Genomic DNA, 60948 nt, shown 5'->3' on the forward strand with positions numbered 1-60948 from the left:
GGTCTGTTTTTGGGTTAATTTTGTTGTAATGGTCTGTTAATTCTTTATTGGTCTTGGTCTATTTGGGTTTTATGGTCTGGGCCCGGGCAAAATTTGGGTCTTACAATGGATTCTTGGTTCAAATTGGTATTTAAATTTGACTTTTTGGTCCAAATTAGTACTTATAGTAAATGACCTATTTGAATAATTTGAACTTGGCTTTGTATCAAATTGAATATTGAGATCAAGTTTATGTACCTAATTGGACAAAAAAAATGTTGACTAAAGCATTTATTTTTTAACGATTTTAGCACGATAGCTTGCATGACAATCTACATGTACTTAATATTGACATAACGGTATTTATCTTATATGCTATGTCAACAAATAATTTATAATTATAATTAGTATTTTAGATATTTAAGCATAACTGTTACAATTCAAATATAACATAATTCATTCAAAATAAAGTTCAAAAGAAAAATAATTGTATATTTAATATAAATATTACAAAAAAATACATATTGAATTAAAAATGAGAGTTAAAAACGTAATTTTGACTCCAAAAATATTTTTTAAGCTAAAGAAATTATAAATTACAGCTTTTTTGTTTGTGTTTGTGTTTGTGTTTGTGTTTGAAATGTACTTTTTATTTTCAAAAATTATCTGATTAGCATTATTTATAACTCTAAAGAAAAAACATTGAAATAAAAAAAATGTTTTTCAAAAGCAACTATAAAAATACTATTAATGACATGAAAAATGCTTGAGTTCAAAAATTATCCCAAAGAGCTTGAGAAGGAAAGGGTGTATTAGAAGAAAAGGTCAAGCATTTTTTATATTAATTTTTTGGCATAAAGATAAATTTAGTCCCTGACGTTTATTTATTTATTATCACTTTGATCCCTAATTTTTAAATTTTAGGTAAATTGCTTTCTTTTTGTTAGAGAATGCCTCTTATTTTAACTAAAATTTGTTTTGACTTTTCTTCTCCTTGTTAAATTTTGTTTTTAGTTTCCTACTTAAACTCTAATTAATCTAGAGTTGTTATAGTCATATATGCTACGAATTTCAGCATATAAATAAGCCTTAGTTACTCTAGGTTTTACACAACAAAAATATTTAGATTGAGAGATTTTATTGTTTGTTTCGATAGGTTTTTCTTGTGGGACTTCGGGTTTTTCTTTTAATTCTCTCCATATTTTGTACTCTCCTTTATTACAGTGAAATTTTCTTTTGCCCGTGGTTTTTTATCCTCTTTTGAGGAGTTTTAAAGAAAAATGAAAATTTTAAAGAAAGTAAAATGTTGTCGCATAGCTTTTAAATTAAAAACTAAAAATAAAGTAAAACCGAAAAAAAGAAGAAGAGAGTGAACGTTAACTTCTGTACAAGTTTTGAAAACCTCAAACCAAAGATTTTTACAACACCCTTTTTTACAATATTCATTTTTTTTAAATTTTCATTTTAAATTATATCACATAAAATTTGACATCTCATTTAACAATTAACTTAACAATTTTAGTAATGGAAGGAACTTACTGATATAACACCAATAGTTTAAAGATAAAATTGGAATATTTTAAAGTTTGAGGACCAAATTAAAATAAAGGTAATGATTTAGGGAACTTTTGTGCAATTAACTCTAATAACAACTAAAAAATCATATAAATTTATAATAAATTTTACAAAGAGAATGATATGAAGATATTTTTCTTCTAATTTATAGACATCCATACATTGCATAAATTTTTTTGTTCAATTACATTGCGAAAGGTTGCTCGTTGCGATTAGTTGACATGTTTATGGTAATTTGTTGCACCAGTCCCTGACTAATTCTTCTCATTTTCTGTGTTAGCATTATCTTTTGCATTGCTTTTATAATATCTAACGGCTTTAGCGACCTCTTCCTTTAAATTTGGGTATGATGCCGCACCACCTAGGTTTACTAATCCCTCCTTTGCCATTTTCAACAAGCCACTAGCAACTTCAGTAGCAATTTCGTCTTCAGATTCTGGGGAAGCTGCAACCTCATCAGTATCTACATCAGCTAAGGCAGAAGTTGGCCCTTCCACATTCTCGGAATCATCTCCAACAGAGCTTTTAAACTTTTCAACGAGTTTATCCACCCTCGACACAAAGTTAGGGTCTGTTATTATTTTGTTCAAATCTTGCCCTTGTATTCCAGCATCTTGCAATTTCGAAATAATGCTGGTCATAGCTAGAGCCCCAAATATCCCTACGGCTTCTGGGGATGCTGCCTCATTCTCATTTTGTCCTACTACGTATTGGATTGAGAGCACCAAAGCCAATGAGAATGCAACGAAAGAAACCTTCGCCATCTTTTTTATTTTTTAAAAAGGTTAAAACAAAAAAGTAGGATATAATTTTATTGATGCATAGGGATGGAAATGAGACGAAATTTAAAGAGTTTAAAATGAGATATTTTTGCCGAATTTAGGTGCCCGTTGATTGGTCCGTGCTTAATAGCCATACACGAATAAAATACATATAATTTCTCTCCACATTTTTAGAAGTCGTGTTTTTCACTATTATTCTTGTTTTTCTTTGTTACTCGAACCTTTTCGGTATCCTGCCCTATGCCGAATAAAGGAAGCGACAAAAATAATCCACTTCAGCAATATCCCTAGAAGAGAGCATTGCTATCATAAAATTGGTACATATAGATCTTTATATCTGTGTGTCAATCTACATGTACTTCATGCTGACATAGCAATATTTGTCTTATACGCCACGTCAACAAATAAATAAATAAATTTTATTTAAAAAAAACAAAAAGTTTGTAAAAGTTCAAAAAGAATTAGCATGAAATACACGTTGATTGCCATGTAGGCTACCATGTTTAAAAATTTAATGTTTCTATCTTTACCCTTTCTCTTTGCATTAACAATACGTATAAATTTGTAGATGATTGTTTTGCATTGCATGAGATAAGTTTTTTATAAACTTTGTGTAGGAGACAATGGTGTATGCTTCCATATGTTCATTCTTTACCCATGAATATTCTATTTGTGGTTCTTTGAATCGTGTGAGAAACACTAATATACACTTATGATGTAGGAACTATCATGTGCTTCATTACAATTATGCTTGCAATGTTCGAGAAATCAATTATCATGCTAAACTGCCCTGCCAAAGGTCACATAAATTTAATTTAATGCAATTAAATTGTTAGATTCTTAATTTTAAAAAAGGGTATATCTCAAAATTACACATAAATTTTGAATGTGTGCAATTTCATATATGACATTTTTATTTGACTCAATTTTTATCAACTAATATCATTATTTAAATAACACTATTTTTACATTTTAGGATAAGCAATTTCAGAATATTAGAAAAATAAAGGTGGTCCTTGTTAACAGTTTTACCTTCCTCTTTATAGCTAAGTCTCACCTTCATTCCTTTTGTGAGTCGTTTTTCGACGTAGGAGTGCATGGTCTTCTCTTGATTGTTTGAGATGTCCTTATTTGTCAAATCAAGTTTTTAGGACCATGCATTCATGGGCAAAGTCATAATTTTTTTTGAAGAGTCGAATTTGAATTATAAATTTTTGAATGAGTTAAAAATATAATTTCGTCATTGTATTAATGTAAAATTTTACAATTTTAAGGAATTAAACTATAAACATTTTGTGTTTGGAAATGGCATAATTTAATTTTAAATTTTAGGAAGAGCCCATATATAAATCTATCATTAAATTAATTTAAAAATTTGTAAATACTCAAGAGATTAGAAGGGAATTTTTTTTATTTTTTTCGAGTCGAGGCCACCTATATGCCCCTTTAGATTCAACCCTGCATGCATTTCTTAGCTAGAGCGCCTTTATATGACCAGACTATGCCCAAAAACTTTGCAGTCATTGATTTAGATGTTAATTTCTAATGCTTATTTTGTAGGTCGAGATAACAAATTTTATATATACAGGATGGGTTGTAGTTAAAGGTTTCCAAGTAGAATAAAGCTTACTCAAAAAGGTGTTAAATTCAATTCTCCTTCAAAGCAATTTGATTATAACCGTTTTGCTCATACTTTTATGCAACAATAACTGAATTTGCTAAGAGAATTTAATTAAAGGGATTCGATTAACGACTTCAGTCAAAAATCAGTCTCTAAGAGTTTGATATCTTACTCATTTTTGCATCAATCACATTCCCCATTGCATTCAATAGAGTCTCTTTAAACGATCATTTTCCGGTTCATCCTCTCTTAATCGAACCTTTCCGGTATCCCGCCCTACGCTGAATAAAGGAAGCGACAAGGACAATTCACTTCAGCGATATCTCTAGAAGAGAGCATTGTTATCATAAGATTGGTACATACAGATCTTTATACGTTAATAAATTAAGAATTTTTTTAACGTTGTAAATAATATATATCGATTAAATTGCATACTTATTTTTATTCAATTACATTGCGTAAGGTTGCTCGTTGCGATTAGTTTACATGTTTATGGTAATTTGCTGCATCATTCCTCACTAATTCTTCTCATTTTCTGTGTTAGCATTATCTTTTGCATTGCTTTTATAATATCTAACGGCTTTAGCGACCTCTTCCTTTAAATTTGGGTATGATGCCGCACCACCTAGGTCTACTAATCCCTCCTTTGCCATTTTCAACAAGCCACTAGCAACTTCAGTAGCAATTTCATCTTCAGATTCTGGGGAAGCTGCAACCTCATCAGTATCTACATCAGCTAAGGCAGAAGTTGGCCCTTCCACATTCTCGGAATCATCTCCAACAGAGCTTTTAAACTTTTCAACGAGTGTATCCACCCTCGACACAAAGTTAGGGTCTGTTATTATTTTGTTCAAATCTTGCCCTTGTATTCCAGCATCTTGCAATTTCGAAATAATGCTGGTCATAGCTAGAGCCCCAAATATCCCTACGGCTTCTGGGGATGCTGCCTCATTCTCATTTTGTCCTACTACGTATTGGATTGAGAGCACCAAAGCCAATGAGAATGCAACGAACAAAACCTTCGCCATCGATGCATATGGATGGAAATGAGACGAAATTTAAAGAGTTTAAAATGAGATATTTTTGCCGTATTTAGGGGCCCGTTGATTGGTCCAATGCTTAATAGCCGTACACAATTAAAATACATCTAATTTCTCTCCACATTTTTAAAAATCCGTGTTTTCCACTATTATTCTTGGTTTTAATTTACTTCTCTTTGTTTTACTCGATAAAAAAAGAAGTTATAAATTGTATACTTATTTTAAGCATTTGTAGGATACAATTTTTTAACAATTTTTCCTTTAATATTTTAAATAGTAAATATTTCATATATCTCAAGAGTGATAGTTATCGATTTTCAAAGTGATTCTAATATTTCCATACTTGTATTATTAGAATATACAAGGCAACATAGAAATTTAATTTAGCAAAAAAAAAAAGACATTTGAGAGATTATTAATACATATTGTGAAATAAAAAAATCAGCACCAATATTAAAAAAAATAACTTTCTTGTTTTGGATTCAATCTCGAAAGGAAAATTTATACGTGAACTTTGTTTAAATGTATAATTTGATACATGAATTTGAATTTGGTACAATTATACACATGAAACTTGAATTGTGAGACTAATTTGCCTATTTTTTTTATTAGAGGAGCAAATGAAATTTGGCTCCTAGTATAGGGGCCTCTATAGTACTTTTATAGATTTATACTATTCATTTCATTCTCAAACTAGCCGAACTGGCCGTGTTAAATTTTTTTATATAATTCTTAAAAAATATATATATAATACATCAATAACACTAAAAATATTAAAATAAATATTTCCCAACAAATTGAAAATAAATTAAAAAAATAATATATATAGTTATATACTTAAATAACACTAAGATAGGTGCAACTTAACAAGCAAATACCTATAAAATAGTAACAAAATTAACAATAAAATAGGAGTTATACAATAACAACAAAATAGTAGCAACATAATAGTGAAATGGTAGCAAAATAGTAAAACAAAAGAAGAAAATAGCAACAAAATAGAAAAAAAAAAGCAAGAAAAAGTAATAAAAAATAACAGTTTTTTTTCATATTCAGGAAGGGCTCGGGCCAAAAAATCTTACCTGATACCCAGCCCGTTTTCTAAACAGATCTTTTTTTTTTTGCCCAACCCCACTTTTCAGGCAGCCTAACCCGACACATAGACAGGTCTACTTTGACCTTCAACCTTGAAATTTAGTTAAATTACTCTTTTATCTCAATAAATTGTTAAAATCTTAATGCCATTGAAATGACCGCTTACATAGCAATCTGCATACTTTATTGTCAATATGGATAATTTCTCTAAATTTTTTCATTAATTTTTTTTAAAAATCTGTTCAACTTTTATTTTATTTTATTTTATTTTATTTTATTTTGAATATTGATGAAGTATACATGAATAATCAATTGCTCACATTGCTCAAGCATTTGTTTAATTAAGATTAATTTTATAGATAATCGATTGCACCTAATAGAAAAACGAGATCAGTGACGATGAAAACTCCACTTATTCTTTCGGAATTATTCTACCAATCCTAAAATAATCATTACATGCTTTCATGATTTCTTTTTGACATAAAGATATATAAATTACCAATAAATAACTTTTAATAATTACAAGTTAAATACGATACCGATAAATATTGGTTGCAATAATAACACATATTATATTTTTAACGAGAGAACGTGAATTTAAATCTTTAAAATTATATTATTAAAAAGGACAATAATGAACTCCGAATATAAACCACTTTCTAAGGACAATAATGAACTCCGGAGCTTCCTGATATTGGCTCGCATGAGCTTCCCAAATATGGCTCTTATAAGCTTCCCGACTAATGGCTCTCTTGATCTTCCCGTTATATAGTTCTTGTGAGCTTCTCGATTAATGCTCTCTTGAGCTTCTCGTTTATGTGCTCTTATGAGTATTCCCGAATATGAATTGACGAATTACAATTTTGTACACTTAGTGTGTAGTACCCGTATATCCATCGATATTTTAAATGATTCAATAGACAAAGTTATGATATGTGACAATTTGAGTTCAAGACGATTTTCTACGAAAATATATGCTTGAAATACATGGACATAATTGTACTTATTACAAGGACACATGATGAGAAAAGTGTATGAATTTGGAAATTTGATTATTTGTGAGGTCATACATGTTTCTTGATATTTATATGAAATACATTACTAACATGACTAACATGATTGTTGAGGATATGTGTTTAGGCTTTTGCCCAAGTTGTTTGGAATAAGTTTTGTATGCTTACCATATATGTGAAATAATGGTAAGTTAAATTCCATGTTATACGAACTTACTAAGCATTAAATGCTTACTCTGTTTTATTTCTTCTGTTTTATAGTAATTCGGTAGCTCATTGGATTGGAAGGTTGGCGGAGATATCTCACACTATCCATCAACCCATTTTAGTACATATACAAAATTACTTTTGGTTATAATGGCATGTATAGGGTAATTTGGCCAATATTGACTTATAAGTATTTTGTTGTAAATAGCTTTTGAAATGGCTTGAGTTAGACATATTTTGATATGTATATATGTGTGGCTTTATTATGTTTGTTTTGTTTGATTGAGTTGAGTTTGTATGTATAATATAAGTAAGCATACATGTAATTTTGGTCAAATATGTAAGTTTTGAATTATGAAATGATATTACATGCACAAAAGCTTGAATTTGGTTTGGTTGAATGTCTTATTATAGTCTATTGATGTCCAAAAATGTTTGGTTAGGTTGATGCCAAGTTTGGGTGAGAAATGTGACCTTGGAAATGACCTATTTTTGTCCACACGGGCAGACACTGGTGTGTGTCTCAGCCGTGTGTGACATACGGCCTAGCACATGGGCGTGTGGCTTGGCTATGTGTCCTTTGCAACTTTATAATTTCAAAATAGAATGCTCAAAATTTCTCACATGGCCTGGCACACAGGCATGTGGCTTGGCCGTGTGACCCCTACACCTTATTTATACAAGTCAGTATGCTCGCACAGCACACCGGCGTGTGGCTTGGCTGCGTGACCCAAGTCAGTAAGCTCCCAAAATTTGAATACGAGCTGGGACACGGGTCGTGTGTCCCTATTTTGAATGTCCACACGGCCTGAGATACAGGACTGTCTCTTGACCGTGTATGAGACATATAGCCCTGGGACCGCAGGAAAGTACCTGCTTGACTTAATTGCTTGCATGGGGGAGAGATCCTTACATGTCAAGAAAAAGATCAAGTGCCGACCACACGGGCGTGTGTCCCCTACACTTTGGAAAAATTTGTAAATTTTGCGAAAATTTCTTTGAGTACCCGGTTTAGTCCCGACTTGTTTCTATTGCATATTTTGGGTCTCGAGGGCTCATATAAGGGACAATATGATTGAATATGATAGATTTCTGATATAAATGTTAAATGGTATGAAATATATGTATTTGATCTATAAATTTCGATAATGCTTTGTAACCCTGTTTCGGCAACGGATATGGGTTAGAGGTGTTACATTCATAGATGAGTTTTACATATTTAAACATTGATAATTAATGTATTGAAAAGCGATGAATGAAAAAATATCGATACAATACGAAATTTATGTATTGACGTTGAAAAAAAATTAATAATGCATTAAAATTAAAGCTACAATTGAATTATCTAATTTTATATTAAACAAAGGATGTAAAATTTAAATTATAAGGGCTTGACGTGATTGCAAATATGATTTCTTTTTGTTTATATCTTGTGGTATTATAACATTTATTTTTAATTATCCTAAATTCAAGGTGAAAGGTATGATTTAATGCTTTTCCTAATTAGTGTATCAAATTCAGCAATGATTTTTCTAAAAATATTGGCCAAAAAACTTTATAGGGTAAAAATTTATGAAAATTAAATCTTACAATTTTTAGAAAGAAAATTTTAGCTTTGTAATCGTGATTAATGTTACTATTTTTTCCAATTGTTCCCCTTGTACTCCGCCTTCTTGCAATTCAACAATAAAGCCGGACATAGCTGAAGCCGAAAATTCCTTCATGGATTCTGGGGATGCTGCAACCTTATCAGCTAAGGCAGAAGTTGTCCCGTCCACACTCCCGGAATCATCTCCAACAGAGCTTTTAAACTTTTCATTGAGTTTAGCCATCCTCGACTTAAAGGTAGGGTTTGCTATTATTTTGTTGAATTGATCCCCAAATTGTTCTGGGGATGTGTGCGAAGTCCCAAGTTCAAGCTTTACTTGGGCAAATTTTGGTATTTTTATAAATAAAGCCTTAACCTTGTGCAAAGGGCTTAAGTTTAATTGTTGGTAAGTTTATATCAGAATGGACTTACTAGTCTAGTGGTTAAGTGGAATGTTAGAGTGTTAGAGGGGTTATCAGAAAATAATCTGATTCTTTTTTTGTTGCAAAAAAATAATAATAACATTAGAGTTTCAGTTTTCTCTCCAATTACCCAAACTTTTTCTGACGTTTTCTTTTTTTCTTTTTTTTCTCTCCTCTGTTGATTCTTTCCCCTAGTTGCTACCAAAATTTCCATTAATTTTCCCTTCCGTTTCTTTCTTTTTTTTCCAATTGATTCGGTTGTTCATCGTTGGTTGCGCGTGTACGGTAAGTAACGGTTTTGTCTATTGTTAATTGTTCTTGGTTAATCTTTAAAAGGGGATTCCTTTTTAGTGTTTAGGAGTTAATCAAGGGGCTAGTGGTTTTGAATCGACGTTGTGATTGTGCGAAGTCGTGGTTACTTAAGCAAGGTAAGGGTTTTGTTAGGTTTTTAGTCGAGTTCTTTCCGAAATTGGTTCATTAAAAACAATTTAAGTGATTAATCTGGAGATATGTTGGTTGATTTTTAGGTTCTGGAGGCTTAGGAGTGCTTACATAGCAATCTACATACTTAATCCTTAATATGGATAATTTCTCTAATTATTTTCATTAACCCTTTTTTTAATTTGTGAAAAAATTATTTTATTTTATTTTGAATATTGATGAAGAGTACATGGATAATCAATTGCTCAAGCATTTGTTTAATTAAAATTAATTTTATACATCATCGATTGCACCTAATAGAGAAAAGAGATCAGTGATGATGAAAACTCCACTTATTTTTTCGGAATTATTCTACCAATCCTAAAATAGTCATTACATGCTTTCATGATGTCTTTTTGACATAAAGATCTATATATTACACTGATAAATATTAGATGCAATAATAACACGTATTATATTTTTAATGAGAAAACGTGAATTTAAAACTTTAAAATTATATTATTAAAAAGGACAACAATAAATTCCAAATATGAACGACTTTCTAAGGACTTCGTTGAAAACCAGGGCCTCGCTTTGAATCACTGGGCGGCACAAATGCTGAAGTTGTTGAACTTGGCGGCGCATCTAGATTAACTGAAACAGGTAAATGATGTAAAAATGATATTGATTAAATTTGTAAACGTTTTTTTTTTTAATTTTTAAGTTGAAAAGATGGCATCAGATTTAAATAGTATAATGATAAATTTAATTTTTAATGTCGACTATTTTTACTAAATTTGGTTTCAAAAAAAGAGTCAAATATATTTTTAATGTAAATACTGATCAAAGTATTTATTTTTTAATGATGTTGGCGTGACAGCCTACGTGTCAAGTTAAGGCTACATGTATTTCATGTTAACATGATAATATTTGTCTTATATGACATATTAACAAATAATTACAAATGTTACATTTTTAAAAAAAAGTTTATAAAAGTTAAAAATGAATTAACATGAAATACACGTCAATTGCATGCAGGACACCATGTTTAAAATTTAATGTTTCTAATGGTATTTTCATTTAAAAAATAATAAGTCGACTCTTTTTGAAATGTTGATGATTAAATACGACTCTTTTTAAAATCTTGAGAGCCAATTTTTGCTAAAGAAAATGAGGGCTAAATTGACAAAAGATGTAAACTTTAATGACTAAATTTATTTTTATTTCAAATAAAGAGAAAAACTAAAATTGATTACATTACCTATGCTGCTTTCGAAGACTCCTCCATGAGAGAAGAAAAGTAACAAAGCTGAGAGGAAGCAAGAAATGAGGAGAGGGAATGAAGGCTTGATAATTCCCATAATTTGGTTTTGATATGAAGAATGACAAACATGGTATGTATAAATAGTATGCCAATTACTCCTTTCTCTCATCAACCCATTCTTTGGTTTATTGAATGAAATTAATTTCAATTGGAAAAAAAATAGCAGAAGTAGGTATGCAGATTGACTTTTATATTCGTAATATGGGTCCAAGTTGTATTCTAAAAGGGTTTACATTTTTGGTATAATGATAAATTTAATTCATAAAATTTATATTTCTTTTCAATTTGACCCTCATTATTTTTAATTAATTTTAATTTTAACTCTTTTCAAAAAATTAAAATATTATTTTTTTTAATAAAAATACTGACTAAACAGCCACATGAAAATGTGGGTATATTTTATGCTAATTATGATGGGAGGGAATGAAGGTGTCATCATTCCAATATTTTGCTTTTTCTCCCGATTCTCAAACCAACAACAAAATTTATCATTTTTGGCATTTTTACTACGGTTTTTGTTATATGAATGAGAGTCATGCTACTATGCGAATTTGTCAATTTTCTACCAACCCATTGTTTGGGTTACTATGCGAATTTGTCAATTTTCTACCAACCCATTTTTTGGGTTACTATGCGAATTTGTCATTTTCCATTTTCAACAAGCCACTGGGAACTTCAGTAGCAATTTCTTCTTCCGATTTTGGGGAAGCTGCAACCTCATCAGCTAAGGCCGAGATCATCCCATCCACACTCTCGGAATCATCTCCAAGAGCTTTTAAACTTTTCATTGAGTGTTTCCACCCTCGACACAAAGTTAGGGTCTGTTATTGTTTTTTTCAAACGCTCCCCTTGTATTCCGTCATCCTGCAATTTCGAAATAATGCCACCCAAATACCCCTGCGGCTTCTGGGGATGCTGCCTCATCCATAGCCTTCTCGTTTTGTCCTATACTACGAAAAATACACATAATCCAACCTATTTGGCCAATTAAAATTACACATAATCCAATTTGTTGTTGTTTATTGAATTTCTTGTTTAACAAATTGTTTTGTTTTGGCGTACGTTGAGAAAAATTGGTAGCCTTTATAAATATAGACATCCATACATTGCATAATGTTTTTTTTTTTTGTTCAATTACATGGCGTAAGGTTGCTGGTTGCGATTAGTTTACATGTATAAGGTAATTTGTTGCATCATTCCCTCACTAATTCTTCTTTTCTGTGTTACCATTGCTTTTATCATATTGAACTGCTTTAGCCATCTCTTTCAGGTCTACTAATCCATCCTTTCCCATTTTCCTCGACAAGCCACTGGCAATTTCAGTAGCAATTTCTACTTTCGATTCTGGGGAAGCTGCAACCTCATCAGCTAAGGCAGAAGTTGTTCCATCCACACTCCCTGAATCATCTCCCACAGAGCTTTTAAACCTTTCAACCAGTTTAGCCACCCCCGACTGAAACTTAGGGTCTGTTACTATATTTTTCAATTGTTCCCCTTGTACTCCGCCTTCATGCAATGCAACAATAAAGCCGGACATAACGAGTTCTGGGGATGCCGCCTCATCCTCCTTTTGTCCTACTACAAATTGGATTGAGAGCAACAATGCCAATGAGAATACAACCAAAGAAACCTTCGCCATGTTTTTTTTATTTTTTAAAAAGGTTAAGCAAAAAAGTAAGATATATTTTTATAGATGGAAATAAGATCAATTTTAAAGAGTTTAAAATGAGATCTTTTTGCCGAATTTAGGGGTCGTTCACTGGTCTGGTGCTTAATAGCCATACACCATTAACAGCCGAAGTATGTAATTTTTCTTGATTTTGACTCTTTTCTCTTTCTTCCCCCTTTTATTGTTTCCCAAAATAGGGTTTATTTTAATCAATTTTCAATGTTCTTCAGATGGGAAGAAATGGGCCTTCAATTATTTTTAATAACTAAATTAATGGTAATTAAACATTTAATTATAGAAATATAATAAAAATATCCTAATATTATGGGTGATAGTTGTGCAATCTTTTTTTAAAATTACAATAATAAGGTAAAACCCGAACAACAAATATAATTAGCGCGACTCAAACCCAAACTACATATGAGGTACTGAGCACCCTTAACCATCATACCATGACATAGAATTCATTAATGTGCAATCTTTCATATATATGTATGCACACATGATGTTCATCTAGCTCTGTCACCTAAATGAAATATTGTTTTAGTATATATATATATTAGATGAGATTTATTAATCAGTTGAAACTCTTCTTTAAATGCTATGATTGAGAGTTTCAACTCGATTAACATAGATATTATTGTTAATGCAGCAGGATGTAGGTTCGAGTCCGTTGAAGTACATTATCATCCTATTTATGGGTTGGAAAGAGGCTATGAATAGTTCTAGGCATTGTGTAAAAAAACAAAAATAGAAATGAGGCAATATTTTAAAAGCGATAATAATTGAGTTATCGTTGGGGTGTCGTTAGGATACTTATTAATTATTTGTCAGGTAGAATGCCCTTTTCCGATAATAATATTTGTTTGTTTTAAAAGTTTGGGATAAATCTCAAAATTATACATGAATTTTGATTTAATGTTTAACTGTATATATGAACTTTAATTTCATTCAATTATACACTTAAAACTGTAATTGTAGTTCAAATGTATACTTAAAATTTTAAATTTTATTTAATCATACACATTTAAAGAAATAAATACATTAATTTATTTTTATATTGGATAAATATAATTATTAATGTATGAAATATATAAACATAAAATGATATTATATCAATAATTGTGTTAATAATTTAAAAGAATTTGATCAAATCAAAATCTCATGTATAAAATTGCACAAAATCAAAGTTCATTGATACAATTGCATATTGAACCACAGTTCATGTATAGTTTTTGGATTTATCCCTGAAAGTTTTTAATCACAAATTATTTCTATCTGGGTGCCTAGACATATTCATGGACAAGGCTATCAGCTCAAACCCGAAGGCCCACCCGAAACTTGGGAGGGTTTGAGCAAATATATTAAGCCTGAAAAGTAGGCTTAGGTAAGAAAATTTAGGCACATTTAAAATATGAGTCAAGCTCAACTTGAACATTCAAGGCCCGAGCCTTACTTGAGCCGTTTTTAAGTTAGTGATGTTTTTCATGTTATGTTATTTTTATATATTATGTAATTTATAACACATAAAAATTAAATTTATAGTAGTTAATATCATGCATAGGCCAACCCGAACTTGGCCCATGAATACCTCTAGGGGTACCGTTGAAATTATTTTTGAAAATAAATTTATTTGACAATAATTTGATTTTTTTTCTTTTCTATGACAAGAATTATTTTTTAGATATCCAATTTAAATTCATTATTTCAAAACTAAGGTTAACACATGATTAATAGTATTGTTTTAAACGGGCGTATGATGGTGCTAATATCTTCCTCACAGGTAATCGTACTTCCGAACTCAATTTCTATTTCACATACCAAAAATTATATTTTAAATAAATTTTCATTTAATTTTAAAATTTTATTAAAGGGATATGCTTTTAAATAACCAATCACACCTAACAAAAAAAAATTGGTGATCAACTCCATATTTTTTAAAAAAATTTGTCTAACGCACTTAAAAACTGTTATGATAGTAATATTTTAGATTTAAAGCATAACCATTACATTCTGAGGAGAACTTAGAGGTGAGAAATCTAGTCTTTAAATACAATAGTGAGGTTGGTATAATGGGATGTGATAGAACTAATGAAACCTTAAATAAAAGACAGAGATAGGTGAAGGGTGTTACTACAACTGCCGTTGGGTGAATTACCATAACCACCGCCGCTGCTAGGGTGAATTACCATAACCACTGCCACCGCTGGGTGAATTACCATAACCACTACCACCGCTAGGTGAATAACCATAACTATTGCTGCCGCTGGGTGAATAACCATAACTGTTGCTGCCGTGGGGTGAATAACCATAACCACCGCCGCTGCTAGGTGAATAACCATAACTAAACCCATGTGCTTGGTATGAGTTACTTCTAGGAACATACTCTTGCCCTTCTGTACTTGAAACAAGTATCAATACGGTAAGATCAAATAGTTGTGGTCAAATCAATGAAGTCGTCGATTTTTTATTCAATCAATTTCATTGTTACAAAATTAGAAAAAAAAAATTTAAACCAACAAGTATTGGGTGAATCGGATCCAAGCAATTGCTTTTAAAAAATAAATATAAATATCTAGCACTAATAAAAAAATAACAATTATTCAATACAAATTATAAAATATATCAAAAGTTTTACAAGTTTTAAAAATTTTTATTAATTTTAAATAATGCCTTTAAAAATTTTAAATGAAAAATTAAAAAATACAATTTTAAACAGATTATGTAAATTAAAAAATGAAATTATATAATTAATAAAATATAAACTAAACTATTATTAGTTTACTTTCACACACATAATTATAAACATGCACCTACTACTTAATTTTTATAAATTATAACGACAAAATTAAATCAACAATTGTTTGGTGCAATTCAGTTTTTTTTAACTCCGCAAGTGGGTTAAGACACATTTAAGCGTCTTTAATTGATATTTAATAATAATATATAAATGAAACATTGTTATATGGTTATAATAAAAACAACCCGGCTCAAGATCCGACCCAATATAATAAAAGGCTACAGACACGCCAAAATGGGGAGGGACCGACTCTGCTTTTTGGAACAGGACACTGTTCTCCTCTCCAAATTGGCTTCCGTTGATACATAGTATCAACAAACATAATACGATCTTTGTTTGTGGAGTTAAAAAGAAATTGCATATATAATTCTTAAAAGGAAAGAAAAAGTAAAAGTAAAATTGAGCACATTACCTAGAATCCGTATGTTTCTAGCAGAGACGAGTCCTCCATGAGGGATGAAATTGAAAAGTAAGAATAAGGTCCACAGGAAGTAGCAAAGGATGAGAGAAAATGAAGGTTTCATAATTCCCATAATAATATTTTTTTTCTCAAGGAAACTATTCTATTATACCATCATATAAATTTTTCCATATGGATGAGGGTATAAATACTATGCCAATTTTGGCTTCTTCTTTTTTCGTAACAATGACAGTCAAGCTTGAAATTTGGTTAAGTTGGGTGGTGTTGGTTGAAATTGGTGTGGTGATCCAAACATACCACAACTTAGAATTATTATTCCCCCATCCCATTGGTATTAAAATCGTAAGTATTTTTTTTTGCCGATTTCAAACTCTGATTAGCCTGGTACTTATATGACATGACATACAATTGATTGAAAACACTTACAATGATAATATTTGGACTAAAATTTTTAAATTAAAAAAAATTAAAAGGATTAAATTTTTACCTTTTAAAGAATAGAGACCAAATGTCAAGTTTTACCAAAATACAGGGACTAACAAAAAAATTATCTTCTTTTTCATAATAATGACAGTCAAGCTTGAAATTTGGTTAGCTTGGGCGATGTGGAGTGAAATTAACATTTTGACAGGGATCGAAAATAGCACAAGTTGATATATTGGAATTATTCCATACGTTGGGGTTTTCTTAAAAAGTACTAATTAAATAATGGGTTAGGGGCAAAAATATATATATAAAGAAGAAGAAAGCACCAATTAAGTTTTTGAGCGAAAAATGCATTCGGTTAAGCCCCTGAATTCTTAAATTGCATCAATTTAACCCTTTTAATAGGTATTTCTTATCTTTGACCAATACGATATTGATGTGACCAATTGATGAGTTGATTGGCCCATTACTGACATAGTAATCAATGTCAGCTGTCACGTTAGCAAAAATATAAAAGATTCAAAAAAACTCATTCAATCACTTTTTTTTATTTTCAGGTTACAATATTGTTATTTGCTTTAAATTTCTTATCAAATATCGGAATAAAAAGAAAAATTGGGACGAAAAGTGTGTTCATTTTCGAGTTTGGCTCCCATCCATTACTTTTGTATATATTTTTATCCAATACAGTTTTAATCACCGTTTAAAATTATGACTTTGACAATTCATAGATTAGTTCTACACATTTAAAAAGTATCTAACAAGATCCCAAAACGAAGTCAAAGTTAAGTTGTTAAAGGGAAAAAAGTATCTGATTTTCTTGTGGTCTAATGGAATGATACAAGTCCCTTTCAATAATAGTAATAATAAAAATGTTTAATGTATACTTTATTTTTGGTATAATGTTAAATTTAATTCTTAATGTTAATTTTTTTTTTAATTTGGTTTTTTTTAGTTATATTTAGTTATCAACATTTTAGAGCAAGGGTCAATTTAGAATTTTTTTAAGGGATCAAAATTGAATTATAATTTCTTTAAATGTCAAATAGATTTAATTATATATTAATTTATTATTTTTATCATTTATAAAAGGACTAAATAGAATTTTTTTTATTTTTTTATTTTTTCTTAACAATGACAGATAAGCTTGAAATTTGGTTAGGTTGGGTGTTTGTGAGTGAAATTGGGTTAGCATTGTGTGGTGATCCAAACATGCCACAACTTAGAATTATTATTCCCTACCCCATTCGTATTAAAATTGTAAGAACTTTTTTTAGTTAAAATTTATTGATTTACAATTTTAATTAAGCTATATTTAAAGTTTAATAAATTTTGATAGAAAATATTTATGATGATAATAATTAAATTAAAATTTTTTAATTTAAAAAAGTCGGAGGATTAAATTTTAAAATTTTAAAATATCAAAATTAAATATCAGAATTTGCCAATATATAAGGAGTAACAAGCAGATTTTAATATTTCATTTTCTATAACGATGACAGTCAAACTTAGAAATTTGATTAAAATAAATGAAAGTCATTGTTGATATTGAAAAACGAATTCTAGACTTAAAGTGTAGTTACATAGACATATTATAATTGAAATCGGATTGGACCGACTGATTAAATAAATTGAATAAAAAATTAATAGTTTAAATAACTCGGAAACAGTCAGTTTCTTGAATGGACAATAAAAAAGTTTGAATAGGTTTCGATTAATTTGAGAATCAAAAGTCTTAGACCGATTTCCCTAGTTTTAAAAAGAGAATAAATATAATTTTTGGTTTTGAATTTAGTAATTAGATTTACTTAAGTACATGTATTTTAATTTTGGTCCATTTTAACACTTAAACATGACAACTAGAGTCGGTCCTTAAATTTGAAATATATAAAAGTGTGATGATGTGATAATATTAGATTGTGTTACATTAACACTTGAAAATTAAAAATATTATATAAATTTACAAATCATGATATAGTCATATTCACTATTTTAATAATTAGACTAATGATTGAACAAGTCAGACCATCAGTTCCTAATTCAACCAATTTGATCGGTTTGACCATCATACCAATAATAATTAATTAATTAATTAAAACTCATGAAATTTTAAAAATATAAAAAATTTATTGAATCGATTCAACTTATTCAACTATCGACCAATTTTAAGCATTTTCCAAGTCAATCAATTTAACCCCTCTATTTGGGCCATCATATTGACCAATTTTTGATCCGTCTAATTCGATCCTATTTTAATAACACTTGTCATGAATCACCAAAATAAATCTATTTGTCATGTTTAAGTCAAAAATTCTATTATCTCCGCTTAAAAACCATCTTGATGATTGAATTAGTCACCATTAATTCTCGATTAGACTGTTTCTTCGATTTCAATTCAATAAATTATAAAAAAAATTCATAAAAATAAAAATTTTAAAAAATATTTAACATATTAAACTGCATTTTTGTCAACCTCTTCGTTTGAGCAAGTATACTAGTCAATTCCCAATCCAAACGTTCCAACTCCAACAACCATACGGATCTTTCTGATCCAGTACTTTTTCCGTTAAAGGTTTCAGCTAATGGGACAGCATGCCACAGGAGTTGCTTCACGTGCAGCCATGAAGGATGCACCATTAGTCCATCAAACTACGCTGCACATGAAGGTAAGCTTTATTGCAAACATCACCATGTCCAGCTCTTCAAGGAGCAGCCAACTCGAAACTGAACGGCAAAGAAATTCTATGAATTCAAAAATCGCTGCCGAATTAAGGACACCATTCGATACATCTTTTTTTTTTTATTTTTCCACCGATCGGAATTCCGGTTATACATGTCATTGCATGTCATCGCAGTATCAGATTGGCGATCAATCGATTTTAGGAAAAAAAAAAGTTTCGAACCTATCATCTTCCATTGTAAGAAGAGATTTTTGGAAATAAATGGGTACTTCTTTTTCCGTTATTTGCTAGATCTTTAAACTCGATGGAACTCGAGCCTATAACTGCTTATAAACTAAACTCGACTCGGTTACACTTCGAGTCTTATTAAAATTAAGAAATGTCGATTTAATGTCAGTCGACTATAGAGGCAGTAAAAATATAAGCTTATCGTGTCCAACATTCTGGAAAAGTTTATACAATAGATGTTTCAATGTCATCTTATTTTTTTCAATGCGATATACAGTACGGTCTCAGAAGACTTACTCTAATAACCGCTTGTACTTACACCATGCGATAGCTATTACATAAAGGAATATCGAGCCGGCAGCACCACCTCCAATTGTCCACAGAAACTCTGGCATCCCTGCTTTATCTTCATCGAATAGCTCGATATGGATGTTCATGCCAAAGATACCTGCAACTACGATAAAAGCACTGATGACAAGGGTTGCCGTTGTTAGCATGACTCCCATTTGAAGGAGATGGTTCTGTTTGTCATCGAGCATTATATTAATGTAGTCCTCTGTGTCATCAACATATTCCCTCAGCTTTAGGAAAATACGAAAAAAAATTAAGAACAATGTCAGTAACCCAAGGTTGAAAGAATAATCACAGGTAAAGAAGCTAATTTTCGTACTGCAAATGATGGCTTGTACAATGTTTATGTCAGGGGCTGAGACTCGAGCGCATGGACCATGATATGCTTACTATAGGATCTATAGATACGAATGAAATGCACAAAAAGAGATTGTACAGCAGATCTGGAAATATCAAACACGACACACAACAAATAACACGAATGTATGAATCAAAATCTTATATAATATGAATTATTAATGTATCAAATTTTATATAAATATAAAGTGGGCAAAAGTACCATAGAAGTCATTGTACTAGAGTTAGATTGCATTTTGCCCCCTCTACTAAAAAAATAGTCAAATTAGTCCTTGTACATTAGTTCAAAGAGCAAATTGATCCTTTTTGTTAAAAATTTCATCCACTTGTATTGTTAAAAACTGGTATAACTGACGAAATAAGCAGACAATGATACATGATGCGCCACGTGTTCATGATGTACAAGGACCAGTTTTTAATAGTAAAAATGTATGAAACTTTAGAAGGACCAATTTGCTCTTTGATCTAATGTATAGGAACTAATTTGTCCAATTTTTTAGTAAAGGGAGTAAAATGGAATCCGACCACTAGCACAGAAGCCGCTATGGTACTTCTACCATATAAAGTAACTTAAACATGATTATTACACAACAAAAACCACAAACACTATATAGATACACTGCATGAAACCGTAGAATCAATCAACTTCCGTGAGCATGAAATCGAAACATGTCCAAGTTATTAGATGATAACGAAGGGGACAGTAGTGAAGTCGTAAATGCAAATGAAATACCGTGGATAGCTTGTTCAGTGTACCGTCAATTTGAACAAAGTATGCTTCCAAGAGCATTTCTAACTCTTCTACATCAAGGTGCTTGCTGATAGCACTGCGAGTGGTACTTGTATGAGTTCCATGGCTGTCTCGGCCAATGGCATTGGTAGCACCAAACATATTATCCTGGGGGTTATCGGAGTCTTGGATATCACCTTCATAATTGGCTGCCAAGGAGATTTCAGCAGGTGTCCTGACATAAGGCAGGGACAAATCTGAGCTGCCGAAGATTGCAAATAGAATGAACCTAAAAAGGGAGCCTTTAACGAAACTGAGCAACGAAATTGTTCAGCACCTCTCATTGATGTCTGGTCGAAGAACATGATCATCCATATCATCCCTCTCATTCATAGACGAGGTTGAAGAATTTTCAAGTAGTTGTTTCTCAGTTAAATACATCTCGGCCATATCTTCATCATCATCGAGCAAGTGTTCCAACTCATCCCTTACCTGAGAAATAAGTATATCTATATACTTAATTTAGAATTCAAAATGGAAGAAAAATATAAATCTGCATAGTTATGTTTAAATACACAACCTTTTGGACACGTCCTGTTATTGCAACTAATCGGCTTTTAATTTGGCGAACACGCTCCAAATTGAGAGTACTAATCTTGGAAGTCAATTTATCTAAGGCCGGATGTGCCTCTTGCTCCAATGTCTTTGCCTGCATTGGCAATAGAAAACAATGACCAAATATAACAAATAAAACAATAAGATGGCGAAAAAAAGTTCATAGACAAATTAACAAAGACGAATTACTCACTTCATTTTCTAAGCAGCTGCAAGCAGCTTCAAGGCATGCTTCCAATGCAACAAATTCAAATGGGAGAATCTTCGAGCCATTTGGGTTTTCAAGACTCTGTTTCTCTTCTGATTTACCTTCATCATCCTGAGTTTGAGTCTGTGAAAACCTTGACGACAAATTTTGAGAACTTGATCGAATTATGTAGCTGGAATCATCAACTCCACCTTCCTAAAGAAGAAACAAAAACACTTGGCCAATGAATATGCAATGGAATTGGCTGGAGAGCCTAGTGACAAGATGGAAATCAGGAGTTCAGGACAATGAAACAGCACAAGCTGATATTATCTAGGTTACTCCAACTCTTCAGTTTTTGTACCCGAGCCCGACACTGATGCAGGATGCATATCCAAAATAGGTAACAAAGATACTAACCTCGAAGAACCCTCCAAATACAAGGGGAAATTTTTGAGCATTCCAACATCAGGCACATACCAGTACCCGAACACAACCGAGTACGAGTAACATGGCCACGGGCGGTGTCAGGGGGTTGGCAGGGGCCTGTCCCCCCTCAAATGGTAAAATCATGTTTTGGCTCTTTAAAATTTATAAAGTTCCTAAGTTCGTACATGGTAAAATTGCATTTTGGCCCCAAAAATGATAATTTTTTTATTGAATCGTTAAAAAATTACAGGAGTGAGCTTAATGCTGACAAGCCGAGCGCTGCCAAGCTCACTATTAGCTATGAAAATGGAGTGTAACCACCAGCTGAGCTATCTAGTATCTAGAAGTCAATAAATTGTATTGCTTTAAGTTTGCTGATACTAAATTCTAAAAAGCAATTCGATGAATTCAGCTATGTTACTTGAGTGAGCGTCGAATATAAGTGCAGTTATGAATGAAAAATATAAATTTCTCCTTTACCTCTCCAAAATCATAAATTCACAGTGAAATTCTAATAGAACACATAATTTCACCTAATCAAAACAAGAAAGTTCATCCATGCAAAACCCTAAACCGAAGCCCCATAATAGAAAATCACCTAAACAAATATATAAAGAAATTAAAAAGAAAAGAAAAAGGTACCTGGTCTTTAGTAGCTTGATAATGGCACAAAATTCGGCTCTGTATCTCATCAACAAAGGGAGTAACTGCAGGATCCTTAGAATTCAAAAGCAAAACCTCTTGCGCCGTGATGATTGCCTTGATATGCTCCAAATTAATCACGATCGCCCTTTCTCGACCAAGAATCGTCGATGGGTACGACAACAGCGGGTCCAAGATCCGAAGATCTCGAGCAGGCAAACCCGTACGTCTCATGATAGCATGTTTTCCGGCTTCCACCATCTGGGTTTGGCATGTCGAGTCCAGTATAAGCCATGCTCGAACACCGGTCCCTTTTTTCCGATGACCGGCGGCTGTGGTGGCGGTGGTGGGAGGGAGAGTTTGGTTAGGGAACGAAGCGGGTCGGGCCGATGGATCCGGGTCATCTTCGGGTTTAGGCGGTGACGACGGAGGTTGACTCCTCATTTTTGGGGTTTTTCTTTTGGAGGATCATTCGATACTGAAATTTAGCGGTAAGAAAATGGTGCCGTTTAGTCTTTATAGCCTTCAGAGTCTAACTTGCAAGCTAGTGTTAAAAGACTATTTAGTAGTACCCTTTTACCATCGTAGCTTTTGACTTCTTTTTTAAAAACGGTTGCAACCGCTTAAATTATTGGTTTGCTATCAAAAGTTAATTAAATAAAATATTTTATAAATCAGTTGAATTGATTCAATTTTTGGTTTTTTATTTTGAATTTTTTAATTTTACTAATTTAGAGTGGTTTACTTAAATATTGGTTGTCTGAATTGGTATATTGGCCGATTTTTGATCTAACTAACTCGATTCTAATATATTATCTATCTGTTAGGGTGAATTGCACACATAGTTATTAAACTATTAAAAAATTTACATTTTAATCAATTAATTTTAAAAAGTTATAATCATTAAACAATTCAAAAATTTTTATTGTTATTGTTCAAATTGCTACTGTATGGCTTTCTCCCTTCACACCGCATGCAACAATCAAAAGTTCTTATTCCCTTCTCTTCTACAATTTGATATTTTTCTTAAAACAATTTTTAACATCACGAATTTATGAACGAAAATCTAAATAGTTTTTTTATCTAATCTCCAATACTAACTCTTAGATTAACTTGAATCTAAAGTATGTTTTACCCTTCAATAGATATCAATTCACGTACCAATTAAAGTGTCGCTTGATGCTCACTAATCAGCTTTTAAAAAAAATAACAATTTAATTACTCGAATAAAACTTTTTTAAATAACTTAAATGAATTTTTTTTAATAGTTTGGAACTACTCTAACTAAAATAGTCCTCGAAACTTGATATGGAAATGCCAAGTGTCTAACTAGATTGAAACAGGAATCTCGACTGCCAATTGGATTCCATTTGGATCAATCACCACAAAATCCAACCATTTTTCGTCTCTTTCTACATGAACCATTCCACCTGTAACACTTCTCCACCTTTCTAGACATCTCTCAATATAATATATATATGTATATGTATGTATGCATATTTAGCTCACAGTCCAGCTTTGAACTTAAAATTCAACAAAAATGACAGCTCTGTGCTTCACTTCACACTCTTCTCTATCTTCATGCAACCTCCACACCCACCACTACAAAAAGAAACACGGCTTCAACTTCAAGAATCTTGGGTCGAATTTATCCACCATTATCAACAAAACCCAAAGCTCCAATCCTCGAATTTCCATTCATTTCTCCGTTTATCGTCGTCACTTTCCTCTCAAATCTTCCGTCAAAGACGAGCAAGCAACCGAAACCGAACCCACCGCCCATTCCGCCGTCGCGGTGGAATCTAAAGAACCGAGAGATGAAACACAGGGTCCGAACAGTGAAGAAACGGAGGGGAAAGAAGATCAGCAAGAAATGGATTGGAAAACGGATGAGGAGTTCAAGAGATTTATGGGGAATCCTTCCATTGAAGCTGCGATAAAGCTGGAGAAGAAAAGGGCGGATAGGAAGCTTAAGGAATTGGATAGGGAAAGTAATGGGAATCCCATTGTGGGGCTTTTCAATAAGGTGGTGCGTGATAATTTGGCTAGAGAAAAAGAAAGGTTGGAGCAAGCTGAAGAGACTTTTAAAGCTCTTGATCTTAATAAGGTGAGAATAAAAAAGAAAGTTTAGATTCTTTCAAGTGTTGGATTTTGATTATAAATTCTGTGTTGATTTTATTTTGTTTATTTACTTGATTTTTTGTGGTATTTTATCCAGATTTTTAATTCGAATATGCTTTGATTACATGATATGATGGTCTAAATATATGAAAATTTTAGATGACACTCCCTGAAGTCGGAGTAATAAAGTTTCTGGATACATATTGATAGCTCACCAAGGGTTTCTACTGGGACTATGTTACCCCAGTTTTTCATTTTCTTTTCCGAGTCTAATAGCTATATCTGGTCAGCCGATATTCGGACATTCACAAAAATAAGCATATTTGTATCCGACACTCGCTCGATTCATGGTAATACGGTATTTGGGCACATACTAATATTTCCTTGTGTTTGATGTTTCGATATAATAGTTAAAGAGCTGTTTCGGATTCGATACATTTTTTGCAACGGATGTTCGAAGATTCGGAGATGGTGGGATTTTCATTGGGAATTTGAGAAGACCGATCGAAGAAGTCATTCCTATACTTGAGAAAAAGCTGACCAATGCCGCAGGCAGGGAAGTTGTCTTGTGGTTCATGGAGGAAAAAACGAACGACATAACGAAACAGGTAACTTGAGACAGGGCCAATGTTTTGCATTTATGCTTTTGGAATAAGATGAAGCCTAATTTAGTTGTTGTTGTTGTACTTTCAGGCATGTGTGGTGCAACCTAAAGCCGAAATCGATCTCCAATTCGAGTCTACCAAGCTGAGCACTCCTTGGGGATATGTTAGTGCAATAGCTTTATGTGTTACAACTTTCGGGACCATTGCTTTAATGAGCGGATTCTTCTTGAAACCCGGTGCTACATTTGACGACTATCTCGCCGATGTCTTGCCTCTCTTCGGTGGCTTCATCTCCATTTTGGGAGTTTCCGAGGTATGCCATTATTTTCCGAATGGAGCCACATAAGTAATATGTATATCTTATCCCTTGGTGGAGCCAAGAGGGGCAGGCAAGGGCCTAGCCCTTAAAATGGAAAAATTTTCATTTAGGTCATTTATAATTTATAAAATTTGAAATTAATAATGGTAAAATTGCATTTTCCCCCAAATAATAAAAATTTAATTTAATCCTTTAAAAATTATAAAAATATAGTCTATTAAAATGGTGAAGTTGTATTTTTAGTATCGTATAAATATACAATTTAATTTTGGCCTCCAAAAAAAATTTTATGGCTCTGCAACTGATCTTATCCGAGGCATATCTTTCCATATGTGAGTTTCTAAGGTATGTCAGAACTTTCCGTGGGGGAGTTTCTGAGGCATTTTAACCCCAAGTTGCATTTGTTCCCTTTTAGCTTAGAATAATGTGGTATCTGTTCTTAGTGGTTGTTCAAGTCTGTGCATTACTCCTCTTAATCTGAACGGAGGGATTGTAACCTGACGTTGCTAGAATAAGATAGCATCTGTTCTCGTGATTGTTCAAAGGTTGTGCATTACTCCTCTTAATCTGAACGGAGGGATTGCAGGGAGGCATTGTATACTGATTGTTCAAAGGCTGTGCATTACTCCTAATCCGAACAGAGGGATTGCGAGGAGGCATTGTAACCTGAAGTTGCATTTTTTGCGGTTGTTGGTAGAATAAAATAGTATTTGTTCTCGTGATTGTTCAAAGGCTGTGCATTAATCCTCCTAATCCGAACATAGAGATTGTGGTGGAGACATTTAACCCGAAGTTGCATTTTTGTTGTACATTTAATAGTTTCCTCGCTCTTGCTACGTATTTACGTACAAAGTTATTCAAGAGCGTATCTCTCATCTTTGGCAGATAGCCACGAGGGTGACAGCGGCTCGTTACGGTGTTAAACTCAGCCCCTCATTTCTTGTTCCATCCAATTGGACCGGTTGTTTAGGTGTGATGAACAATTACGAGTCATTGCTTCCAAATAAGAAGGCTCTTTTCGATATCCCGGTGGCACGTACAGCTAGCGCTTACTTGACATCACTGGTGCTTGCAATCGCTGCCTTCATATCTGATGGCAGCTTTAATGGTGGCGATAACGCATTGTAAGATCTGTTATAGTATTATGCTATATACTCGGATTATGGTGCGAGTTTCAAAGTCAAGTATATAAAATCCCCATTTGTTATCCGATGTGAATCAGGTTCATAAGGCCTCAGTTCTTCTACAACAATCCGCTGCTTTCTTTCGTCCAATTTGTTATCGGACCATATGCGGATGAACTCGGAAACGTATTACCAAATGCCGTGGAAGGGGTCGGAGTTCCTGTTGATCCCCTAGCTTTTGCTGGACTTTTGGGTAAGTTTCTTTGCCTTATTGATCATTGTTGTAATTTTTCCATTCTTGCTCTCGTAAAGGCAAACTTTGGAAAAGAAAATCCTTAGGGTTATAAAATAAATGAATCAAGCGTGAACAGACATAAACGAGCTTGTTTGTGCAGTCCCTTAAGAAATATTTAAATCATAAATTAATATATGGTTAAATTATACTTTGACCCCCCAAAAATAATTTTTTTTTGTTAAATCCCTTAAAAGATAATGTAATCATAAATTAATACATCATAAAATTATATTTTGATTTCTTAAAATTTATAATTCAATTCCGGCCCTCCTAAAAGAATTTTTAGATTTGCCCCTGAACAAGCTTTATTCATGGTTGGTTTGTTTAATAAACAAACATTAAAATATTATTTATATTTGTTTATTTAGATTGATAAGCGAACATGAACGTACAAAAATTAAACTGTTCATGAATTGGTCTTTCATTGTTGATTTTCGCAGGAATGGTGGTGACTTCTTTGAACTTGTTGCCTTGCGGAAGACTTGAAGGTGGCCGAATAGCTCAAGCGATGCTCGGACGTAGTACAGCTACGTTGTTGTCCTTTGCCACGTCCCTTCTCCTTGGCATCGGTGGTCTAAGCGGAAGCGTACTTTGCTTGGCGTGGGGATTATTCGCAACCTTCTTCCGTGGCGGGGAAGAAATGCCGGCAAAAGACGAAATAACGCCGTTGGGAGATAACAGGTTTGCTTGGGGTATAGTTTTAGGTCTCATTTGCTTCCTCACTCTTTTCCCTAATGGTGGTGGTACTTTCTCTAACCCTTTCTTAAGTGATCCCTTTTTTAGGGGCGATCTGTAAAAACAAACAGTGTATATATATACTACATTATATCATATACTCACGTGTAAATTTTTTGATTAATTTTGAATACAAGTGAAGGTAAAAGAAAATTCAAGAAAAAAAAATAGAAACAAAAAATGTGGTTCAATCTGTAATTTCATATATAAATTTTAATTTAATGTAATTATATATATGAATTTTAAAGAGATAAATTTTAAAATTACACATGAATTTTAATTTAATGTATAATTTGATATATTAACTTTAATTTGTTATAATTATATGCATAAAGTTTTTAATGTGATTTAAATTTATACATGAATTTTTTATTATAGTTTAATCATACACATTTAAATAAATAAATAAATAAATTTATTTTATTATTCGATTAATATAATTATATGTGTATATGCATAAAATTAAGGACCTTGATCTCTTGAAAAAAAATTTTACTTAAATCTTTTAAATTTTTTAAAATTTTAAATTAATAAAAATAAAATTACACTTTAATTCCTCTTAAAAATTATAAAAATTTAATTTAATTATTTAAAAATTATAAAAATATAAATTATTTAAATTTACTATCATAAAAAATTAAAATTTAATATCAACACCGACATAAGATGATTAATTGAGTATATCAATTCTACAATTAATTTGACTGTCTAAATGGAAACCGACTTATGCTGTCTACGTCTCAACAATTCTAGGTTTCTTTGCAGGAAAAATAAAAGGGACAAATTTAGCCTCTGAATTTGATAACATTTCTTAATTTAATCACTATAATTTTATTGTCCATATTAGTTTTGAAACTTAGCAATATTTTCTAGTTTTGATTCATGTAATGGCATGGTACGATCTCATAGCGTCACATAGTCAATTGACAAATATTGAGAGAAATTATAAGTTCAGAAATTAATATGAACAAAAAAAGAAAATAGAGACTAAATTAAAAAATTTATCAAATTCAAAGACTAAATGTTAACTTATCCCAATATAAAATCATTAATTGTGAAAGAGAAACGAAATCAAAGCAATTTTAGCCAATAAATTAATCATTAATTAGTACTTATATTTTATAATATTTATTTATAAATAGAATGTTAATCAATAATTAATACATTGTAATCAAAATGATAGGCTAAATCAATAGCTAATTAATTACTTTCCATTAAATACCAAAGTTTCCTCACTAATCATCGATTGAGTCTTATCAAAGTTTCCTCACTAATCATCGATTGAGTCTTAACTCGATTGATATAGACATTGTTACTAATGTAAGAAGACATGAATTCAAGTATGCAAAATTACATGTATATAAAATTGAAATTATAAAAATTTTGTAACTTATGGATTCGAATATCCGAATTCGCACCTATTAATGAATAACCAATGCAAATTTGAATAATGAATATTAAGGGTTGTCTATCTATATTCACTCTAAATTCACAAGAAATAGTAATTTTAAAAATTAAATCTGAATATTATCAAAATCCACAATTCCAATCGTCATCCGTTAGAGGCAGCATTAAGGGTTAGGCAATGGTCTTAGTCCAAAAAAAAATGCTATATTACCCCTGTTATTCGGAAAATGACAATTTTTTGAGTAGAGAAGGATTGGAGGCAAATTTATCTACGCCAAGCAAGCAAGTTTTTGGACATTATTCGTATTAATAGAAGGTAATTAATTAACTATTGATTTGAAAAATAGTTTTAATACAACATATTAAGTATTGATTAACATTCTAATTATAATTTAAGTAGTAATTTTGCATTTAAATCAAAAAGATTTACTTGATTTCATTTCACATTTACTATGTTCTTGCAAAAATGTAGAAAATTTCCATATTTTATCTATAAATATTGTTCTTGTTTTTGGGTTATTTTCTCTTTCAAAAATTTCACCCTAAAAATAATAATCGAAAATACGGTACTGAAGTGATGGTACAATCCCAGGCTGCAGTTCAGTTTCTTTTCTTTTCTTTTTTTTTTTTAAATTAGTCTCATTTAGTGTTTTAGTTTTCATATATTTGTTTTTGTTTATCTAATTTTATTTTATTTTATTTGTAGATTTCCATTTTAAAAGTGAATATTAACTGTTGCGACAAGTGTCGATCGAAAGCGAAGGAAAAACTACAAAAAATCGACGGTAATTTTATTATTTATGTATCTATTTTTTAACTTTTTTTTAATATAATGTCTAGAACTATTCATAACCCCTCCTCAATCCATAAATAGGATGATAATATACTCCAGTACACTTAAACCCATGCCCTCCTGCATTTACAATAATACCGATGCCAATTGAGCTAAAACGCAATCGTCATCTATTTTCTGAATTTAAATTCGTTAGATATTATTTTACAATAAGTTGGTTGATAATTTAATTAATGGCCTTTGTTTTTAATTTTTGTGGTTCTATTTATATGAATTTCAAATATTTTCTTTATTATTAGGTGTGGAGTTTATCGAATATGATTCGGAGAGAGTGTTAAAAATTTCCGGGAAAATAAATCCAATGAATATTGTGAAGAAGGTTGAAAAATGGGGTAAAAAGGCCGAGGTTTTGTCTTTGCAACAATCCCTTAATAGCACTGATAGTGTCCATCATGAATCAAAATCCGAAATTCACAATGATGATTGTTGTCATTGTGATTTGATTTCCGATTCCGATTTTGAAAATCAAGATAGTGAAGTTTGTGTATCGAACGAGAGTAACCCCAATATCACTTTGAACAAGCAAAGCAGAAAGAGTAAACCCAAGAAAGGGTGCCTTTGGTTGTTCGGGTTGTTTTGTAAAAAGAAGTCGGACGAGGTAACTCTGTCGAGGGAACCTTCGATGGCTAATGGACCATTGAAATGGCAATTTCCGAGGATACCAATGTTAGAATATGGTGGCCCTAGGCCATACTATCAGCCGTTTCAGTCTTGTTATCCGCCGATGATGGGAAGGCCATTGGGACCTTCATATTATCCTTTTTCGGTTATGCGATCACCGCCACGGTACGGTGTTTTCAACTCTCGGCCACCGCTGAAAGTTAACCCTATGATTCATTATACTAGTTATGCAGACAATTATAGTCCATGGTAGAAACTGTTTTATTTTAATGATTGAACATGTTTTTGCCTTTTTTTCACAAAGGACTAGTTATTTTCTTTGTGTCCTTTGCTTTAGAGATATTAGAAGGTAATTCTTTTTTTTTCTTTTTTAATTTGCCTTCGTTTGAGATCTTTTGACAATAAATTTAATTTAAACTTTATTGGTATTTATATATCTTTTTATTGAGTATTTAACCAATTCAACTTTGTCATAAGATTAATATTTAATAGATTTTTTTGTATATGCTTCTCACCAAACTTGATCATCTTCATTTTTTTTTATATAATACTTGAAATTATTCGTAACTCTTTCCCAACTCAAAAACAAAAAAATAAAACACGCTCAAATTTATGTTTCTTACATCAACAACAATGTCAATACCAATAAAATAAAAACCTAATCAATCTTAAAAGTACCGTGTCCAAGGCATCCCTAAAATTATAGGCCATCAATGCCACAGATGCAACCATCGAGACTAAGCACACCATTTAGTTCTCTAATTGGCGTCCAGCCAGGTTTAGCTGAGGTTATTGTGAAACGATAGGAGAGGTATATCAAACAATCAAACCTACATACAAGTCCGAACATAGGATTACAATTTTTAAAATTTTTATTAATATTGTGAATTCATTAACTATTTTTTATCAAAACTAAATGAATCGACTCTAACATAAATATATATTTTTTTTTTGTGATTCAAATTATCCAAAGCTCAAAAACCATAGACATAATTATGAAATTAAAAAAATAACGATAAACAATCATGATTTGTTTTGTATGGGAAAAATGAAATTGATAACTTAATTCAATGTGATAAATAGATTTACCACAATAATTTTATTTTATCTTCAATACTAACAGAGAAAGAAGAATGAAAAAGAAAACAATATATTTACATTAAATACAGATATGTACAGGTTTTATACAAAATATACATTTGTTTTTCTTCACCAAAAGGGACACCACCTGGAATAGAATAAATAAAACAGTTAGTGATTCCTCCTTTTGATAAATGTATGCAAATGCTATGTTGTTCCCATTATTCTTTTCCCAAATAACACGCATTTTTGAACATGGGTATTGGGTAAATTTGTCAAAATATCCTTTATATACATGGAATAAATTGAAGGACACACCCGAATTTGAGTAACATGGTGCCCATGGATACATATCTATTAGAAATCTCACAATTCCGAAACACAATCCAAACTTGATTTAACCATAGTTAGTCAACTAGGAGAGAGCAATTTTCAAACCCAAAAAACTGACTCAATTGGTTTAAGCTGTTTTGGTTTGGATGGATAGGCCAGTTTTTCAGTCATGGGTTTGGTTTTGCTGATTATTACGGTCTGTTATCAGTTTTTGAACTTTCAAACTGAACCAACCGAGAAAACGACTTAATTTCATATTTTTTAATTATTTAAAATACATTTATAATTTATAATATATAAATTAAATATATATCGGTTTTGATTGGGTCGATATTTGTAGATTATGGTTGGTTAAGTTGTTAAAAAAATGAACGACAAAAAAAAATGAATAATGAATGAAAAATCAAAATAAAAAAATAAAACATAACTTGATACCAACTTGATGATCTGGACCTGATCCATCAATGATCTGACTCAAAAACCAAGCCTCAAACCCAATTGACCTAAGCTCAAAATGACCCAAACCCGAGAGCTCCAAAACAAAATGATCAAAAAAATTTAAAACCCGAATTAACTCATCTATATTGACTTGAACTACCTAAAACCAACTTGACTCACCCAATTGACAGGTCTAAAAACGACAGGTCTAATATGTGTACAAGTACATGCATATGGCTACATAAGCATACAAAAAGAGAAATAGAAGGAAGAGGATCATACCCAACATAGTTCTGGCATAAATTTTCATGGGAAGTAGCTTGGATTATTAGCTTTTGAACTTGCAGTTTAACAGATAAACCATGTTCCACTTCTCGATTATCTCCCGAAATTAAGGTGCTGTGGTCTATTGAATGTTGGATATTAGAAGAGGCTGTCGGTATTGAGGAGCAAGACAAAAAGTCGCGTCCAGTAAGTTTGTTACTCATACGAGCCATAACCACCACAGCTCGCTCGTTCAAAACCTCATTAGCATCACCAAGTTGATTAACAGCCTACAATGGCACCAAATTGATTTTAACCCACCATATTACATTGACATTAATAGAAAGATAAATTGTAGAGTTTTTGAGATGTAGAAAACCTGAAGAAGTTCCCGTTCCCGAGCCCCTCGCTGAGGTTGAGCAAGCTCTTTACTTGGAGCAGTTTCTTCCGTGTTTGTGACAGCAGTGCCATGTGTACTCGCAAAAATTGACATTTGCGGAACTTCGTTGAAATTGAAAAGACGCCAATTAATGAGAGGATCATGAACGAATGCCTGAGGAACAGTTGATTTATAAAGGCAGATCCATCAGTTTTTATGCATAAACCGGAAAACAGATGTTTTCATTTATAGTAATGGATTGGCAACAATAACAACCAGAGTGCAGTTAAGCAAATGTGATTTCATTAGGGGCACAAATTGCATATATAAATACATCACTGTTTCAATACCCACACCTGACTCCGTTTCCTTTTTCTATTATAAACATGAAGTTCTCGATAGTATAATTAGTTATTAAAGCTTCAATGGAACAACATGAACAAAAAATATTTTAAGTTCAGAGGTTCATACCTCCATCATAGCCATAACACTATCCTTATTTGACCGGAGAACCTGCATCACATTTTCACATGTCAAGCGGAAATTGCCCTCGATACCACCGACTTCCATGGCTTTCACAAGCATTCTAGTCAAACGAAAAGGAACCTGAATCGAGAATTCAACACAATGGACATTAAAAAACTGCAATCCCTCTTCCCTAACCCAAAAGAATGACAAAAAGAACCTTAGTGATTCTTTCGACGGACATACCTTTTCAGGGAACTTTTCCCGGTTCATAGAGGCTTCAAAACAGTCTCCAAAATCTATGTGCAAGATCTTTCCACTGCAAAACAGTATCATGACTATGAAATACATAATAACATCAGTAACTATTAATTAATACACTTCTTTTCCATACCTAGAGCGCCGTAGCATGAGATTACTTGGGTGACGATCACCTAAGCCGAGGAGGTAACCAACCTGAAACAGAAGCCATGCATCATTCAATCGTACCAAATCTCTTAACCAGGACACAATAACTACATGTATAACGTAAATTTATGGATTTACAATGAAATTCAAAATCTAACATAACACCAATTGACTTTCTCCATACAATATCAGGGAAAAAAAACTCCAAATAGATTTGTGGACTTGAAATGCAATTGTACTATTCAAAGTAATATTTTGATTGTATGTCATATTAAAAGCGCAAATAAGCACGCATGGAAGTTTAGCAGCAGACTCTTTTCTCGTACACCACATCAAGATATCTTCATTTTGCCAAAATGGGAAGTTTTACAGAGTAATCGAAATATTTATTAAAAAAGTGAAGAAACTAAGTCAAGCAGATATGGTTCCAAACCAGGGGTGATCCAAACCTTTTACCAATAATCAATACTGTAGCCAAAGATAATACGATTGCATACTGGGATACAGTAAAAATTTATCTAATCAAAAAAGATAGAAAGAAAGAGAGGACTCCGACAACAAAAGTAATAACGAAAGTTAATTTACAGCTAGAGACTAGCATTAATTACGGATACACCAAATTATGAGGTAATCACATACCATGCTCATTACTGCTAAACTTCGAGTATAATTTGTCCTCCTCTCTAGCCACACCTCAGAAGTACGACTTTTTAACCAAAGAACCTATCAAAAGCCAAATTTATGGAAGTTGAAAGAAGTTGATAAATATGAAGAGGAAAAAAAAAGAAGAAAAAGAGAGAATATTAAGAGCACATACTTTCGCCAGATCGTTTCCTTCAGTATTTTGTAGAGCATACTCAAATACTTCTACTTTAGAAATGAGTGGTAAATGGTCATAATCCGGTGCAAAACTTAGCATAAATTTGTGCTCCTGATTTAGGGTGATCTGAGACCATGAAGCACAGGAAAAGTTAAATGCAAATTTTTTATATAAAGCGGCAACAGGTATGACCAAACAGACAATATGTGGAATATGAGAACCAAAAAAAGTATTTGGAGAATTTCAACCAACCCTTCTAGCATCTCTATACTCCCTTATGAGCTGGTGTAAGGTGTCACAATTAGGGACCCATCCAATCAACCCACTGTTTGGAGATAGGGGTATGACTTCATATCGCTGAATAGACAGATCCTTCTCAGCAGTTTTTCTGGAGTTTTCCAAGAGAGTGTTCACTAAGCCAAATAGCTGATAAAATTTGATCATCAAGGACATTAGATCTCAATAGATGATGTAAAATAGTAAGATTATAGTTATGTATAAGAAATGTAAACCTCCAAACACCAAGCAAAAGAACCGTAGAATCATCAAACTAGCATGAAAGTAATACAAAAGGGGAATGGAAAAGTAAGCAGAAACTACCTGCATGACACGCTCATCTTGGCGAAGATCTTCGTGCCCTTTTAGTAAGAAGGCATAATCTTCACCATCACTCCCATGAATAGTCAATTTCCGAGGGCGCTGTTTTGAGGTTATGACGTCAAGTTGATGTGCAAATGATGCAATGGTTACCACTGGCGATTCTGAAAATTAAAAAAGGGGCTCACTTAAGTTGGGGCAGCCAGTTTTTCTTCTTTTATTTAAAAAGAAGAAGAAAGAAATGGATACACTAGATAATTGGGGGATAAGGATGCTAGGGTTTGAACACTAGTTCTAATGCCACACAAACTTCTTTCCACTAGGCCAAGATGTTGGCAAGGCGGTCAGGTTTATACCAAGACATCCATTCAAAGCAACCACTAAGCTTACCTGCACGGTATGTCCCAGGTACAGCAAGCTCCAAATCACGGCATTCTACCAACTCAGGAGAAACAGACTGCAGAATTTACAGTGAAAAGTTAACATTGTCAAATTAATAATTGAGAAGAAATACGATGATCAATATTTGCCTGCAGGTCCAGGGTAGTAAGACTTTGAAGTTGCTTGTCTATTCTCCTGAAAACATGATAATAGAGATCCCATGCCTGATGAATTCAAAAAATAATTAAAGAGAGATCAACCTTCTGGGAACCGCAGAAAAAACAGAACAGATAAACCAGTAGCATATTCTAATCAGCATTTCTATTTAAAAGAGTATATATAAGTACAACCCTAAGACATCCTCAAGCAAGAAGTTCCACAGAAGTTGGGAATAAAGCTGCTTCAGACTACAATCAAATATTGCTCACTCAAATATATGTAAAATCTAACAATTTAGTCATCAAACATTTCATACCTGAGTAAGCTCAGCATCTTTTCCGGTTCTCTTATATTTCATGCAACACTCATAGGCCTGAGACAAATCATGATGGTATGCCTGCAATTCCATGAAACCAAAATGAATTAACTGAATATGCACACCGGAGATCCTAAAATGCCAAGTGGGCTCCAATATATCAGAAAAAAAATTATGGCACATAGCAGCAGAAGTATAAACAACTAAACTTGGAATATTCACCATTAATTATGATAAAAAAATCCTTAATGCAAAGAATGAAATGAATATGCAAAAGTTACTGATCAGATCCCATGGAAGGAGATAAGATAGTTGCAGCAAAGGAATAGAGAAAACCTCTATGAATGCTCTCTCCTTTATAGTAGTATTGTCCCTCATTGCCCCTTCCTCAAGCATCTCGTGTAATGGCTCTAAGACTTTCAGCATCCCTTCAATGTTATGTTCACCAAAGTATAGGCGACTAGCTTCTTCTAGCCCCTCATGCCATAACTCATGCCAAAGTATTGCAACCCTGATTAGTTCCTTTGAAACCAATTGTGCCTATGAACAGATCAAATCTATTTTTAGATCAAACTGCCAAGGCAAATAAAACAAAGAAAGAAACAAAAACAGATTCTAATTATTCAACCTGATCCACAAGTACACCACTATGCTGACGCACTTTGTCAACCACTTCTTGAGCTGCTGCTTTGCGCAAATTGCTTATGGATTTACAAGCAACAAGTAGAGGGTACATAAGAGCCTGGGAAATTATTAAATCAGTCTAGCAAATGAAACAGGTCGAAACGATTTGAATTGAGGCTGCTACAGAACCAAGAGCTCCAATCCTGAAGCAGAACAGAGATAATAAAGGCAAACCTGGGGATGACTTTGTCCAATTCGCACCAAAAGTGATTGTATAAGTTCTCTCACAGCATGGTTATTTGAATGTATTCTGGCGATTATTTGAGGTAAAACAGCCAACCATGTGTTGATATTAACATGGGCAAATCCTACTTGTAGGGCCATTTGAACTTCTGCAGTAGCTCCATGGTTAAACCACAAGGTAAGAAGGCGAAGTATATCCTGAAAAAGAAAATTAGCAGACTTTAAGAACAATGTTTAGAAGAGAACGATGAAGTTATCAAGTGGCAGTTAAGAAGGTGAATAAAAATAGGTCAGATCCCAAAGTTATCATTAAAGGTTTTGTGCTATTACCAAGCTTAAAAATGATATTGTATATTTAGTTAATATACCTGTAGGCTGTCATCAACACCTTTTGCATTTGCTGCACATGCTATCGAATGGAAATATCCATTGACAGCTGAAACAACAAACTGAGAGGCGATGGTTTGAAGGCCTCTGGCGTAATGAGACATGACAGCTGTATTGAACAATGCCCATGCGTGCCATGCTTTTGCCCATTTCGGCGCAAACTGAGTGGCATTCCTAAATGCTGAAAGGATCTCTGAAAAAAAAAGGACCATTTAACACGAAAAAGAAATCAATAACAACTTCAGCATTTAAGAGTCCATAATAGACATCTTCTTTTTATACAATAACCAAATATTTTATTTAAAAGAGGGAAAAAGCTGCAAATGAATAAGATATCAAGTTCTTAGTATTAGCTACCTTGTATAGAATCGTCATCCAATCCAGGTGATGAGAGTGTCCATTGCCAAGCTCCAAGTTTAAGATACACACGGGCCAGAAGTGGAACATTTGCACTTGTACCATTCATTGAAGCAGTTGATGGAATGGATTGAATATTTGGAGAGATTGAAAGCTCTCTAGCCAAATTCTGGAACAGTTATTTTTCCATCATGTAAATTTAATCAGGAAAAATGCAACTTACAAATTAGCAGTAGCGAATGCCAGCAGAAAGATGTACTAATTGTGGTAGATATGCATGAAAAGCTAGAAAAAGGATAAGTGCTCTTGGTTAAAATTGGATATACCTGCAGCCTGGAAAATGCTTCCTTTCGTTTAAGATCATCTCCAAGTGACCATTGATATTTTAAGTAAGCCAGCATTACTTGAGGAGGGCCATGATATCTTACATTTTCAGGAGCAGTTTCTGGATCATACTGAGTAGCATACAGTATCCAGAAAAAATTTAAAGTAAGAAGACAAACATGATTTTGTGCATTCTTGGAGCTTCAGAAAATGTAAGTAGTACAGACCTGTAAGAGCTTAATTAAGGTAGACCTAGCCTGACTAATCCTTCCATTCTGCCGACAGAGAGAAGCAAACTTGAGCCAGGTTTCAATGTCTTCTGTTGGAGGTAAAACAAGTGCTCTAACAGCCAAAAGCACTTGCCAGACCTGCATATTTGAACGCATAGGAACCATCACTTAAGCTTGAGACACATTGGGAGAGAGTATAAATAAGCATTAGGTTCATTCCAATTAAGCAAATGCATACAGAATCATAAACAATTCATATATGCCTGAAGTCCTAATCGAAATCTAAACCATTAAATCTTCCATGTCAATCTACGTGCATTTGGATGTGAGTCAGACACACGTACATTAAAAATGAAAAAGGAAATTAACTTTGTAATATTTAAATAAAAAAACATACATGGTACATAGATTAGCAAAAGCAATACTTACTAAGACATAATGGCAAACACTTCATCAAAGTAAATAATTTACCTCAACATTTCGTTTTGCTCCCTGTATCCGCTCAGTCCACATATTTCGAATCAAGGCACGCCGCCCTTCGGCAACAGGATTTCCCATAGGTAGAGTGCAATAATCAATGACCTGCAATAAACGAAGATTTCCCTTGATAATAATTCTTTAAGGAAGTCACGCTTAGAAAAAAGAACAACTAAAAGTGAGCAAATTAAATCTAAAATAGATGTAGAATGAACCTCCTCTAGTTCTGAAAGCTGCTGAACACGGACCATATTGCTGTAAGCACGCTCATAGCTTTCCAAAACCTGAAGTAGGTATTAATATCATGATGGCCATAAAGTAAAGATTTTCTCAAGTCCAAACGCATGAATTTTTAAACTTTCACAACCAGAAATCACGATGGTATCATTCAAGGTAGCGTTATACAGATAAACAATCATAGTATTATTAAATAGAGCATCAGGGTCCTGAACCATAACAAAAGCTAAGTTCTATAATTTTATTTGAACCAAGTAATTTCATTACTTTTTATATCATGTACCAAATGAGCCTGATAACAATCATTGCCATACCAACGACGTCATAAGAAAAAACCTTTATACATACATATATATAGACACATATAAACTACAAAAGGGCACAGGGAATTTAACTATACTTAAAAAGGTGTTTTACTTTCCCTTTCAACTATTCTCAAAGCATGGGGGAGCTAGAGCCATAAGGACTAGAAATATCGACAATTGTAAAAAGGAAGAGAGAAGTATGTATAATGTTGGATATGTTCTAGAAACTGAAAGTAGCAATTTAGAGTATTCGCTAACATATAGAATGAAATGAAAAAAAGAAAAACTAGAAAGTGGCTGCTCAAATAAAAAAACACTAAGTATTCAGTTCAAGAAATTGGGGCTAAGAAACTAACCAAAGCAGCAAGTTCTGTTGCTAGGCACTTTCTAGCTCTCTCAACATACTCACGTGCCTCATCATACTGCAAAATGCAGATAGAAACAGATGACGGGCATTCACAAGAATTAATAGAAGTAATGAGTATAGACTAGAAAAAGCACCTTTCCCCTCCGAACTAACAGAACAGCTCTGAAGAATGTACCATTACTGCTTCCATCACCAGTAGCAGCAGTGTTCCCTAAAGCCCGAAGTTTGGTTTCATCACCATCATCTAATCGAGATACATACTCAGCCATTTGATCCCATTCACCCATATTCCAAGCAGCATTTGCAGCCTAGAAGAAAAAATTCATTGAGTACAAGCACAATATAGAAAATGTTGACATCAACTACAGCATAAACCACAAACCATTGGTGCCATTTCCAGTCGAGCTGAGGGCTCTGCTGGAGTCCAGTACTCTTTGCACAAGTTGTTGAGCTCTTCCCATCGAGCCAATGCAGCAAGGCATCGCATCCGTCCTACAATGTACATGCCACATTAAAATTTTCAAGAAACTAGCATACACTGGTATAGGAAGCAAATTATGCTTTCTAAGCTCAATTATTATGATGTGAAATATAGATATAGGAAAATTTTACATCAGAAAATGAAAACCCAAAAAGGTTGGTGATAATTTGATCTATTTACTAGAACCTAATCAGTGCAACCAACAGTCTATAGGGTAGAAAAATCACTCAAGGCATTTTAAAAAATAAATAAATAAATAAATAAACACGGGTGCCCGAGAAACATAACTTCAGCTTATATGAGCTAACTTGAATACAACAATAGGAAGGTTTTGTCTATCAAAAAAAGCTTGAAGAAAGAAGAAAAATATTTTAACCCATAAAAATGCCCGATCACAAGTGTTCTAAATAAAATTTCAAAAAATAAAAAAGGAAATGAGTTAAATAAGAGAATGCAAAACCATCAGTATTCATTTTGCTTTGCTCACACCGACTATAAACAAAGGTAAATCAAAATATATGTGCTCAGTCCACAACATGTCATACCATCTAAATAAATTTGCTGCAACCTGTTTTTGCATTCTTATAGAGAAATTCAAAGAATTCCAAATTTCTGTTATGAAAAGTATACTAACAAAGAGCATGCAAGTATTAAAAGAAAGAGGAACAGAACAAACAATTAAACGAGCCATTGTGCTTAAGTTAATACCTAGGGTAGCTTCTAGTACGAGGTGAGGGCTTGATGCTTGAGTGGCTTTGGCAGTGTATGCCTTAAGAGCGTCATCCCATCTCTGCAATTTCTCATACCTAACAAACACAAATTTATGTAACTAGATCTTTTCCCCCCATTTTGCCAAATATACATATTTGAGGAAGACAGCATGAAATAGCAAATCAGGGAATGACAAGCAGAAAACTACAACACAAAAGCTCTGTGAATGACATTAACGTCACTAATCATTTTGAAAATCAAATGTCTAATACCATGATTCCTTCAACTGAACATCCAAATATTGTTGAGCATTAGTCAATATCCCCACAGCAGCCTAAAAAGGTTAAAAGAAAAATAATTAACAACCTAAATCAATAAGGAGATATTTGGGAGAAAGCATGTAGATATTAGGAAAAAAAAAAAAAAGCACAGCTCACAGAATATATATAGTTATATACCTCATGCTGGTGTAACTGGTTATTTATGTGTATGAGAGCTTCAACTACAGCAACAGGATTAGCATCCATCTTCTTTGAGCGGGCACCTTCGAATTCCATTTCTTTGTAATGTAGTGCCTTAGCAAATGCTCGACACTGGCATGTGCCAAAAGAATGATAAATCTTTCACTGTCCAGATGATATAAAAAAAAAAAACACATTGCATAAAAGCATTTCTCAAGGAAAGCATACCTTTTCAGCAAGTGCAGCAAGAAGTCGAATATCTATAGGGAGAGGTCTTTCATCACGTTCCATGAATTCAGCCTGAAATGATCACATATATCCTTTTAAACAAAAGAAATACATTACCTTCTCTTTCAAATACATAGTACCCAAATTGCCCTGACAAATGGGTTACGTATGTTACAATTGCTTATTGGCTACATCAGAGGGGTTTCCTTATCACATATCTGCTTATATGTTTACACCTCAAGCTGATATTTTTACCAAATTGTTTTTTAATATTGCTTGTGGACCAGTTATACAATGCCAACTCTTTTAACCATGGAATTACCAAGAATAGAAAAACAGCAAAACAATATAAAAGCAGATTAATATGATCTTGTAAAGTGAATCTGAATTTAGTAAAGGATAAAAGCAATCAAATAGCTTGCATGAAAACAAGGAATAAAAATTAGCTGAAGGGGCATACCAAGTTGAGAAGAGTAGCCAAAATTTCAGGAGGGATATTAGGAGAAGAAAATGCCATCTCCAAGCTTCGAACCAACTGCCTCTGACTAGACTCATTAAGTTGAGACCAGCAACTAACAAAACCAGCAGCAAACAACTCACGCCCAACAAAAGGCTGCAAAGGAGCAGATTAGAAACCTCACTCCTAAGGAAACAATACATAAACAGAAACCTTGTAAACATACCTGTAATTGGGCAAGCCGAGCACAGGTTCGTAGTGCTGGAGAAGGAGATTCTTTTAAGAGTTCAATGCTAAAATGCCTCATCCATTCTGCCCAATCTTCTTTGGTACTACGCTGAGAAGCCTCCCCAGCAGTGCGTAACCTCCCATCATTGACCTATAGACAAGTAATTTATGTCAATTAAGGCCTCTATAGACGACATGAAATAATGTATGAGAATTATTTTTAAAAAAACAAAATAAAGATAAAATGAATGTAACTTCAAAGGAAAATTTCATAGGTATAGAGAACAAGATAATGGACAGAAATAATCAAATTTCTGTGTATCCAGCAAGCATAAGAATATAGAACTACACAAGATTAAGAAATGACGTATAAAAATTGTCTGGGCTCACATCTGCCACAACAAATTAACAAGTCAGATATGTAAAACGAATGCAACATCACAAGCCATTACATGTCAGAAACTGCTCACAGCATGACTGGTAACAAATAATTATTTTGATGTTTCAAATTTACAAAGGCCAAAGGTATCAAGAAAGGATGTATACAAGCATAACTAACTCCCTAAATAACTTGTACAACTCCATAAAAAAACCTAATCTTTCTATGCATACATGAGATGCTACAAAGCATAAGAAAACACTTGCCTGTTCATGCAACTGATGCCAGTGCTTACCTACCACATCACATTTAATATTCTTGTTTTACATAAGAAATTTGCTGATCATACATTCATTTCTTTAAAACATGGTGTAACCAATTAAATAGAAATCTGGCCATTCCAACAACTACTCAGCTAACTACAGCGATAGGGTAAGTCCATCCAAAACTAGCTACAAAGATTATGATTGAAAGTTACTACATAACCAGTTTTAACTGATATGTAGTACAGATTATTTCCAAGCTTCATCTTCAAGCTAGCATTGCATGTTCGCTTGGCAGCATGCTCAGGAACCTAGGTGAATAAGCTATGGACAAAATAAATAATAAACAATAGCTCGTCATACAATCATAAAAGGATGATACCTGGTGACCTCTAGGATGTTTTTGCACATCGTTCCCTTCTTCATAAGGATCATTTTCCATATCATTTAGTGGGTCACTAACAACCTCCACTGGAGGTCGTCGACTTAATCTTTGTGCTGCTGTGCTCCCCACAATTAATGGTTCACGTCGCCTTAAACGACCTTCAATTTCCTCAAATTCTTTATGCTGAAATAAACAAGTTTTGATATTAAATTTGAACATGGGAAGTAGCAGGGTACAAGTTTTCCACATGCAAAAAAAAGAATGACACGGTCAGAAGCAATACCTGCAAGCGGTGTCTCAACAAAAGTTTGTGTATAGATGGGATAAAAATAGTGAAGTCTTCTCCAAGGGCATGGGCCAGACAGCAAAGTGCATCAACAGCATCTTTTCGGAGCTCATCATTTTTCCTGTAAATCAAATTTTTTTTAGGTATAGACATAGTGCATAGCATGGTGCTTCCATCAAGCCTCCTCTGATGCTGATGGTTCTAACCCATTAGAACCATCCATCAGTTATCACCATTAGCGACTCATGTTTGAAAAAAATTACTTGGTTCATAGACTATTAATTTCCATAGACAAGTACCAAAAGCATTTATAAACTAAAAACCAAAAGTGCTTTGCAAAATTGAGTTTCTTTTATCCCAAATTATCAGTTGAGTGTAACCCTATGATATCATCATAAACAATCATTTTATTATCCTTTCTTATTTACTTGGAAAGAAACTGAAGGCAAACTAAATCAAATTATCTAGACCATAACCACGATACTGTTTTGGTTCCAAAACCAAACACAGAGAAACGTGAAAAGATGCACGCAGACTAATACCCCTGATACACGGCAAGTGATCTACCATCCATAAGTCTAAATAGGGAAGTTTCCTGTATTCATAGAGTTTTAAACAAAAGGAACAGACAACTCACCCATCTAAAACTATCTTCAAGTGATGCACTAGAGAAGATATGTGACCTGTAACCTGATTTACAAGGATGAAAACACAAACAGAATACATGTTCAACAGAACTTGAATCCGCAGGTATTTAAAACATATATAGAGTAACTGATTCTCCAATGTAGTTAAAATTCTTGCTACCTACCTGAACACAGGGGATCAACCTTGTCAAAGTTCTGATAGCAGCACGTCTTATCTCCACAGAACCATCCACTTTAAACAGTCGAATAAGGGCAGGAAGAAGTAGATGCATATGTTCATCCAATGTCCCTACATGGTAATCATAATAAGAAATCCTTTAGATATTATCATGTAAAGATGCTTAAAGTTAGACAGATAGAGAGAACAATAAGCTTCAGTTCAAAACTAACAAATTTAGTTTAGACGAGCATGGGTTAATCAAAGGTTTGAATAAAAGGTTCTCTAGAATAAAACATGAAAATTTCCACTTTCTTAATTTTTCTAACTTGTAAATAACTATAGGGTTATAAAGCTATATACAGATGTTTATTCTTCTTTCAGCATGCTTAAAGAGCATGCCCATGGTCACATGCAGCATCACAGTTACAAAATAATAGACTTAAGTCCCAAAAGTGAAATGAGTGCTACTACTAACCACCAAACACTTCCAGGGTATGGAGAATGTCAAGAACATAGGTGTAGTCATTGCAACGTTCTGCATCGCTCAAAACTTGAATGCAACAAGGAAGAATAGCAGGAAGATACTTCCGAAATTCATCATTGAGAGCTAAGCAAAGCTGCTCAACTAGGTGCAGTACCTAAGAAAGAGAGGTAGGGAGAGTTTAAGAAATAAGATCAGCAGTAAAACAATAATAATCAAGACAATCAATCTAACAATCCAACTGCAGGATACGCAAGTACAAATTACTTGTACATGTAAACTAAAGTATAAAAATACCGGAAAACCACGTGAAGGGCGAGTACTGGCTGGCAAGCTGAATAATGACCATAGTTCGGAAATTAAAGATAGCAGCTCCGGTAAATATTTACGAATATGCTGCATAAGCACATCAAAAACCCAAAATAAAATGCCAGAAGAAAGCCAATATCAATTACATACATGAAATCTTGAAGATATTTAAATGTACCTGACGCACAATGGACACAAGAGTGCCCAACTTCCATGTTATAAAATCCTTCAGATGATCATCACATGTACGAACAATCTGAAAGAGATCATGCAAAACCTACAGAAAGAAGCAAGAAAATAAGCCACGGTTCAGAAAAATAACCAACAAAAAACCAAGCATAAAAACCAAACTCGGCTGAAAAATTAATAGACAAACCTTTGGCAAGTATGGAACACAACCCAGAACCATTGACTAACCTCGCAAAAGAGAAATTCAATGATTTAAAGAAGTTAAAAAAAGAAAATTTTAATTAAATAGTATCTTGGATAAATATTTTAGGAAAAAGATTAAAATCTATATGTTGAACGCACCTTGAAAATAAACATGAGAGATCCAACCACCTTTTGGTGGTAACTGGCAAGAGAAGGATCCCTAAGAATTCGCATGAGAGAATTGATAGCAACCTGAATTCAGTTATTTTAGCAAATAATTAAGAGGTTCTACTACAAACAAAAACTGTTAAAACAAGCAAGAAGAAAGATAAATTAGGTAGGGCATTACAGTGGAGTAGTAATCTTCAGATGTAGCAAATGATGGCCAAAGGTCCATAGGTAGTTCATCCATTGATGATGGAATATGTTGACCTGAATCACTGGCAGCATGGGTAACATCTCCATGTGACCCAGATAGGCTTTGCTGATTCCTTTTATGCGCATGGGGATCCAAAGCACCCATGATACCAAGAACCTGGGGACGACAAAGTATACTCAGTTTCACAAGAAAGCTGAACCGTTAACTACATCTAAAGTTCAAGAGCAACTACCTTCAGTACTTCTCGTCTGGTAGACCACACTAACTCACCATTCAACAATTTCAGAAGTAAGCCAAGCAATTGAGGGTATTCGTTATATGGAGCTATGACATACCTGTCAGACCCGTTCAAGAAAAATCTCTTAAACACCATCAAAGGAAAACTGGGGGGGGGGAGGCTAACATTTCTAACATAAAACATGCAGAAGTTTAAGAATACTAATTAGTCCAAAGCTCCTCTGGCAAATTCAAAGCAATATAAGATGTCTTACCCGGTACTCTGTACAACTTGACCAAGAGTAGCAACAGCTACTTCACGTTTTGTGACAGCTGCCCCATCCAATAATGCCTCAACAATTAAAGGCATAAGTTCGGAGATATATTCTCTCATTGCAAAACCACCCTAAAATAAGTCACAGTCCAAGAAAGAATAGTAAAAGAAAATGTTATACAAGGAAACTTACAATCAATTACACAGCAACCAAGCTAGGATTCTCATCAGACAGCAAATTTAATACAACATACAACTTATAATTCACAATTAATGCAAACACAATAATCTTTTCCTATGTCTATCAAACTGAATATCTTACTCCAAAAATGATGTCATGTGTGAAAGACTAAAAGCAAACAAACAGAAGTTCACCCACCACTCTAGCAAGATCTCCCACAGTCACAAGAACTCCACTGATAAAACCATTATTGGCATTAACTCCAGTGCCCTCAAGTAGTCGCGCCACAAGAGCCTGAAAAATAAAACATTCAATAACATGATGGCAGAGACACAAAAAAGGAAAATAACCGCAACTCCCCCACCCCCCCCCCCAAAAAAAAAGAGAGGAGCTACTAGAAAAGTGGAACGCGGAAAGAAAATAATTAAATAACACAAGACAAATTAAACCTTGTGCACTGGGGCGATATATGGGAGTATTAGTCGTTCACAGTTGCGTATTAAACAACCGAGCAACTTGGCACTCTCTTCTCTGCATTTGTTGTCTGCACTGCTCACAATGCAGGAGAAGTCAATATTTAATGCTGCATAGAGAGGACAGAAGTTCTTTTACCTTTACCTTTGCCCTAAGTATGTCAATAATTGTATGAGATGACGACGAAGTGCTGGAAGAACATATGCCGGATTTTTCTCTGACAATCTCCCAGCCACTGATATTGCATATTCTCGCACATCAAAATCCTAGAGCAACAGAAATATTCTCTATTCATAAAAGTGCAACACAAAGTAATGCAAAAATTGGAACAAAAAACCACAGCTATTTCAGCACGTTTGAAGGCTAGCTATCAAGCTTAGAACCCTACAGCTGACTCATATGAAACTGTCCTTAATCTAATCAGTATGCATGTCTTCATACTTTTTGCAAAAGGCAATTCCAATAAACAAAGGGAAACACTTTTATGAAAATAATAATCTGTTGGAAAAGACAGCAGAGAGAAAGTGCAGGCAAAAGTGGCTTAAGAATAGTTCGGGCAAGATGGTTACTATTAGACACAATGTCGCATTTAGGAAAAGTTAGAGATGTTAAGAACAGTAATAGCTGCAGAGACCAGACATACTGATCAGCAAAATATAAAGTGTTCCTTAAATATGGAAAAAATGGTAATCAACCCTATTTTGAAGAGTTACAAATCAGGAAATATCAAGTCATTTTAACTATGGAAAACACAATTTTTCACCTTCAAACAAGAAATTAGGTACACATTATTTTTCTAATTTCCTGTACAGTATAAAGAACAATATTATTCATCCCCTTTGTCTAGATACCAAGAAAGTAAAATCTTGTAATCATGATAACATTCTAATAATCTTTTATTTCATAATCCAGCAGCCCAAATATTTAATTGAAGACATGCCGACTGTCAAGACAATTAGTAGGCCTATAAAGCAACGTACTGATAAAGAGGCATATAAAGATGAGAGGAACATTCTTGACAGTATAAAACTGGATTAAATTGCACCTCATCATTTAAAGCAGCAAAAACCGCACTCAGGCTATCAGCCTGTGCTAAAAAATCATCAAAACCTCTATTTCCATGGAGAGAGGAAAATATTGAATGGCGAACAGTAACATCAGCATCTGCAACAGCTGCAATGAGAAGCTTCTCCACAAGCTGTTGAAAACCCAATATAATTTATAAGCGAGCATAATGTATCATAAAGATTCTAACACAGGTAAAACATAATACATTAACATCATCAGTATTGTAACTACTATTGCACAGACGAACAAACCTCCTCAATAAGACGCCTTCGCTTCCCTCCAGCTCGGCTAGACCGACCAGAACCAAATTGTGAGGATGTGATATCAGAAAAGGAATTTGCAACTAATTTGCAACAACATAAAGCAGCATCTTTTCGTGTGGCTCCATCCTCGTCATCAAGATAACGAACAACCGATCCTCTCGCAAACTCAAGAAGTTCATGTCCCTAAACCGCAGAATAATTAGTGCCAAACCATGGTTGACATCAGACACTCCATATAATGTAGGTAAACAAACCTTGAAATTAAAACGAGCAAGAGTCTGCAAAGCAAGCTGAACATGGGCCGAACCACTAAGCTCAGCCACTGGCTGGGGAATATTTGTGGCAGTGCCTCGAGCCACAGCTGGCCTTGCCTGAAAATAATGGGACTTCGAAAGAACCAAGGAAATGCAATCAAGAAGCCGATCTTGAATAGTGGGAAGCAAAGACGGAATACTGAAACACAACCAGTATTTTATAAAATTAATACCCTCAATTAATCCCCAAATACAATCTGAACACAAGGTCGTGACTGCCCACATACCTGACTGTAATTTGCTCAAGAGCTTCAACAAGTGTAGGAGAAAGACCAGCAGAAAACATAATATCAAGGAGACCACGAACATGGGACTCCATTGCCGGTCCCATGGCTTTCGCAATGTTTCCAACACAAGCCAAAGCTTCAAGAGAGGGTCTACCTCTTCGTGGAGCAATCTGTAGATAAATAATATGAAAGCAAACAGTTGGACAACTTCTTTCTTCTCAAATAAAAACAAGCAAACTTCAAATAATAATAATAATAATAATAGTAATAAAAAAAACCAACAACATGCAACCAAAAGATAAGTCATGAATCACGAGCCATGAGACTCACTGCATCACGTAAGTGAGAAGTAATTGTCGGCAAATAGTGGACCAGCTCTCCATCCAAAGCACCAGCCATCTCCCCAAGGGCAATAAACCCACTGGCACGTTCAGCTGGTATTCTTAAGACTGTAAGGATATGATTCATGCATATCTGCAAGATATCAAAAAATCCAAATGCACATAACTGAAATGGGTTCACATGCCGGTTAAGTAATGTGATCGTATATGGAGCAAAAACAACTTACCGTCAAGTAGTTTGTGACAAATCTGTCACGCAGGAAATGTGCAATGCGAGGTAGCAAAGAAGTTATGCTAAGGCGAACAAGGCGATCTCGATGCTCTAGGTATCTAAGCACAATTTCAGCTACTTCTCTGTACCTTGACATCATGAACTCACCAGTGTTCCTGATAAAGATGAAGTTTATGTCACTAACAACACATATACACTTATATATCATTTCATATGACAATAAAATATTTCCTAAATGAAATGGATAATCTTCGTCTCATAGAGGAAGAGCATACTACAAATTGTCTAACATTATAAATATATCTACACATGTATATACATCTATAACCTAATTACAACCTATACTGCAGCAGCTAATCAGCATTAGGTGAAAGACTATCTAGCACATACATACCTATAGCTGTATTTATTTTACTAACCAATGAGGCATATATGCAAACACAATGCGTATACAAATTTATTTTTCTATTTCTTTCTCCTTTTCTTTTTTCAATGAGGAGGGGGAAGTGATCAAGTGGAGGGAACCAATTAACTCAAAGGTTGAAACAGAAATTAGAGGACTCGAAGTCCTTTTAATTTACAAACAATAAATAAGACCATCACACCAACCTCAAAAGCTCTCCAACAGCAAGCAAAGAACCATGTATACTGTGAATAGGAGCATTTTTTCCCAATCCATCTTGCGTAGCCTCGAACATTCGATAGTACCTATAGAAACACTGAAGGTTGAGCATAGAAAAGAACAAAGAAAACACATTTGAAAAATTGAGTTCAGAAGTTACAAAGAAATGAACATGCACAAGAAACGTAACAGTAAACCCTGCCTCCTCTACAAACAAAACCAACCATCAAACTGGGGCATACAAAGAATGTAAAAAAGCCAAGCAGGTGACAACTCCACCAAGAATAGCACACTATAAAGCACTACTATCGCAAGGCAAGTTATAATTCCTCTATTCTTCTGTTTATTTGCAATTTAGAGAGCATAGTAAGATCCATAGTAGGTAAAAGGGTGGTTTGGAACAAAATTAAGGCAGAAACAGCAAATAGGAACTCAACTCAGACACCGGAAACTACGAAACCATGAAGAGATGTTTCTACATACATTCATTTAAAATAGAAAACTAGGAATGCTGATGCAGCTATTTGGTTCAAATTTATGAAAAGAAAAAAGAAAAGAGATATCAGAACATCACAATCAATAAACTAACCACTGCACACGCCAACGTGTCTCACGTTTTTCAATAACGCGAAGGCACGCTCGCAATGCCTCCACAGCACGCTCACGAACAGCCAACGTCGGATCCCTCAATGCAACCCAAATAGCATCAACAAATTCAGGTACATGAACATTGAATACAGTGGAAGCATTTTCTGCCATTTCCTTTAGTAGTAAAATGCAAAGGTAGCTTCAATAAAACAATCTTTTACAACAAATGAACAAAATTAAATTAAACAATTTGCAGCAACTTCTAACATAAGATCAAAAATAATTATTATTTTCTAGAAATCCATTCATAAGGAACAATAAAAATCTCACATAGAACGCACCTTCAAAATTAAGACAGCAGCAAAACGGCGATACTCTATTCTATCCCCACGAAGCCACTGCAGGGCAGTTTTGACCTGAGAAACAGGCACATGGTCTAGACATTATTCCCATTGGCTTTGAATTACACTACAAAAATTAGCAATGTCCCCAACAAACCTGAAATTCCACTTCATCCGCAGTCATCGCCCCACCAGCTCTCGCAAGATGGCCAAGAACTTTACTAGAAAGGACTAGTATTTCAGGATCACGCTTAGTCTCAAAAACAGTCCGCATATAATTAGAAAACCTGGAAACCTTGGAGGCATTCTCCCCAAGTGCGACATCTATCAACTCATCAATAGCTCTTAAAGCTCCCATGTTCTGTGCAACATCGTTACTTTCCAACAGGCTCGAAATTCGATCATATAACTGGTCCATGAAACGAGAAAACGCTTCCCCGCTAAGGTCACGAGCTTCTTCTTCCACATGCTTCTTCAATGCTAATGAAGTTCCTTCCTGCTCACAATCAAAAAAAGCCAAAATTATAAAAAGTTTCAAACAAATAAAGGATAATCAAAATTAACTGCTAATCTTATTCTTCATTCTTTCAGCTAAGAATCCCGAAAATTCAATTTCAAATTCCTTCCACTTTCTACAACTCAGCAAGAGAAATAGAGAAAGAAAAAAGCAAGGGAGTGAAGTGGAAAAACATCACCTTAGGGTTGCCACGGGTACAGAGGTCAGCGAGTATACGGTTTAGCGCTTCGAAGCTTCCGCCGGCGGGACCAGATGCGGCCAGTCCACAAAAGCGAAGGCTCTGTAAAGTCACCGCCATAAAAACCCCTACCCTGACCACTAACTGCTGAAAATCCAACCCTAAAATGTTAAAAAAATTGTATAAAAAATGCGTATCGGATCTTTGGTTCAAGGCATCGAATCCAACGACGATAAGCTCGAAAGGAAGAAGAAGAAGAAGGAGAGAGAAATTAGAAGAAGAATCGATAAATGACGTTAAAAATACGCGTGGAGAGTGTGCACAACCAAGAAGAACAAAGCTTTTCGCTTTGGCAAATTGGAACTGAGCATTGACGGCAAAAGGCAATTTTGGTGTGGCTGTCCCCCTATCCAAGGATGTGTTTTCTTAGTTATTTACTATAATTCCATCTATTTTCCCCACTATTAACCCAAACCAAACTTGGTTGAGCCGGTTTCAAGTAATTTTGGGGTGTAGATGTTCAGTCACATTTGTATCGAATCGGATTGATTGCTGAAATTGATCAGATTGAAAATCAGTCACGATATCAATTCTGTATTGAATTAATTGGACTAAGAATTAATACAATCGAAATGAATCAAGAATTTTTTATACATTTTATTTAAATTTTAATAAATTTTTAAATGAAACTAGTCGAATCAATAAACTAATGGTCAAATAATCTATTCGACTATCGGTCTAGTTTTAAAAATATTAGCTTTAGCCTTAAATTAAATTTCATATTCAACCTGAGTTCAATTGATAAACAACTCGAGTTTGAACAAGTTTAAACTAATTTATTAAATTTCTTATTTAGACTCAAATCCAAGTAAATTATTATCAACATAATAAGGGAAAATAATGTAATTTTATAATATAAAGAAATGTTAAAATAAAAATTTTGATTAGGCTCGTAAATTATTTAATTTGAATATTAAGGTGTTCAAATTCAACTTTATCAATAATTATAATTACTCAAATTCAACTCAATAATTATCGAATCAAATTCGAACATTTTTTTTTCAAACTTGAAAAGGTTGCAAACACCTATGTATCATTCACACCGTAAATGAGATAAAAAGTTAATTTATTAAATAGGTTTTATTTTCTTTGTTTCATGAAAAGTTTTTATAATATAGGCGTAATAATTTATTTGGCCCTTAAACTTTTTAAAAAAAATTATTTTAGCTCTTTTATTTTTTTTCTTCTTTTAGCTCTAAAATTTACTTTAATTATCAAATCATCAAAAAATAATGAAAAAGTTAACATTGCTAACATACAAGTGAATTATCACATGGATGCCACGTAAATAATTAATTAATTTTTTAATTTAAATATATAATTATTTTTAAAAAATAAAATATGTAAAAACATTTTTATTTTTATTTTTTATTTTTTTAAAAGAAATAATTAATTGCTGATGGGCATACACGTTGCTACATAGATGCCATGTCAGCAAAGTTAACTAATGACTTTTTCATCCATTTTAAGTGACTTGACAAATAATATAAGTTTAAGAACTAAAAGAGGTAAAAATAAATAGAAAACAAAAATGACTCTCTTTTTTTAATGTTGGAGGATCAAATAAATCATTATGCCCATAATATATTATTTTCAAATTTTTCTACATAATAATTTAAAAAAAATAAGAGGTCAAAATTTTTCCCAATATAGAAAATCAATATATATGTTAAACAATAAAAAATATTTTTATTTGTATTTGTATTTAAATATAAAATTTTAATTTTTTATTTTTTATTTTTTATTATTTATAAAAAATAAAATGGGTCAAATTAGTTAGATTAAAAATATAATAAACCCATGCTCGACTTATAAGTTGTATCACCTGATTCATGAGCATCTCTAATCAAAAAAAAAAAAAATTGCCGGAGTTCATTTTTTTATTCAAACTAATCCAAAAATCCAAATTATTGTTCATTTAATATTAAAATAAAAATATTTTATATTAATACATATATTTTTATAATTAAATAAAAAAATCCAAACAATAAAAAAAACATTTTGAAATTATTAAACAATTGTTTCAACCAATAGTATTTGGTAATGGACTTAGCCAGCAGAATTAGATTCCAACGAAATGTTTGGAGTCTCAGTCGGTCCACCCCACGTTCTTAATCGCTCTTCTGCTTGCACCGCCTGCATCATTTTATTAAATTACATTAATTCAATTAGTATTGTATCCATGGATGTTCTATTTTTTTTATTAAGCCTAATATGTACTGATATTAAATTATTTCAATGTAACGTTTTCGGTCTATCCATAGTTTTAATATTTAATATACATCACATATACATGCAATTATACCTCGGTTACATATATATTTATACATTTACATGCAAATAAAAAATTTAAATTTTTAAATGTAATGAATGAAAGTAGTTAAGATAAAAAGTGTTAAAAATGATTTAAAATGTTATATCAATAAATACAAGTTGAAATAAATCTAAAGCTTTAAACACACCGAAATGATAGAAAAATATTGAAATTTTTATCGAAACAAAACTTAAACTACTTAGTATCAATTTAAAACAAAAACTATAAGTATCGACTACCGTGTGAATTATCCTATGAATTTGCATCTATGATGTAAAAAAAAAAATTCATTAGGCGCTAAAATAAAATTAAAAAAAAGTATAAATGAATTATAAATTTTAGGGAGGGTTAAAAAAATTAACTAATGAGGCCCAAGCCCTTTGCAGGCCCCTTAACTTCTTCTTCCCTCGGTGTTAAACTCGTGTTTTGAAGTTTTTGAGGGGAGGCTAAAGGCCTCTTTGGATGGACGGAACTCTTTTTGGAGAAGTTCTCGAAGTGTCTTTGTCTCTCGAGCTCTTATTAAAGTCGAGAGACAAAACTTTGGCTTGACGTGGAGTTGGCCTGCTCTAGACGAATGACATTTCAAGAACTTTCTTTGAAGGAGTCAACCTCCCGTCAATAAAAATATTTTACACTTATACATCTTTCGATAAATTAATGATTGGTATAACATAAACCCCAAAACACTGATGTATCCATATTATATTCATGTTGCTTTTCTGTGTTATGATTTGGTTTACCTCTTTTCGCCAAGTGGCTCGGAGCATTACAAAGAGTAGGATGGTGGTTTGAAGGACGGTTCCGATCAGCATACCGAACCAAATCCCTTGCACCCTCAGCTTAAATTTGAAACCTAGCAAAGCTCCTACCGGAATTCCAAGTAGATAATAGCAAGTAATGTTGATTAACCCAACATATGCTTGCCATCCTGCCCCTACTGCCACTCCTATACAACCAACAAAATTTAAAACAATAGTTAATTCCTTTTTTATTTTCAATTATCATAGTTTTTATGTCGAGTTGCTCGGATGTAAATATCATATATGGGTATGCATTATGAATTTTTCACATATTTCGATAATTTTTTGTTGTTCTTATATATAAAAATGCATCAAACACAAGTGTTTGCGTGTAGATTATAAAAAAAAAAGAAAGAAAGATAAAAGTATTTATCAGACCCCTATTATAAAAATCAGATTAAATTAATTTGTAAAAATGATGAAAGTAAGAATGTGGTGATTATATTGATTGTAGAAAAAGAAAAACAATAGATCAATTAACTTACATATTTAGTATAAATAGACTTAACATTAATCTTTTGGTCAATTAAGTTTGTTAACCGATTTAAAATGAATATATTATGATAAAAATTATTAAAAATAATAAATATATTAATATATTCAACTGATTTAACCGACTTATATATTAATAAAAATATAAATATATTTGAACTATCTTAAAAATATTTAATATTAAGTTGGTCGGTTCAATTATTAAATTCAATGATCATTAACCGTCTAACATGACCAAATAAATCAATCCTATAATTAATGAGAAAAGATTATATAAAATTGTGATTCCACTTTATTCTTATCATTTTCTAATGAGAGAATAATAAATCAGATTTTTTTCCCTGATTTTTAACTTTTTTTCCCCATAAAAAATTTAAATTCAACTAAAAATACTAAAAATCAAGAGAAAAAATCTAATTTGTTAGAAAGTAATAAGGATAACATAAAATTACAGTTTCATACAATTTCTTCTCACAATTAATTTGGAATGATTTTGATTTTTATATACACAAAAATTTGACTTTCAAGGACTCTAAATACCTCAAATAATGCTCATGTTTGATATATATATATAGATATATATTCGTAGCAAACACATACCAATCCAATGCTCATATGCAAATTCAAATATCGTAGCTAAAAGTAAATGAGATTGCAATACTTTACGATGCAGAACAGGTAAAATGCTATTGAGGAAGATTGTTGCTGCAAGAAAATACCCAAGCTTCGACGCCGCCTTTATAACCAGCTGTTTGTCGGTGAACAACTTCGGAAAATCATGTTTGGTTGCTAGAATAATCGCCATGAAAATAACTCCGACTGCCAAAGATGTTAACACAACCACCACGATCGAGAATTTCGCGGCTTTTGGACGTCCAGCTCCGAGTTCGTTGGACACCCGAACACTGAAAGAAAATAAGCACATAATTATAAGCCAAATCATGGGGATAAGAGATAATGTGGTGAAAGTACCATAGAGATCTCTTTACGTGGTATTAAATTGCATTTTGTTCTATCTACTTAAATAAATAGACAAATTAGTTATTATACGTTAAAACAAAAAGTAAATTTGTCCAATCTGTTAAAATTTTCATCTAATTATATTGTTAAAAACTGGTGTGACTAATGGAATTACCAAACAGTAACACGTGACGTGCCACATGTACCTCATGCTGATGTACATGGATAAGTTTTACTAGTAGAAATAGATAAAATTTGAAATAGAATAACCAATTTACTATATGATTCAATGCATAATGATTAATTAATCCATTTTTTAAATAAAAAAAAAGTAAAATACAATTCGACTCCTAATAGAAGAACATTCATAATATTTTTATCAATATAATGTTAAAACCCTGTTGTATATGTAGGTTAAGCAACAAACCTTGCTGCTATGTTGAAACCCAATGTAACCATTGATGTCCAAAGTTGCAAGTTCAAGCTGCAAAAATTGACAACCCAAATTAATAAAGAAAAGTATATTCATTATAGTGGCACTATTTTGATAACGGGACGGGCTGGATTTTTGTTTATCTCAATTTTTATAAACTAAATATGATAAAGTTTTGTAAAATTTAAAGAATCCTAGCTAAAATGTATAAAGAACAGTAATGAAATTAGAAGAGAAACTATTTTATCAAAGATATGGAATAAGATGGATTTTATTATCACCTCTATTTGATTAGATTTGTGAAGAGATTGATTTTGGATTGAGTAAATTTGGATTGGGTCAATTTATATTTTAAATTTTTCAAGTAGTTTTGGGTTTAGGTTATTTTAATTTCAAATATTTTAAGATTCAAGTTAATCGGTCTAAGTTATTTAGTCGAGTTGTTTCGAGTTTGAGTTATTTTAAGTTTAAATCAAGGATAATTGATTCATTAACTTTTCTAAGCTCAAATTAGGTTAGGTTGAATTTCAATTCGAATTAGTCGAGTTGAAATTTTGGATTAATATTAAAAATGACATGTTTAAATTTTAAGATAAAAACCTAACTTGTATTGCTCTAAATTAAAAATATTTATGAATTGGCTCGACTAGAAATTTGGTTAAAAAAATTCCAAACCCAAAAGTAGGCTCACCTAGCCCAAATGGCTCATTTTATGCCAAAATAGTAAAAAAAAAAATTATTATTTCTAAACAATGAAACAAGTAAGATTATGCCTAGTTAAAAAATATAAACATGAGTCTATTCCAAAGTCGGATTCATGAACACATTAACTTCAAATATTTTTTAAAATTTGACTATAAATTCTAGTCCTTAAAACTTGATAATTTAGGTTCACTTTAGTATTTATATTCTTTTTTTAATCCACTTTATCTATTTTTATTCTGGAACTTGAAAAATATAAAAGTTTGATAATGTAGTATAATCTTAGAGTGCTAAATTTAGTATTTTAATAATCGAACCAATGGTTGAATAGGTCAAATTATCGGTTCTCAATTCAACCAGTTCCATCGGTTTGACCTTTGGACCAACAATAATTAAATAATTAATTAAAATATCGTAAAAATCTAAAAAAATGTTAAACATGTTCAACCTTTTCAACTATCTAGTTTTGTCCTTATTTTTTATTTTTACCAGCTTCAAGTAGTTTTCGAGACAATCGGTTTAACCCCTTTATTTAGACTATTATATTTATCAGTTCTCGGTCTATTCAATCGGGTCATGTTCTAGCAACACTAACCATATCTTTAAATCTCGACAAAATTCAAGTTGAGGGACTAAAATAGATTTAATTGTTAAGTTCAATGACCAAAGTGGACAAAAAAGAGAGTACAAGTACTAAAATGGACCTAGTTATCAAGTTTAAAGGCCAAAAGTTATATTATCCCTTTTAAAAAAAGGGTTAATATGTAGTTTACCTTTAAACTTGTCTAAAAATATCTAACAAGTACGGAAACTTTTTTTAAACCTAATTACTACCTAAATCCATATTCCGTCACTCAAATTAATACATCTACATTAACCTATTAATTTGTGCTTAGGCATCACTAACATAAATTAAAATGATTTAAGAAGTCTTCTAAAACTACGTACTAGAAAATGACAAACTAACCAGATTGAAATGGAATCTACAGCAAGTGTAGGATCTTTTAAATACCCCACCATCAGAATAATTGCCGTAAAATACCATAGCTCCAAGCTGCAATCATTCATCAAAAATGTCATTTTTCTTACCAAACTTATATATATATATACACTTATGTATGTACGTATGTATAAGCGGAGAACTCACCATAACATTACAGCAGATGCAAGCGATAATTTAACAAAACCCCACAATGATTTAAACGCCAACAATGAAAGACCCGTCCATGAATCTGGAAAAAACCCAGCAACCACGTAAATCACCATTGCTATAACTTGAAGCCACCATGAAATATTGCCGGCCATGGCTGCACCGAGTAAACCAAACTCAAGCTTTGTTACCAAAGCCCAATTCAACAAAACATGACAACCCAAGCCGATAATTGATATTATTGTCATAACCCAGACTTTGGTTTGGGATTGAAGGAACTTTTGAATTGGAAAATTCATGGCGTAAGCGAAGAATTGAGGGATCACCATCTTGCAATATTTTCCGGCCAGTTCTGATATGGCTTTGTCTTGTCGGAGTAGATTTAGTATCGGTGTGGCGAGGAGGTAACATGGTGTTAGACATAAAGCGGTTATTCCGGTAATGATCCATGATCGTTGGAGGTAGATTCCGAGCATGTTGTGTTGGCCGGCGCCGACGGCTTGACCGCATAGTGTCTCGAGTGCACTTCCCATTCCTAACTAAAAATGGAGAAAGATCGGTTTAGATTCGAGTTTTGTTCTTCCGATTCTTTATTTTTGAAATGTTTGTGTCGGAAAGTTGTTTTCAGCACATTTCGGACATAAGAACGAAGATATGTCTCCGAAGATTCGACTCACTTCAACTAAAAGTAATGGAAGCTTCCTATATCTAGAGGTGTACATAGTGGAGTGGCTAGAGTCATTTGATCCGCTTTGGATCAAAATTAAGCTCATGTAAATGTTTTTTTAATTAAATTGATCTGTCCTCAAAATAAATAAATTATTAAAAATCAGAATAAATAATAATAAAATCTCGTTCTCGTATCAATTAGTTTATTTATGACTCTTAGGACCGATATCTCGACCACTTTTCAATTCAATTCATCAGTCTAATCTAGTTCAAACAATATTGATTTATACTTTTCAACTTCGAGCTAGTCTTGATTGGCTACTTCTACGACTCTACATTTTTTATACGTTAAAATATGACATAGGTTCTTGTACTCTTCATGAATTTAGAATTTAGCCCCTCTACTTTTTCAAATTTTAAAATTCAGATCCAATCATTAACATTGTTAATTTTTTTGTTAAATTTATTGGCGTGACATTTTAAAATTTAAAAAAGAAAAAAATCACTTCATAGCAATGTAACTAAAAAAATAACGTTATAATGAATATAATTTAATAAAATAATTTTAATAGGGTTAACAGTTGGACTGTATTTTGAAATCTGAAAAAGTAGAGAAACTAAATTTTTAAAAATAAAAAAAGTATAAGGATTAAATTCTAAATTTATGAACAGCACAAGGACTTACGGCAAATTTTAACTTTTTTTATATTGTTGATTAGAGTTCTAAGACTATAGTATCCATCTTTAATGAATATTCAGACGTAGAAAAACTGAGAAAAAGAAGTGAAAAAAACCATGTTGAACACAAAATTTTGATTGAAATCTGTTTGATATTCATATATATATATACTCACCATGATACCGAAAACGAAGCCCTCGATCACGTTCGTTGTTATGGTGACCGCAGCGAGTTCGAGCTCGCCCAAATGACCGGCAAAGGCGACGGTGACGAAACCGATAGAGAACTGAGAGACCGATACCAAAATCGCAGGGCCTGCAATAGCCCACATCTTCTTTGATTCACCCCATATGGCATTTTGCTTTACTTCCGATGGCTTTTCTTCTACTTCCAGTGAAGCCATTTTCCCTTTCTCAAATCAAATTATGTGCATTACATACATATATACAGCATGCAATAAACAAGTTGGTAGTTAGGGACCAAACCATAAATATTTTATGGGTAAATTACAGTAGAGGTCACCCAAATACAAAAAGATACAAAATAGTCATCCAACTATTCAATTGAATAATTGAGAGACCATTTTATAACTTTTCATGGCCCGGGTAGCCAAAAAAGGAAAAAAAACCATAGTTGAGTGATCATTTTGCAACTTTTCATAGTTCGGTGACTACTAATGTAGTTTACCCTTATTTTATTGGGAGTCGAGGTAAAAAATATAAATTCAATTGGCCAAAGCTAAAAGTTTAAGGC

General features: G+C 32.9%; 6 protein-coding genes and 1 long non-coding RNA gene across 9 annotated transcripts; 2 read left to right on the forward strand and 5 right to left on the reverse strand.

The window, feature by feature from the left end:
* Nucleotides 1-10060: 10060 nt before the first annotated feature.
* On the reverse strand, nucleotides 10061-11119 carry LOC121231971 (uncharacterized). The gene is made up of 2 exons (XR_005930199.1): nucleotides 11004-11119; nucleotides 10061-10396 (listed from the first exon to the last, which is right to left on the reverse strand). It is a non-coding gene; the product is annotated as an uncharacterized lncRNA (long non-coding RNA).
* Nucleotides 11120-14711: 3592 nt separating this feature from the next.
* Nucleotides 14712-16149, reverse strand: LOC107934127 (probable peroxisomal membrane protein PEX13). The gene is made up of 2 exons (XM_016866481.2): nucleotides 15948-16149; nucleotides 14712-15131 (listed from the first exon to the last, which is right to left on the reverse strand). The coding sequence occupies exons 1-2, from the start codon at nucleotides 16066-16068 to the stop codon at nucleotides 14911-14913; spliced, it is 342 nt and encodes a 113-aa protein (XP_016721970.1). The 5' UTR covers nucleotides 16069-16149; the 3' UTR covers nucleotides 14712-14910.
* Nucleotides 16150-19469: 3320 nt separating this feature from the next.
* LOC107934152 (magnesium transporter MRS2-3) lies at nucleotides 19470-23196 on the reverse strand. The gene is made up of 6 exons (XM_016866509.2): nucleotides 22603-23196; nucleotides 21538-21747; nucleotides 21310-21438; nucleotides 21067-21221; nucleotides 20733-20964; nucleotides 19470-19872 (listed from the first exon to the last, which is right to left on the reverse strand). The coding sequence occupies exons 1-6, from the start codon at nucleotides 23044-23046 to the stop codon at nucleotides 19585-19587; spliced, it is 1458 nt and encodes a 485-aa protein (XP_016721998.1). The 5' UTR covers nucleotides 23047-23196; the 3' UTR covers nucleotides 19470-19584.
* A 797-nt stretch (nucleotides 23197-23993) lies between these two features.
* On the forward strand, nucleotides 23994-27925 carry LOC107934102 (probable zinc metallopeptidase EGY3, chloroplastic). Its single transcript, XM_016866453.2, has 6 exons — nucleotides 23994-24709; nucleotides 25134-25331; nucleotides 25417-25641; nucleotides 26533-26771; nucleotides 26870-27024; nucleotides 27507-27925. The coding sequence occupies exons 1-6, from the start codon at nucleotides 24143-24145 to the stop codon at nucleotides 27860-27862; spliced, it is 1740 nt and encodes a 579-aa protein (XP_016721942.2). The 5' UTR covers nucleotides 23994-24142; the 3' UTR covers nucleotides 27863-27925.
* Nucleotides 27926-29131: 1206 nt separating this feature from the next.
* Nucleotides 29132-31050, forward strand: LOC107934129 (uncharacterized). Its single transcript, XM_016866482.2, has 2 exons — nucleotides 29132-29141; nucleotides 30301-31050. Exons 1-2 carry the CDS (start codon nucleotides 29132-29134, stop codon nucleotides 30933-30935), a joined length of 645 nt encoding a protein of 214 aa, XP_016721971.2. The 3' UTR covers nucleotides 30936-31050.
* A 686-nt stretch (nucleotides 31051-31736) lies between these two features.
* LOC107934150 (serine/threonine-protein kinase TOR) lies at nucleotides 31737-52359 on the reverse strand. The gene is made up of 57 exons (XM_041117192.1): nucleotides 51937-52359; nucleotides 51399-51737; nucleotides 51242-51316; nucleotides 50902-51074; nucleotides 50300-50398; nucleotides 49686-49845; nucleotides 49448-49591; nucleotides 49118-49287; nucleotides 48831-49029; nucleotides 48565-48759; nucleotides 48291-48443; nucleotides 47390-47511; nucleotides 47221-47320; nucleotides 46970-47065; nucleotides 46592-46722; nucleotides 46333-46435; nucleotides 46071-46256; nucleotides 45881-45973; nucleotides 45726-45761; nucleotides 45528-45626; nucleotides 45338-45436; nucleotides 45035-45197; nucleotides 44564-44688; nucleotides 44390-44442; nucleotides 43750-43873; nucleotides 43464-43649; nucleotides 42438-42590; nucleotides 42215-42367; nucleotides 41755-41826; nucleotides 41524-41658; nucleotides 41338-41399; nucleotides 41063-41160; nucleotides 40256-40365; nucleotides 40008-40181; nucleotides 39863-39928; nucleotides 39180-39248; nucleotides 38959-39069; nucleotides 38485-38625; nucleotides 38260-38388; nucleotides 37934-38102; nucleotides 37558-37769; nucleotides 37181-37387; nucleotides 36951-37064; nucleotides 36659-36862; nucleotides 36323-36403; nucleotides 35997-36071; nucleotides 35857-35923; nucleotides 35470-35630; nucleotides 35122-35295; nucleotides 34867-34995; nucleotides 34689-34772; nucleotides 34036-34097; nucleotides 33888-33960; nucleotides 33648-33782; nucleotides 33177-33350; nucleotides 32816-33087; nucleotides 31737-31910 (listed from the first exon to the last, which is right to left on the reverse strand). The coding sequence occupies exons 1-57, from the start codon at nucleotides 52054-52056 to the stop codon at nucleotides 31892-31894; spliced, it is 7428 nt and encodes a 2475-aa protein (XP_040973126.1). The 5' UTR covers nucleotides 52057-52359; the 3' UTR covers nucleotides 31737-31891.
* A 1538-nt stretch (nucleotides 52360-53897) lies between these two features.
* Nucleotides 53898-60604, reverse strand: LOC107934124 (protein DETOXIFICATION 33). 3 transcript variants are annotated; one of them, XR_005930204.1, is made up of 7 exons: nucleotides 60371-60604; nucleotides 58845-59386; nucleotides 58665-58751; nucleotides 56990-57046; nucleotides 56322-56507; nucleotides 55051-55256; nucleotides 53898-54132 (listed from the first exon to the last, which is right to left on the reverse strand). XR_005930204.1 is itself a non-coding variant. In XM_016866478.2 (7 exons), the coding sequence occupies exons 1-7, from the start codon at nucleotides 60596-60598 to the stop codon at nucleotides 54046-54048; spliced, it is 1446 nt and encodes a 481-aa protein (XP_016721967.2). In that variant the 5' UTR covers nucleotides 60599-60604; the 3' UTR covers nucleotides 53898-54045. The 3 variants fall into 3 exon arrangements, 2 of the variants coding, with proteins under 2 accessions (XP_016721967.2, XP_040973134.1); XM_016866478.2 differs by having other exon boundaries at nucleotides 56269-56507; XM_041117200.1 differs by lacking the exon at nucleotides 53898-54132 and having other exon boundaries at nucleotides 56264-56507.
* Nucleotides 60605-60948: the final 344 nt, after the last annotated feature.

This window comes from Gossypium hirsutum, chromosome A01 (assembly GCF_007990345.1).
Source record: "Gossypium hirsutum isolate 1008001.06 chromosome A01, Gossypium_hirsutum_v2.1, whole genome shotgun sequence".
In the NCBI taxonomy this organism is placed as follows: domain Eukaryota; kingdom Viridiplantae; phylum Streptophyta; class Magnoliopsida; order Malvales; family Malvaceae; genus Gossypium; species Gossypium hirsutum.

Bases quoted from the DNA above. Each gene is read 5' to 3' on its own strand.
- LOC107934127 (XM_016866481.2), bottom strand. From the start codon at position 16,068: ATGGGAATTATGAAACCTTCATTTTCTCTCATCCTTTGCTACTTCCTG. The intron at 15,132-15,947 runs GTAATGTGCTCA...TTTCAAGTACAG, and splicing joins TAGAAACATACGGATTCTAG to AAGGGCAAGAGTATGTTCCT.
- LOC107934152 (XM_016866509.2), bottom strand. From the start codon at position 23,046: ATGAGGAGTCAACCTCCGTCGTCACCGCCTAAACCCGAAGATGACCCG. The intron at 20,965-21,066 runs GTGCTGAACAAT...GCCTTATGTCAG, and splicing joins CGACCAGACATCAATGAGAG to GACACCTGCTGAAATCTCCT. The intron at 19,873-20,732 runs GTATTTCATTTG...ATTTTCCTAAAG, and splicing joins CACTGAACAAGCTATCCACG to CTGAGGGAATATGTTGATGA.
- LOC107934102 (XM_016866453.2), top strand. From the start codon at position 24,143: ATGACAGCTCTGTGCTTCACTTCACACTCTTCTCTATCTTCATGCAAC. The intron at 24,710-25,133 runs GTGAGAATAAAA...TCGATATAATAG, and splicing joins AAGCTCTTGATCTTAATAAG to TTAAAGAGCTGTTTCGGATT. The intron at 27,025-27,506 runs GTAAGTTTCTTT...TGATTTTCGCAG, and splicing joins AGCTTTTGCTGGACTTTTGG to GAATGGTGGTGACTTCTTTG.
- LOC107934150 (XM_041117192.1), bottom strand. From the start codon at position 52,056: ATGGCGGTGACTTTACAGAGCCTTCGCTTTTGTGGACTGGCCGCATCT. The intron at 47,321-47,389 runs GTAAAGGTAAAA...CATTGTGAGCAG, and splicing joins TTGACATACTTAGGGCAAAG to TGCAGACAACAAATGCAGAG. The intron at 36,863-36,950 runs GTTGAATAATTA...ATCTGTTCATAG, and splicing joins GTGGTGTACTTGTGGATCAG to GCACAATTGGTTTCAAAGGA.
- LOC107934124 (XM_016866478.2), bottom strand. From the start codon at position 60,598: ATGGCTTCACTGGAAGTAGAAGAAAAGCCATCGGAAGTAAAGCAAAAT. The intron at 57,047-58,664 runs GTTAGTTTGTCA...CAATTTTTGCAG, and splicing joins GTAGATTCCATTTCAATCTG to CTTGAACTTGCAACTTTGGA. The intron at 56,508-56,989 runs GTTTGTTGCTTA...ATTTTCTTTCAG, and splicing joins GGTTTCAACATAGCAGCAAG to TGTTCGGGTGTCCAACGAAC.